This window comes from Mesocricetus auratus, unplaced genomic scaffold (assembly GCF_017639785.1).
Source record: "Mesocricetus auratus isolate SY011 unplaced genomic scaffold, BCM_Maur_2.0 Super-Scaffold_100042, whole genome shotgun sequence".
In the NCBI taxonomy this organism is placed as follows: Eukaryota; Metazoa; Chordata; class Mammalia; order Rodentia; family Cricetidae; genus Mesocricetus; species Mesocricetus auratus.
The window spans coordinates 2,449,932-2,520,876 of record NW_024429219.1 but is presented as its reverse complement, the minus strand read 5'-3'; the positions used below and the strand labels follow the sequence as shown (position 1 = coordinate 2,520,876).

The window sequence follows — 70,945 nt, the reverse complement described above, 5'->3', positions numbered from 1 at the left end:
CCCATTTCTACTAGTCTGTGTGTTTCCATGGGGTCTTATCTTACGGGAGAAGGGGTGGGGACCTGTTACCCCTTCCTCCGCTACATGGCGTCTCTTTCCCGTCTCTCTTAGCCTCTTCTCCCAAGAATTCTCCTCGGTCTCCTAGTCCCGCCTATCTTCCTCACCTCTATTGGCCAAACAGTGTTTTATTCATCAACCAATAAGAGAAACATATACACAGAAGGACGTCCCCATCACTGGTCCTCAGTCAGGAGGCAGAGAGAGCTGGGTGCTGGTGTCCACGGGCTTTCTCCTTTTTATTCAGCCCAAGATCCCATCCCAAGGACGGTGCTGTCCAGTCTTCCTTCTCAGGGAACCCTATCTAGAAATGCCCTCTTAGACACACAGGAAGTGTGTCTCCTGAGTGGCTCCAAACCAAGTTAAGTAGGGAAGAAAAGATCACCACCAATGTAATCACACATACTTACCAAAACACCTTGTGCCAATAATAATAATAATAATAAAAGGAATGAAAACAAGCGTGGATGAAAAAGAACAAACCCTACTGATGCCACCTGAGAGCTTGGGTAAGGACAACACAGGCTCAGCACTCGTGACAGATGGATGGCTCTGGGGAGGATGCTGATGGTGAAGGGGGCCGTGCCGTCCATGTGTAGGAGGGGGTTATGGGAAGTCATCCTTTTCCTGCTAACCTAAACTGCTATGAAAAAATGATAAAGCCTGTTTCCTTAGTTTTAAAAAAAGTGGACAAAGAATTCAATACACATCTCCCCAAAGACATGGAGAGACTCAGACACTTGGGACAAGATGTTCAACATCACAGTTCACTAGGAAAATTTGCAAACTGAACTGAAGATGGCAGCTGAGACCCTCCCAGGAGCCTCTGGGATTGTGTCGGGCTCAGGGCACTAATCTCCAAATGCTAGTTAGCCAGCTGACTGTCCTGGTGGTGGTGATGGTGTGTGTGAGTGTGAGTGTGTGTGTGTGTGTGTGTGTGTATGTGTGTTTCTCTGACCCTGAGGATGGAAGCTGGCTTTGCGGAATGTAAAGCCCGAAGCAGTGCATGAAGCTCCTTATTAGGTCCAGGAGCCAGATCCGGTCAGTTGTTTTTTTTTTTTTTTTCAGTTTGTGACCTCAGCCAGGACTGCTGTCCCTGGGCTCTGCTGATTATCACTGGCCGGGGTGACCCAGGCCCCCTCCCTGCTCTCGCTTCCCTGTCGCTTTTGGTGACTCAACGATATCATTTGCAGCCTGCGAAGTGGCAGTCGCAGCATCCCTGACGGCAAAGCACAGCTAATTAAAGGCTGGCAGTGTCAAGACATTTTGCAAGTCGGAGCAGCGCACGCACGCACACACGGGTTATTTTTGAAAGATTCCATCTCTCGTGACAAGCTAAGGCTGAACGCTGAGATACTGGGCAGGCAGCACCACCATGTGCCCTGGAAGCCATAGAGCTATTCCTGCTAGGCTCACAATGGCCTCCCTCCCTCTGGCCTGGCTCTGGAATCAGCAAGGTGCAGGCCCCAGGCGGCATCAGTCCCTCAATCCAGTTCTGGGAGACAAGCCATCATCTGACATTTTCCGCAGGGGCACCCATCAGCATACCTGTTTATTACCCTGCAACCAAGGACCTTCCCACCAGAGATATTTCTATTGATTTGCCGCCTCTCAGAGAGCTGTGAAATATGAGGGCTACAGAAGAGAGCGGGGAGACTGAGGCAGGGTTGCGCCCGACCTCGGAGTCCTGATGCACGCTCCCTACACGGCTTTGATCACCATGCGTGAGAACCTCACGGCCGTTTTCACAGCACCCAGCACCCACGAAAGGGACCTGCCGCTGGTCACATCTGCCTATTTGGGTTCATTTGTATTCAGCGGTGTCACCTGTGGGAGAATTATGCCACTCGGGCAACTCGTTTCTGAGGGGGCTCAGAATTGATCTCACATTTAGTTTGTCAGCAAGATACATCCTTTGATCGGGGATTCTTGCTGCCTCCAGCGGGGGCTGCAATGTGTTCTCAGCGACATATCTTATTGATCCAGCTGTGCCTGAACCACCTCAGGCTTCTGTTCCTCCTGCTCCGGATCGTGGGCTCCTGAAGGCTTCAGGCTCCCCGAGAGGTGAGACATGGGAGCAAAGGGAATGGAAAATGGACATCTGGTGGCATCAGGGGTCCCTGAGGCCTAGGTAGGTGACGGGAGAGGAGTGTCACTTACTGTAGCCTGGCTGGCCTCCTCCCTGCCAAGCCATTGCTGTTATACACAGCATATCCCCGGCCCTGCTCACTCAGTGCTGAGCAGAGTCCAACTTGGCAGGGAATTATCTACGCATAACGACCAAAGTAAGGGAAAGATGGTTCTGGAAGAGAGCGCCTCATCACACCCCAGGTCTGAGGGCCACAGCTAGGCAGCTAGGTGAATGCCTGACACTAGTCCTCCCCAAAGGCAAGGGACGCTTCCTTGCAGCAACCAAAAGAGGACAAAGCACTCGTCTAAAGCTTTACTCAAATCCCAAGTCCTGTTAGAAGACAGAGTTGCACGCAGCCCAAGCTGGCCTCTACCCGACAGGTAACTGAAGATGACCTTGAACTTCTGATCCTCCTGCCCCTGTCTCTCAGATGCTGGTATTACAGGCACTAAACACCATGCTTGGTTTTTGTGTACATTGCTGGGAATCAAACTCGGGGCTATGCGTGTGCCGGGTAAGTGGTCTGCCGACGGAGCCGCAGCCCCAATCCCTTGAGGTTCTTTAATGTGTGTTTTCATGTGCCTCTGGTGTACCGATGTCCAGATGAGGGGGTACAGCAAGATGAGACCACTTCCTCCGGTCCCGCGACTGCCAAGTCTGCCTGAGATGCAGAAAGCCAGGCTGGTTTAACCTTCTTGGCTGGCGCTTATGGTAGCCATGCCCACACTGAGCACTCCCCCAGCACTGGGATGGATACTCTGCTGCTGTTTGTTTGATGAGTTTCACAGGGTGAGAAGGTCAGAAGGAGATGAGGGGCTCCTTTAGCCTTCAGCTGCCTTGGCTCTATTCCCCAGTGCCTGGGTGACCCCCTTGGTCCAGCACAGCCCTGCGACCACAGAACACACTCTACCCAGAACCTCTTGGCCCTTCGTCAGTTGACCTAAGTGTGAGCATCCTCACTTGCAGTCTTCCGATGCCTGGTCCTTAGTGGAGCACCTTTCACCTGCCGGGTGCAGATGGGTAGCAGAGTTGTCATAGAAGCTGGACGGTCAGTTCTGCTTTAACCATCCAGGTTCCCAGAAAACCCAGAGACTCCTGCTTCAGGGTTGCCACTCTTCTAAGAGCCTTGTGGGAAAAGATAGCTGGGAACCTTGAGGGTGAGTGTGGGCAGGGGTCCCTGCCGGGCATGCGGCCGAGTCTCTTGAAGGAGAGGCTGGAGTGAGAGAGGAGGCTCGTGAAGACGGAGCTCAGACACAGGGGCCACCAGGCACCCGTGGGCCAGCACCTGGAGAGAACCTTCAGTCCTATGGGACACAGGGAAGGGGTTACCCTATTGGGGTGTGGGGCAAAAAGGGGGGTGCATCTAACAGCAACAATATTTCCAGCTGACACTGCAGAACCTCCCAGTGACCCAGGCCAGATGCTAAGGGGCTACTCTGGAGAGAGTCTCTCCGACATACCACTCAGGGTGACTGCTGTGTCTGCAAGCCTGCTCTTGGGGTCTGCACCAATACCGTGAGCCATGTAACATGGGTAACTTCGCTTCGTTTCCCGAGGGTCCTCGGGCTCCCTCTGCAAAGTGAGCGGAGCGTGCTGAGGTTCTGGGGCATCAAGGAAGCATGCAGATGATACGGGGTGATGCGTGTCCCAACGGGACCCAGAAAGGGGCAGCCACCATGCTCGCTGTTTCCATAGCCACCGGTGGACACGAAGATCAAGGCCGTCTGCAGGGACAAGTCACTTCCTGTCCTTTGTTGACAGTGGCTGTTCGTTTACGGGACTGGCCACGTGCTAGGCACTGAGGCCGTGCAACAGAACAATGGAAGTAGAAAGGTCCACGTCTCCCACTGCCGTGTGTGGTGGGAAGAGGGGTACCGAGCACCGAGGTCTGGGTGTTGGTTCCCCTACCAGTCTCAAGATTCATGATAGCAGTGGCCGCCTTTGGATGGGTTAAGGGGTGGGGCAGCACGGCTCCGCCCTCATGGGTGGGCTCAACCCTGTCCCCTCTCCTTTCTATGGTTCCCCTGCTGTGAGTAGCAGCAGTGGGGAGCCCAGGTTCACACCTGGACCTTGAATTCCCACCTGCAAAAACCCTGTGAAATCCACCAGCCTGCTAACAGACCTCCTGCCTGGATCTAACCTGACTCTGTTATAGAGGGAGGGGACAGGGAACGGGGTCAAGGAACCACCAGAGGAGTACAAAGAAAACAGTGAGGACAACCAGTGGCCGTGTGGTGACAGGCCATAGGGTCAAGCGACAGGCAGCAGCATGGGAAGTGGAAGGGGAGGGAATAAACTGCACATCAGACAGGAGGAGGCTGAGAGCGACGGGTCCTGGACTTGATGGCCCCCAGAACGATGGTAGCATTTGACAAAGAAGAGGGGTTACCATCCGCCTCCACCCCAGCCCGTGCCCGTGTGCCAGGAATACAGGTGTCCAGTGGCTCCGCTGGATGCTGACCCTGAAGGCTGTCCAACGAACGTCTGTGTCTCCATGGTACCCAAGGAAACCAAAAGCCAAAGATAGGTCTCCAAGAACAACATCTTTCCACGACCCTACCAAGGGTCCGCTGTCCTCCAGGCACAGCATGGCCATTGTCCTCTTTTACTCTCGGAAGCCGGGCTCGCTCATCTGCAGGAGACCTGTACAAGACTGGCCGTGAATTTTCCATCAGGGAGGATGGAAGGGCTCATGGAGACCCTCCCTGCAGGTACCTTACAGTTGCTGGGGCGGGGAGGGGGGATAAGTGGGAGACGTTTCCTCCCGTGGCCCAGCCCCTTGTTCGTTGGTTGCTCCTGTACCTGTAGGGAACCCTTCACCCTGACTCACATAAATAGTTAAACTCACTGGTTCAGAGAGACAGACTGGAGTGGGATCGCAAACACGCATTTTTGTTCATCTGCCCAGGACAAGTTCACACGCAGTGTTCACGAGCGACATCCCGTCTGGAAGGGGGGAGAACTCAGGGGAGCCTCCCGGCCTCTGCGACAGTGGTCGGCTGAGGAGCATACAGAAAACGGCAAAGCTAAGAGAAAAGAGAAAGGGACCGAGGTGGGGGACGTTGGAGTGCGAGATTAGACTCACGCTGGGACCTCACCCAAGTCTGCAGCACCCGGGACCCAAGGGGCTGCCAGGTACTACTGTGGATGTTTGGGACCAAAAGATCCGGTGAGTTACTCTGCCCCACGTTGTGCCCCAGAGTCACTCGGGGTGTCCGGGTAAACCGCTGTGGTCTCAGATGCTGCGGCTTGTGACCCCCCCCTCCATACTACAGCTCCCACTGCCAAATGACTTAAAATTGGGCCGAATTATCGTGGCTAGGATGTGCCTGGAGAAAACAAATTAAGTGTAACATTTGTGTGCTGACAAGCTGACCTTTCCATGATTAAAATGAACGGCTGTGAAATGAGCGGATGAGAGGCAGGAGACTTAATGGCAGGACCAGGGGAGCCCGCCAGCCGTGGGGAGACACCGCTCACCAGAGAGGGGCGCCAAAGAGGGGTCCCCAGACCTTTCCTCTACCCACTGGAGGTTTGGAGAGGGGCTGAAAGCCAAGGGAAGGGCCCAGAGACATGGAGACCAGACACATCACAAGCCGAGCTCAGACTCCCTCTGCTCACACCGATGGTGGGACAACAGGGCCATGTCCTCGCTCCCCAAGGTGACTTTGTCACTGTCAGCCTAGGCCTGTTTCTCCTTGAAGCCACCCATGTGTGCACCTACTCTGTAGCAATGACACAGACAGGCTGGACCTGCCAGCACCTACATGAGAGCCACCAGGAGTGCCCGCCCTCTGCCCCTGTTGTTTGCAGACAGGAGCATCCCTCGGAGACACCGAGAAGTACCAGTCTGCAGGACTGCAACCCTTCTGAAATCATGTTAAAGCCCTCCCCTCTAGTACCTGATCATGTGACCTTATGGAGAAGGATCCTGGCAGATACGTACGTCCTCATGAGGACGGGTTCCCTGGAACTCTCTATACGCTAAGATGGGTCCTCGAGGGCAGGAGGCAGAAACACCAGGGAGGAGGCGCTTGAGGATGTAACAGGGACTGGATTGACGTGGCCACAAGCCAAGGGGGACCTGGCGCTATAAGACGCTGAGAGGGGCAGAGCAAGCCTCCCTGAAGACTCTGTAAGGGTTCACACGTGGCTCCGCACCTTCGGGGATGGTAGGCTCCAGCCTCCAGGTTGGAGAGAACAAACTCTTGTCATCTGAAGCTATTTGATGTTATTTCTACCACAGCTTCCAAACACTAACGGAGAGCTGGCATGGTCTCAGCTTCCTGTCGAAATAAGCTCGGGGAGCAGAGGAGCTGCCCCTGGGGGCAGAGAAGAAAGCGTAAGGGTGGGGTTAGAAGGGCCACACCACAGGAAGAACAAGGTCTACCTCACGTTGCAAGCTTGGCATCCCGTACAAACGAAGCCCTTCTGAAGGGAAGCTCTGATGTTCAAAGTCCAGTGTGGGAACCGGAGAGATGACGGCTCTGCAAGTTAAGAGCGATGGCTGCTCTTCCAGAGGACCACAGTTTGGTTCCCACAACCCACGTGGTGGCTCACACTCATCCGTAACTCCAGTCCAGGGAATCTGATGCCCTCTCTGACGTCTGTGGGCACCGTGCACACACAGTGCACATACGTGCACACAGGCAAAACACTCAAACACACAAAACTAAACTAAAGAAGTCTTTAAACAAACAAACAGAAAATCTGGTGTGATTCTGTTCGCCTGTGCCTGCTGTGGCTGTCCAGTGGCTTACAGGTATGCTAGACACTCCGTGGTGGCATCTGTGGAGTCGGGGTGTCTGTCACCCTGGCTCTGGTGACTCATCCTCAGAAATATGCGCTCAGATCACAGCTTTCAGTAATTGTGAAAGGAAACTTGTTACAGCCACTGAGTGCTTGCTGCCTCCGCTCATCTTGGGAAGCCTGACCAAGCGGAGCTCGGCTGTCCATCCTTTGAGGTCAATGAGATAAAACGGTTCTGGAAAGAGTGTCTGCCCACACCCACAGCCAGTAAGCTGCAAGGCTGGAACCCATGCCTATGGCCCTCAGCTCTCTTAACCAACAGGAAAAAAATAGGTGGCCAGCACCCTGCAATCCCAGGGGATCTCTGGGGACAGGCAAATGATGGCATGGTGAGACAAGGGAATGAAGAGAGAGGGGTCCTGAGAGAGGGCGGAGGTGATGGTGCCCTGAGGAGAGCATGGGAGAGCTTGCAAGGTAGGACAGGAAGGACTGGCTTCCAGTGCCCACCACAGCTGCCAGCTCTCCTGGTGCTGGCTTCTCTGACTTCAGGCTCTCCTTTTCAGCCCACATCCTGTCCCTCCCCCCCCCCACTAAATCATGCGTGCAGAGCCTGCAGGGTGTGCCCTTGACACCAGCACTCCTTGAGTCACACCAAGTTTAACACACGGGCTGTGGTGTCATTATTCACAGGCTGTGGTGTCGTCATTCACGGGCTGGCTGATTGAAGTCAGTAAATTGAAGGCAGTGATTTGCATGTACGAAGCAGTGAGTCCTAGGGGTAAACGCGGATAGGAAAGAATCCTGGCCTCCCATGGGGAACCAAAGGAAGGCCAGGGACGTTGAGACCTGTGAGGGGACCCGCCTGACTGGGAAAGAGGAAAGAAGGCCTGAGCTGCGGGAGCTTTAGTCAGGGACAGACAGAGGGGCCCCTGGAAGACAACCACTAGCAAACGGCAAAGACAGGCGGAAAAAGGACAGAGCTTGGCTGGGGTCATCAAGCCCTCATCATCAACTAGGCGCACGTTGGGAGTGTGAGTGGACAGTTGATGGGGGAAGTCCTGTGGATATGTAAATAAAGCACTGTTGACCAATAGGGAAGCAAGATGTGTGGGACTAAGGGTCTAGGAGGATTCTGGGAAATGTAGTGAACGGAGCCGTCGCCATGTGATCTCCTGGGAGCAACGGGCCCTCATGAGTGTGTCCTCAAAAAGAAAAGTCCTCTTAAAATATATATGGGTAATTATGGGTTGATAGTCAAGCCAGAGCTAGCCGATTAGAAACCAAGTAAACGGCCAACAGCCTTATAATTAATATAGTGTCTCGTGTGTTCTTTGGGGGAGGACCCGGGCGGGGGGCAGAAAGAATACACGTTACAGACAGCCATGGTGACATGATGCCTATATGCTCCTTAAATATAAGTATCCCCATCCCTGGCACAGACAGCCCCTGGCAGAGCTCAAAGCCAAGCAAGGGTTGTAAGGGCTAGATGCATCCACACATCTTGGAGCAGTCCCGGGGCTAGACTCTCTCACCAGGCACAGGTGGTCTTTAACAGGCTAGACTCAGAGAGGATTGTGTGCTGGCCCTGAGGTCCAGGAAATCTCAGAAGGGATACAGAGCCTGACAGAGACCACAGTGCCGGGATGCAGCTGTGACACCTTCCCAGGCCACCGCTGTGTGGATGCGGGCTGTACGCTCTCCGAAAGCGCTCACAACTGGGTAACTCAACAGACGACTCCAAGGTCAAACGGACGACCTCTAGCTGGCTCTTCCCTTGACCTGGTGCTAAAATGTCGTGAAACATACTAAAGACAACAGGTTGGCCCCAGTGGATACGTGCAGGTCCGTGACGCTCCAACAGAAGAGGCCGCTCCAGGGTCCCTGAGCAGCATGATGGGAAACGGGAGCTTGCCAGGTGTCTCTGAGCAATCTGTCAGCCTCGAGGGCTCACCTCAGATACCTCCTCCCCAGGGATCTCACCACCGGGTCCGGGAGTTCCGGGGTTTCCTGGCTGATCAGGAAATATGATGACAGGCTGGAACTGGGCTTCCTCTTTCTATGTTCAGAGAGAAGCTTCTAGATGCAAAGGAGGTCTGCAAACTAGTAGATGCTTGAGAGTGCTTTGACCTGGGAGTGGTGGCTTAGCTGTGCAGCCTGAGGATGTGGGAAGCTGAGGCGGAATGTCTCAAGTTAGAATCAGGGAAAGGTCATGACATGTGGTGTGCATACAGTTTGGATGAAGAGGAGAAAGAGAATGCAAATGACAACACAGAGGAATGCCTGGGGGAGCAGGTCTCAGGGTGATGGAAGTGCAGAGGCCACAGCTCAGAGCTGGGGACCAGGCTTGAGGCCACCAGAGGGCAGAACCTTTGGAGGTTAGAATTTGGATGGAGGCCATGTGGGTAGATACAGCCCGACAGGCCTGTGACTTCATACAGGGACTTGGGGTAATCCCACGGGTGTAGACCCTGTGTAAGTTCAAACAAAGCCAGGGAGGGCCCTGCCTGTGCTCAGGGGCATGGCAGGGGCTGGGAAGATGGAGCCTACAGCCTGCGCTCAGTGCGAGTCGCTGGAAGGGTGTCTAGCTGGGTGCAACGTGATAAAATGTGTGCTCTTGAAAGGCCACCCGAGACCTCCGTGCAGAGTGGCTCAGTGTAGCGGGTAGAGCTGGGAGAAGGTTTAAACGTGCAAGGAGGCACGAGGGGGAGTCAAGGTGGGGAGGGGACGGTCGCCCTTGGGATGCGTGTCGGTGCAGAATCTTCAGAATCAGGTATTAACCAGGGCACCCCCAACTCCATATGAACCTGAGCCCCTGAGCCCGTAGCTGAGCGGGGAAGCCTGAGAAGGCGCAGGTGCAGGCTAGGCTGAGGTGTTTGGTGCCCCGGTGAGGTGAGCTGGGGGTAGAAATATGAGTTCCAAACCCTCCAAGTTGAGAAAGAACGCATCATAGACCGGTCAGCTCGGGCTGAACTTCTGTGGCTGAGGGCTCTGCTCCCTGAGAACCGCCTAAAAGGAGAGAGCCGACAGATGGGCAAGGCTTAAACCCTTCACACTGGCTGAGCCCCCCAGAAGTCAGCGGGTGAGAAGCATGAAGAACACCTCCATAGAGGTCCAAAAAAAAAACAAACCTCCAGACTGGGAGGTGGGGAGCCAGAGACCACCGGAAGACCAGAATCCACACTTCCACACCAGTACGGAGCAGCAGGTCCTTCCTGGCTTAGCGTCCGCTTCGCCACACACCTACACACCCACTCTCAGACTGCACATTTCAAGGGCAAGGCGGTGAAACCAGAGCGAAAAGGCCGTTTCGCTGCTCGCCCCCGCCCCACGCGCGCTTCAAGACAAGTGGCAGAAGACACAGCATCTGGTCACCCATTTCCTGACTCCCCCGCAACACTTCCCAGCACCACCCTGCTGTGGGGGGGGGACACCTGCCACCTGGGTTTACTTGTTTCATGTGTAATGACTTTTCCTCAGACCACAGAGAGAGTCCCTCTGCTCTGGAAGGAAACAGGAGACCCTTGAAGGTGAGGGTCCCCCAGCGTCTGCCGCAGCACCTGAGAGTCCCACCTTGTCTCACAGGTCCCCAGGATTCCCAGATGTCCTTGCAGCGAGAGGAACCCTCAACCTCAGAGATTCCGAGGTGTAGTCCACCATGGAAAGCCCCTAAGCTGCCTCCTCCTGTTCAAGCTGGAGAAGCAGGCAGACACAAGAGGCTCTGGGGATGCTGGCTATGGGGGGGGGGGTCAGGTAAAAGTGGCTGGTCTCAGTTTTCAAAGATGAGAAGCCCCAGATCATATTGAGTTACATAGTGGGCAGGATTTGGCCTCCTCGGGGATGACAAAGGCTTCAAAACTAAAGAGAAGAGATGATCATCATGGAAATGTCAGTTACAGCCAGTGGCACACATACTGTTTAGCCTGCTCCAGCCACTGAACAAGGCTCCATCGCTCTGTACTGCAGGTAGATATATACCGTTTTTTTTGTTTGTTTGTTTGTTTTTTTTGTTTTTTGTTTTTTTGTCACCTAAAAAGAAACAATTAAGCCATTTGATTTCTACTACCTTTCAAAGTGAAACGAAAGAGAAAAGAGTTAAAGACCGAAGAAGCCCAGCGTGGTGGTGGCGCACACCTTTAATCCCCACACTCGGGAGACAGAGGCAGGAGGATCTCTGTGGGTTGGAGGCCAGCCTGATCTACAGAGCGAGTTCCAGGACAGCCAAGACTACAAAAAATAGGCAAAGACCTGCTCAAATCCCTGGGGAATTATCTTGTGTGGCCGCCAAAGATAGGGCCTTAGGTCCTGATCAGATGTCTAGGTTGGAAAACACGCCTGAGGGCATGGAGAAAGAGGCAGGCCACCTCTTCCTACCTCGTCTAGGCTGGCTGGAAGCTCCAATTCCTGAATCTGCAAGACAGGGGCTGACGGGAGGGGGGTAGCGGGGAGGCAGGAGGGAAGGTGAAAATGATTCCTCTCTGCTTGGTGATGCCACGTGATGGGCATTAGAGACAGAGTCTGGGGTGCAGAGGAGACATCTCTAGAAAGATTATCTCTAACGGCAGGGTAGGGTACGTTCAACACCTCATAGGGAAGGCAGCGGGAGTGTCCAGGGCTCCACGACTAGCGGCACCCCCCCCCATCTGCAGACTAACTCAAGTTCACATCCTGAAGTCACCCTTCCAAGTTAGAGCCCTCACCCTTCTCTCCAGGAGAAAAGTTGTATCATTCGTAACTAGAAAGGTGGTGACTCATATCAGTCAGCATTTATGTGCAGCTGTTGCCCAGAAGCGAATCTGCTCCCACACTCTGTCCCACAGTCTCCAAGTTGAAGTGTGAGACCAGCATCTGTGAAACACTTGCCGTGAAGACCTGTGCATTTGGCTTATCGCCCTGTGCCAGGCTTTCTTAGGGAATGGGCTGTGTGAAGCCACCTAGACAAATCCCATCCCAATTAGCTCTCTCTCTCTCTCTCTCTCTCTCTCTCTCTCTCTCTCTCTCTCTCTCTCTCTCTCTCCCTCCCTCCCCCTCTCTCTCACACACACACATACACACACCACACACACACACACAAGCTTGCACACACACCGTACACACATACACACACACAGGGAACTAAGCCTCACACCCATAAGCATGCTCACACACGTGTTCTCAACCCTCCCCAGGCCACCTCCTGCCTCTGCTGTCACTACCATGCCATAATATTTCTTGAAAAGCAAACAAATCACGTCCCCTTGATTACATTTCCTGATTTCGTAGAAAGCAAAATTGTAGTAATTGGTTTACATTAAGCATCGTGATATTTGAGAGAGGGAAATTAAACAGAATATCGTTAGGTTTGATTCGTAGGCAAACACAGCTAAATCAAAGCAAGGCAGGCGTTTGGTGAGGCAGACAACCTTGGAAGAAACTGGCCGCGGCAAAGCCACCCCAGCTTTGGCTACCGAGGGTGGTCCTGGTGGTTAGAGACTCCAGCACATTTGGGACTCTCTCAACCCTGGGAGACACTAAGATCATGAATCTAAAAGAGATCTCAGTGAAACCTCTTCCAGCAGACCACAGTCCTGCCTCAGCTGCAGACTGTCTAACAAATACAACCTCAAAACTCACCGACCTTCTGCCGCCAGTGACCAGACGACTCCAGCCTCGCAGGTTCCCTTGGTTCACGGCTGCTCCCCTGCAAGCCTCGGAGCCAACCCTTCCTCGTCGGCAAAGACGTTCCCGTTGGGCCTTCACCAGATAAGCCAGCTAGCTCCTCTAGTTCTCCCCAAGGCAAGGAGTCACCTGTAACAAGGTCTCTCTGTCCTCTCAACGCCATGGTCCAAGACGAAATGCCAGTTAGAAACCCTAATGGCGTTTTGTGGAGACCGAGGTCCTTCCAGGTCTTGGGGAACAGTAGACACAGTGGCCACACTTGCAGCTGCCTATTGGGGGGGGGGTTCTATCAGCACCCGCCCATCGCAGACAGCTCTGGACATACTGAGGGCAGGGCCAGGTCTGGAGCACAGGTGCGAGCTGGTTCTGGTCCTCATGGCACTGGGGCAAGGCCTTGACCCTCTCCAAACATTATTTCTCTAGAGATAGAGGGCAGTGTGCTCCCAGGAGAAAGAGCCCAGACCCACCTGCTCGGGCCTTCGCAGATCATCCAGCCTCATGCATTTGCCTATCGTCCACCCGTGCTGCCATCTGAGGAGGTGGTGACCCTGCTTTCTAGGAGCTCCAAGACTTCAGGAGCCCCCCCCCCCCGGAAGTCTCTCAGAAATCATGCGTGGGTTCTGACTCCAGACTCGCGGCTCTTCCTGCTGGGCTTGTCTCCGCCTTTCCAAATTCAAGTTGATGATGATACTGGAAGTTTTATTGAGCCAGGATGAACTGTGCTTGTAGAGTGATGCCTTTTCCTTGTCAGCCGCTTAGGTCCCCCCCCGCCAGTCGCCTGGGCTCTGCCGCGTTGTAGTCCCCAAATAACACACAAGATGCTGTATTAATTATGAAGCTGTTGGCCTTGCTTGTTTCTTACTGGCTATCTCTGACTTAAGTATTTACCCCATAACTGCCAATATAAGTAGTTCTCTTACTGGAGAAAAGTTTCTGGGTTTCTTACCCCTGTGGCGGTTACATCTTGACTTCCTGTGTTTCTCCTTCCCAGAGTTCTCCTCGACTCCTAGTCCCACCTATCTTGCTTCCCTATTGGCCAACAGTATTTTATTGGCATATACACAGGACTTCCCCCATCATGTGCTGCCTTAGAAAGAAACGCCAAAGGACGGAGAAAGTGTCCCCAATGTCTTCCATGCATGTGGAGGACAGGCATGAGGAGTGACATTTGAGCATAGCATCAGCTTAAAGACGACTCAGGGCCTGGGTTATGTGAGCTCAAACATCCATAAACCCTGCTGCCCTCAGTCTGGCTCCTTGTCCTCTGTCTTCCACTGGGTTGTTCCAGGAACCTTCCCCTGGTCCCATGGGAGTAGGACAGAGTTCTGTGGCTTGCCCTGAGCTCTTGTCACCAGCACAAACATCTTGTCCTCCGTACAAACTCAGCTGCCCACCTGGATTCAGGATGGTTGGGGCTTAAAAGCGAAGGCACTCTGGCCCCACTGCTTGGCGGGACTTATCTCAACATATCTTTCCAGTCTTCGTCCTATCGACACCTGGCTATCCACACCTTGGATGTAGAAAATAAAGAAAAGGAAGAAATCTTCTAGGTAGATTTAAAGGCCCTGGAGGCATGGCCATCCCCTTATCACCGCTCCCTCCTGCCACGAGACAATTGTGAGCACTGGGGCGACTCGCTAGGCTTCTGTGGGGACCTGAGCTTTCTCCTTTTCCTTCTTCTACTTCTATGAGTGTCTTTGAGTGGAGGCCACACAGAGACTGAGCCAGCTGCTCTCTAGGAATGTGGGTGCAGGGGAGAGACCCCCGTCAGCTCCTCCCACCCGATCCTCTCAGAGCAGCAGGTGCAGCGGCAGACAGGTGAGGGCCCTCAGCTTTTGTCTCCCATTCAGGCCTGGTGACATTGGGGCCAGCCCTCTCCACTCCCAGCCTTCACCCTCTTGCCTCCTTCCTGTTGGTGTCTCCGTCTATTGTCTCCTCCGAGCTCTAATTATCTCTTTGCATCTCCTGCGAAAGCGCTTTGCAAGCGAGCCCAGCACCACCCCCTCCGCTGCACACAGGGGCCTGACAGTTGGAACAGAAGCGCGGGGTGATGAATCTCCTTTATTAAAAAACCTTTTGTCTAAGAGCGTCACCTTCAGTGTCAGGACTCCACAGATGCACAAGGAGAGGGAGGCGGAACCTTGGCGCGGAGGGAGGGGAAACAGCTTAAAACAAGCCATCGATTTCAAAACTTGACCAGATAAAAGGTGTTCTCCCCACCTTTGTTCCCTGCTAATTCGTGAGAAACGAGCTCCTGAAACTGGGCACGGGAAGGGAGGGGCACACCTGTAATCCCAGCACTCTTGAGGTATAGACAGCGCAGGGGGAGAAATTCAAGGTGATGCTCAGCTTAGGGGGCTCAGCTTAGGTCCGGTTTAAGCTTGGGCATGGGCTCTGCAAACAGGATTGGGGGAGTGCACGCGGGAGCCTAGAAAGTTCCTGGGGGGGGGGGCACCAGGTGAAGAACAAAAGAAACCCCGCCCTCCCAGAAGACTGGTCTTGTGCAGGCAGGGACAAGCCAAACGTCTCATGATGATGTTCCCAAGTGGGTGATGTCCCTCTGGTTACATCAGAAACGGGTGTGTGGGGGGGACTGTAAAGCAGCCCAAATCAAAGACAAAAATCCCTCTAGAGGGAAGCTTCCAGAATTTAAGGCTCGTGATGTTGCGGTAAATTCGAGGTCTTTCAGTGATATATATGTTTCCAGTTCTGGGTGCATGTATGTGGTTTCCACACGAATAACCATGTGGGTGATGAAGGTTTGGGATCCAAATGCATGGAGGAGTTCCCACTCTCCAGGGACACCACCAACCCACCCCTGCAGACCTAGGCCTACGGGAGCGCTGTGGCTTCCTGAATGTGGGATGGGCCCTCTGCCCCCTGATAGGCCCGGCCTTCACCCACTGCATGAACCCACAGCCCCACCCCAGTCTTGAATGAACCTCAGGCATGGCCTCAAACTCCAGTCCCTCCCCCAGCATGCAAGAAGAGGCCCTAGATGTCTCCAAGGTGACCCTCTGCCTCTGAGTTTGTGTCTCTGTCTCTCTCTGTGTGTTTCTGTCTCTGTATGTCCATCTGTCTCTGTGTGTGTCTCTCTCTCTTCACTCCCTCTCTCTCTACCTCTCCCTCCCTTGTTTCCTCCTCTCTCTCCCCCTCCCTCCTTCCCTCTTTCTTCCCTCAGTCTTCCTGGCTGTCCCCCTCCTCCTGAAAGGCCTGTATTTTGTCCGAGATTCTCTGTATTTTTTCGAAGCTCCCTGTCATCTGGGCTCGTAGTCTTTCTGGAATTGATGTCAGCTATGTCGTTCCAAACAAGACCTGTTGTGATTTCTGGTTATAAAACAACGTGTTCCCATCTCGTTTGGAGACTGCAGACCCTTAATATGGATAACATAGGAGGGGTTAGCAATGAAGCTGTAGAGAGCTGGCCTTTGTCACAGGGTGGAGTCTCCACTGTGGCTGAGGGAGTGGGATCCTCCTGAAGTCAGGTACCATCCTGCATCAGCCAAGGGGAGATCAGGCTTCCCCAGATTCCCCCGCCTACCCTGTAAAACACAAAGTGGGTATTTTGAACCAGGCAGAAAAGAAAAATGTAATATATCAAAAAATTATCTCCGGAAGTGTCAGCCAAAGGACAGCTTCCACACCTGCCTCCCTGCTTCTCCCGAAAAGGATGCTTGGGTGTCAGAGAGAGCTGCTGACATGGATGGCATCAACAACCGCGAAAGAGCCTCCTAGGTGAGGGGAAGCAGGGCTTTGATGATCTGTGGTTCCGAGCTGCAAGATGATTAGCAGGATGGTTAGCCGCCACCGAAATGGGAGGTTTTTTTTTTTTTTTTTTTTTTTAATGGATACTGTAACGACAGCTTCGAACAGTGCGGCACCATCCACACAAACAGCATGATCTTATAAAAATTTCATCTTTATCTATTTTTGGGGAGAAATGGCCCTGTCTGCTAATTGAAGCATCTGTCATCCTGACACTAAATGAGCATCTTGGTCCTTTTGAGGTACCAGGAGCGTTTCACACTGAAACCCTGCTACCAGCTGGGAGACAAAGGGAGATAATGGGGTGCTACAGGGAGGGGAAGGGCGGTCCCCCTTGCATTTCTCCTTGAGTTTGCCGGTTCCTCTCATCCCTCAGCTCCGGCAAGGGGAGGGTTGCTTAGATGAGCATCAGCAAGGCAATTATCCACAATCCACAGCCAGTGCTCCCCGCGCCTGGGAAACACCAGCACCCACTGCTGAAGATTCAGCTCTGTCAGTATCTTGCCCTGACCGGATCTCTCCCCACCTAGCCTTTGTTTTTTACTGCGGGAGCGTGTTTCAAGGTATTTCACCCAGATCACTCTCTGCTTTAGAGTGTGTCCCCAAAACACGAGTGTCCCCCGTAAAACCCCACTTCGCTAATGCTGGAGCCTGCTGGAGCTGCCCTGTGAAGTTAAACAGTTCGGGGACAAGCTTGGCACCCTGGCTCCTCTCTGTGCCTGTGAGCAGAGCACGCACCCTCTCTATTGCTTCCAGCTTTGTGTCTGTGGAGAGGAAGTGGGCACAGGCAGGCAATGACAAAAGTGACAGTTTAGCTATTATTTCCCAGGGCAAGCAGTGAGCCTTTCAGTTCTGATGCTTACGGTGGATTAAATCTCTCCACAGCAGCTTCTCAGGCAGGCAGTGCATTGTGGTAACCAGGATGCTGGTGGTGGTGGTGGTGGTGGTGATTCTGACGGTGTTGATTGTGGTGATAACAATGGTGGTGGTGATGGTTGTGGTGATGCTGATAACAATAAGGAGGAAGGGGTAGAGTGAGATGGTGATGATGGTGATGATGATGATGACAGTGAGTGTGGTGATGGTGACGATGATGACAATGGTGATATCATAAAGATGGCTATTTTAATAATGATAGTGATGATGGTCGTGGTAGTAATGGATATGAGGGTGGTAGTGGTGGATGGTGATGGTGGCCATGGTGACCGTGCTGCTAATGTGATAACAGGGCACTTCACTAGATGTTTGCACTGCTTAAAAGTGCATTCATTTATCCCAGCAAAAAGTCTTGACAGAGCACTTGCCACAAATGATGAAACTGGGGCTTACACTCATTGCCACTGGTCCAAGGCCACACGCCAGGCAAGTGACAAAGGGACACTTCATCCATAGGCAGTTGCTCCAGAGATGAGCTGTGCATATTCTCCAGCACCAAATGAGAGAACACCAGGAGGCTTAACTAAGTGACCTGGGGCCCAAGGGCAGCCCAGTCATATCCTTACCACCAGCTCATCGAGTTACTCCAGAGCTCAAGGCCAGTAACTGTGAGTGTCCATGTCTGTGCTCAGTGGCGAGGGGTTTGTCTTGAGAAGGGAATGATGATGAAGAAGGTGATTTTGTTTGTATTGTTGGCACCAGGCCTGGAGTGGGTGTTGCCTCCTCACATTAACTCACAGACCCTAGGGAGAGGCCTATTTGTACAGCCATTCATCCATGGGGCGTTAAGTGATGGGATTTCTGTTGACCCATCTTACCACACCATTCCCGATGATTCTGGCTAACCCGCCACTGACCTGTGAGTCAGTGGTCAGATGCCAGAGGCCCAGAATATTAAGTTTAAGCCTTTAAATTACAGTTTTTAAGTATTTAAATTATACAAACACTTCCTGGCACTGTATAGCCTGTTATGAAACAGCCACTGTTCTATTCACTGAAAGAAATTGAATGTAAATTTCCATGAACCATGAACTGTGAAAACAGTATCCATGTATCTCGGATCCAGCGGAGAGTGGAAGATGGATAAGGCTTGCTTTCATGGTAACCTGTGGGCAGCAGAGGTTTCCATAAGGTAGGTCATCCTCTCTAAATCTCTGAGTGAGCACACTCGGGCTGCGACCCTAAAGGTTCTTCAGCTGGCATAAGGGCATCGCGGAATACAGCAGCAGTGACAGTTCACACCCAGTGCCACAACCCGTGGCCGCTGAGGAAGATGATACACCCAAGCGGTCTCAACCCAGCGGGCAGAGCTGGACCCTGGGACTGTCTGTGTGTTACAGCTTTAAAAGCCAGAATCCGGGGAGAGGGATGGCCCTAGCCTTCCCAGTAGCAGCACCAAATATATACACATGTGTGCATCTATACATACGGGTGGGTATTCTTGTATGTGTGTGTGTGCGCACATGCGTTTGTGTGTGTGTGTGCACGTGTTTGTGCGTGTGCCACTCTGACTGATGTACGTAGATGCGCACACGTCTGCACACATGCTCACTCGTAGAAATGCAGGTGCTCACATATGTGACTCTCTCTCTCTCTTTTTTTTTTTAACTTCCCTTTAAATTTGTTCTTTCTGTCTTTCACGTCTCGCATCCCGATCCCATTCAGGCCCTGTCCCTTCACGCCTGCCCTTCGCCCTTGCATCCTCCACCCAAAATGAAGTCAAACTTAAGAAGGAAAATAAGGAACTCTCGCTATGGGGTAAAAGCAAACCCTTTTACCCGTGTCTGTATCTTCACTGGCAAGTGTTCGTTGCAAACAAGAGTCGTCGGTCTTGTTCCAGGTCTCCGGTTTCTGCTACACTATCAATGCTTGGCCCTCACTCCTCATGGAGATCCTGTTGTTGCCCCCACGCCATGGAGATTGGCTGCTTTTGGGTCTGTAGGTCCGGCCCCTTCAGGTGCTCCGGCAGATCACAGATGGGCTGGATGTTGGGATGGGCCAGCTCATAGTCCTGGTTCTGGGCCTGGGTAGTTGCAGGGTTGCAGGGTTGGTCAGCCCACCAGCCCGAGCGCTCCCCCCCCCCCCCCACTCCCATGCTTCCTTCCACCCTCACCCTCCTCCCCATCTTCATCGCCATGGTGAGCTCCCCAGCAGTGCCCCTAGCTAGTTCCCCCCTTGCAGCCATGATCAAGGGGCAGAGTCAATCCTGCTTTCACACCCTCGGGGACTGCCCTCCCCACGCCCCCCTTACCTCACACCCCCCGCCCCCTGCCCCCACACCCCCACACCTGTGTTACTCTGGTGAGGTGCAGGGGCCACTCTCTCACAAGCTGTAGTTGGTACACAGAGCAAAGACAGCTCTCCCGCTCTGCTCTTCCGACCTCAGGGCCAGCTCTCCAACCTGCCACGGGCATCGAGGGGCTGGAGAGGGGACGAATCTCTCCCCAGCCCACACCACCATACAGCAGATGAGGGGCAGGACCAGATCTCCAGTGCTCACATTCTCTCCGGGCCACGGCCGGTCAATAGAGTCAGTTCTACTGCACTGCCCAGGAGAGGGACAGGGTCCACTTTCCCCAGTGTCGCAGCTGGTAAGGGGAGGAGGGTCAGCTCTCTCTCCCACCACAGTGGCAGGGGGAAGTTGGGGAGGGCGTCTTTCCCTCACCCTCGTCAACATGTGGCTCTCCTACTTGGTTCCTGTCTTCAGTCTCACCACAGGAACCTGGGGCTGCCTATCCTGGGGACCAAGGACCCGGCGCCCACAGGGGGATGGGGCAAGGGGCGTAGGAAAAGGTGTCAGGGGAGGGTCGTTTTCATGAGGGGCAACCCGTGCACGCTGCTGCTTGAACCATCTCTGCAGTCAAAAACAGAACGGAGGACCGTGTGCACAACGGGGTCACCGCAATCCGCCTTCCCTGGCTGTTAGGAAGTGGAATGCATTTCATATGACGAATAGAGCGTGGGGGGGGCACTGCCCTCTGCGAGAGGGTCTGGCAGCACCTGGGTATGACAAATGCTTCTAGAACCTGCTTTCTTCCCTGCAAGGACTCTAAGCAAAAGTCCTCAAGGTGGTGTACACCTTCAGTCCTGGCACTCAGGAGGCAAAGGGAGGTTTGGAAGGCCAACCTGCTCTACGTACCAAGTTTCAGGCCAGCCTCGGCTGCCTAATGAGATCCTGCTTCAAAAAAGAGAAGTCTCCGTAGTCACCCAGTGACGGTATCCCAGTTACCCTCACAGGGAACCCAAACCCTACACTACCACGGAAGTGTCTGAGCTGCCCACCTGACCCAGAAGTCAGAGCTGGATCTCAGACACGGGAAACAGTCAGGAGCAGAGAGCACACCTTTGGAACTGAGACCCCAGTACTCATCCAGGATGCCCCCCCAGTGTGCAGTCCCACCTCCATCGTCAAAGCGGCTCACCCTACCCTCATCTCCGTGCTCCCTCCGGACTCCAACTCCTGTGCCTCCTTCTAAGGGCCCCGTGACCATACTGGCTGCCCAGTCGTCCCCCAAATGATCCCCATCTCAAGATGCCCATCCAATCACATCAGCTGTATAAGTCTTGTGTGGATGGGCCTGGGGGTTTGGCTATGGATTTGTGGAAGTCTACACATTGGCTAAGAGTGTGCCCAGGCAGGCCTTCTGGTAGTAGGAATGGGCCAACAGAGGGTTTGTTTCCCATGCCAGGAGCAGTGCCCAGCTGTGTGTATAGACTGTAAGCTGAGCGAGAGACGAAATTCCAGAGACTAGTGGAAATAAGATTCCAGAGTTGGGGGGGGCAGAACCCTAGACCTGGAGCAGGTATCCAGAGCAAGATTTTGGATCCCTCCCAGGCTCCACTCCCCAAGCTCCTCACCAAGACCATGGCCTTCTGCTGTGAGAATCTTAAACTGCCTTTGAGGCCCCCAGTCCCGTTGCCCCGATAGGAAACCCATGAAGGAGATACAGGCTGAGGTCTTGTGGGCCTGATCACAAGTCCTGGGACAGGGGAGGGGCGGCCATGAACAGAGGCAGCTCCTGCTCAGGGGCCCAGGGGCTGAGGGAGGATCAGTTGTGCAGTGTCTGCTCACACGTCATCACCTCATCCGTCATCACCTCAGCCGTGAAGCATCCCCGCCCGCTCACACCTAGCTCCTTGGGACCCCAGTGTGCAGCCAGGCTGGGTGGTTGGCGCTGTGCGGCAAAGTGTCCCAAACTCTTCCCACCATTCATCTAGAGCCCTCCTGTCCTCAGGCCGTACAAAGCTGGATCTCTGCACCAGTTGCTTCCTGGTTTGCTGAGGCAAAGCGCTTGACAAAAGCAACATAAGGAAGGATTTGTTTGGGCCAGTAGCTTGAGGAACAGAGTGACGGTCGGTCGGGATGCTGCGACAGGAGCTAGAGGCGAGTGGTCACACTGAGGCTGCTTTGGGAAGCCGCTTGCCTTCTCCTGTGTTAAGTACAAGACTCCAGCCCTCAGTCCCCCGGCCTCAAAAATCCAGTCTAGGAACTCCCTTAGAGACAAGCCCAGATATTTGCCTCCTGGGTATCCTCAAGGCTGTCAAGTCGGCAATGTTAACCATCGTACCTTCTGTGTCACACAAGCACCCACGTCACCATGGACTCGTGGTCTGCATGGCTTTGTGAGGCTTGTCTCCAACACGCCCTCCCCTCCAGCCAGAGGTTCTGAGTGACACACCTTCTAGGGGCGGGGCGCAGTTGGCACTCTGCGGGGGGGGCTGAGGTATCTGTGACTGTGGTTAGAGGAGTATGGCGTGAAGCTGAACATTTTCTCCCGCCAACCTCTGGGGTAAGTGTCAGGTGGGGACACAGGGCCCAGGGCAGAATCAACTGCTCCCTAGGTGGTCAACCACAGCTGCTTCCTCTTTCTTCACAGCTTCATGGCCAGAACCACCTCTCTCTCCTTCTTGGTTTTCACTTCTCGACTGTCTTTGAGGGTCTTTTAGTTGTTTCTTGGGACCCTCTCCTCCCTCCCTGTATGTCTGTTTGTCTGTCCAACTATGTCTGTCTGCCCCAGTCTTTCTCTCTGTGTCTGTCTGTCTGTGTGTGTGTGTCTGTCTGTCTGTCTGTCTCTGTTTCTCTCTCTCTCTCCCCCTCTCTCTGGGTCACCACTGTCCCACAGACCTGCCTTAAGGATCTTTTGGATCTGCTGCCATAGCTGGCACATACATCCAGGCCCCATCAGTCTCCTCTTGCTCCAGCCCCAAATCTGTCTTCTTGCTTGTTTGGAACACCTCAGACCCTGTTTCATTTTTCTGATGTCAACTATTTTCTGATTTGAACCTTTTGTTTCTTGTCTAAGAAATTGCTACCATTTGTAAACAAAAAGCCACATGTTGTATGATCCATCTATGTGGAATGCTGTGACAGAACGCCGTGTCTCCTGGACGTTCAAACCCCTGATGTGGTACTGAGGAGGTGGGGTCTTTGGGGAGCTGTTCAGTCACAGGGGTCTGTCCACCTGAATGGGCTTGGTGTGTGTATAAAAGAGGCCTGGGCTCAACAGTTGGTGCATCTCCCAGTGGACATGAGTCTGGTTCCCAGCACCAGTGGTGGCTAACAACCACCTGTAATCCCAGTTCCAGGTGATCTAATGCCCTCTTCTGGCCTATATGCATGTTCTCTCACGCATACACACATACACACACACAGAGAAATACACATAAATAAAAACAATTTCTAAGTCTTTAAAAAGAGAGCCTTTCTGGTTTACAAGATCTAACACTAATGCACAAACTGACTTAGTGGAACCCATTCTATACGGAGAGATACCTTGCCCAGCCTAGACACAGGGGTATTGGGGGTAGAGAGCTGCCTTGGTCCTGCCTCAACTAGATGATGGGACAGACTTAGTAGACTTCTTGGGAAGGCCTTACCCTTCCTCCGAGGAGCAGATGGGAGGATGGGCAGTGGCAAGGGGTGGGGGTGAGTAGGGGGGGGCAGGAGGAGAGGAGAGAGGGGGGGAACTGGGCTTGGAATGTAAAAAATAAATTAAGAAGAAACAAGAGGGAGCCTTGGCCTTTTTGACACTGTGAGCCTGGGCTGAACGGACAAACGGCCCTCGCCAGATGCAGACCTGCTGTGTCTTGGTCTTGGACTCCCACCCATCACAACCAGAGCAGCACGGTACCTCTGTTTGCAAACGACCCTGGCCATGTAATTCATCATAGCTACCAGGATGGAAGACAGGGATGTCCAGGACGGCAAGCCCACAGAGACAAGGTAGATAAGTGGAGCCTGAGGCGGGGAGCAGTGGAGGGGAAGGGGGATGAGAATGTTCTAAAATGGATGGTGGTGACAGCTACACAACTCTGTGAGTGTTCCACAAGCCAATGAGGTGTGCATTTTTAAATGTGCAGATTGCACGAGAGGTGAATTATATCTCAATCAAGCTGCCATAACGAAAAAACGTGACACGAGGCCGCTGTCCCCATCTTGTCTGTCCCTGCAAGGTGTGTGTGGGGGTGGGGGGGGCGGCTTCTACTCTTTCCTGTTTTCCAACAACACAGTCGCCGGAGGTAGTGGTGAGTCCACCTGCACAGCCCTCTCCCTTCCTTTGTTTCCAGCCCCTCAGGCCTCCAAACCTTATCTCCCACAAACAGCAACCCAGAGGACTACTTGGCGTCGGCCGCCTTTGTCCTCAGCATGGAGACTTGCTGTGGGACTGTGGGATTGGGAAAGACTAAGGACCTGAAACATCCCGGGCCCAAGTCACTAGCCAGCAGGTGAAAAAGCAGTCGGTAACTGTCACAGCTGCAACCTCTGGGGTCATTGAAGCACAATTGCAGCCTGCAACCTCTGGGGTCATTGAAGCACAATTGCAGCCTGCAACCTCTGGGGCCATTGAAGCACAATTGCAGCCTGCAACCTCTGGGGTCATTGAAGCACAATTGCAGCCTGCAACCTCTGGGGCCATTGAAGCACAACCGTAGCAAGCAACCAGAGGGACAGGAGCTCCTGAGCATCCACAGTGCAGACAAGGGAGGCGTCTGCTCCCAGGGTGCCGTGGGCTCTGCCCTCTTGTGCTGTCTTTAAGACAGTTTTGTCTGCCACTCCCCCGAGTCTCCATTCCCTTCAAAGCCACTTAGTTCCCAATTCCTTTCCAAAGACGAGGAATGAAGAGAGCCGTTGGATTGCTAGGATTCCTTACTGAGGGCACCGGTCACCTTTAGGCTGAGCATAAAGCCTCACAAGGCTATAGAGACAGCAAGTGGAAAGGGTCTCCCTTGACAGACCCCATTTTAAGAGCAGGGGGGGTCTCCAGAGTTGCCCCAACAGCAGGACAGGGGACAGGTAACCTGAAACCTGGCCAGGGCCACTTCTTAAAGAACACGATAAAGATGGATTTAAAGGTGCCTCTCGGGAAAGACATGGGTGGCAGGTGCCCTGGGGAGACCAGGAGGAAAAAGACCCTGAGAGCTGCTGACCATCTCTGCATTTTTTCCTTCAGTCACTGTCCATCCCTCCATTCACTCATTGATTTTGTCTCCTGAGGAGGCTGCAGAAAGGTGGTGGAGTCAGCCCAGAGTTGGGTTTCAAAGTTCCATGTGGACAGCTACAGGGTCCAGGAAGGACAGCCAGCCCCTCAACACACACACACACACACACACACACACATTGTCACCAACCCAGACACACCTTTACCCACTGTCACCAACACAGATGACACCCCTATCCACTGTCACCAATCCAGACAACACCCCTATCAACTGTCACCCAGACAACACCCCTATCCACTGTCACCTACCAAGACAACACCCCATCCCAACCCAGAGGACATCCTATCAACTGTCACCAATCCAGACAACACCCCTATCAACTGTCATCCAGACAGCACCCCATCCTAACCCAGAGGACATCCTATCAACTGTCACCAATCCAGACAACACCCTTATCAACTGTCACCAACCCGGAGGACACCCTACCTGCTGCCATCAGCCTGTGAGGCAGGCAGCTGCTGCAAGTCAGACTCCTAGAAAGTCAAACTGTTATCTCCAGGAATAATCCCGGAAGCCAGACAAGTCATTCTGCAACGGCAGCCTACACACGATCTTAGTCTTGATGCATCGCCGACAGGTCCCTTCCTATGTCAAGACCATCCAGTAAACTACAGGCACGCCCCAACTGGTAGCGGAGGGTGCCCCACTTCCACTGAGAGCCACCTTCAGCACCCCCATCTGACAGCCTGCCAGGCACACTCTGAGAATCCCCAACCAGTTGCCTGTTGCCCCCATCGTGGGAATCTCTGCCAGTCCAGAGACAGCGCAATGCAGGCAGCGACCAACTTTGAGACCTCCGCGGTCCTGCTGGGGGCATCTTCTTTTATCCACACAATAAAAACATTATGGGATGGTTCCAGGAAATCAGAAACGCCTGGCCTCTGGAGCTCCTCTCACAGAAGGACAAGGTTTTGGAGCTCCTCTCACAAAAAGACAAGGTGGCACAGAAGGAAGACCATGGGAGGAACCGTCTGGAACAGTTGGGAGGTCCCAGCGTGATCTGCAGTTTCCCCCTCAAGTCCCTGTACCTTGGGATCCTTGGAGCCACCTGAGGAGGTGATGGGGTCAGAGGTGAGTGTCATCCTTTCCCAGATCTTTCCAGGGGGTGTGGGGCCCAAGATGAGAATGGCTGACATATCACCCTGTGATGGTTAGGGGTTTTTGTTTTGTTTTGTTATTTTGGTTGGGGGGGTGTTTTGTTTGTCAGCTTGATACCATCCAAGGCCATCTGGGAAGAAGGATTCTCAGCTGAGAAAATGCCTCTATCAAGCTGGCAAAGACTTTGAGACATTTTCTGGACTAATGATTGCTGTGGGAGAACCCAGCCCATGGTGGATGGTGCCACCCTGTGCAGGTGGTCCTGGGTTGTATCAGAGCATAGACTGGGGCTGGAGAGATGGCTCAGAGGTTAAGAGCACTTGGTTGATCTTCCAGAGGACCTGAGTTCAATTCCCAGCACCCACATGGTGGTTCACAACCATCTTTAACGAGATCTGGTGCCCTTTTCTGGCATGGAAGTGTATATGCAGGCGGAACACTGTATGCATGAGAAATAAATAAATCTTAAAAAAAAAAAGTAACATAGACTGAGCAAGGAGGAGCAAGCCTCTGCTTCAGCTCCTGCCTCCAGGCACCTGCCTTGAATTCCTGCCCTGACTTCCCTTAACGATGGATTGTGACCCAGAGATGTAAGTGAAATAAACCCTACCTCCAAAATCATCTTTGATCATGGTGTTTATCACAGCCATAGAAACCCTAGCTGAGACAGTCCCTTGGGGTCCACAGTGTCTCCATCAGAAGGAAGAGGATGGTGTTTTTTTGTCCTGAAGTCTGGAGCAACGCAGTGTGATTGGCAGCCCTCACACCCAGCCACAGCATCCCCTCTCTCCAAAGCCTCGTCACTAAGGCCACAGTGTGGCGTGTTCCTCTGCCACATTCCCTCCATCCAGAGCTTCCACTCCCATCCCTCGTCACGCCTCCCAGAACCTTGAGAGAACCCCGTGCTCAGAGGGAAGGTGCAGTTCTCAAGAGCAAAGGGAGGTTGGAGGGCAGCCGGGCTGTCAGAGAACCTCCAGGCACGCCAACCCTGTGCCCAGCTTTCACTGCATTTGTGGTCCACAGATGAGAAGCAGAACACAGCCCCAGGACCCTCACCATCCCTCGAGCGGCTGGGTCAGGGGAGCCAGGGACAGGGCTCTAAGAAATGTGGCTAGAAAGGGGGCAGCCATGACTTACAAAAGGCTGTGAAAGGGACCATGGGCGTGGTGGGCAGCATGGGGGTACTGAGGATAGCCTGAGGGTATCTTACATTGTCACAGAGATGAGACTTGATGAAAAATGGGTCTGTGGAGAAAACAAGAAGGGGGGAGAAGGGAGAGAGAGAGACAGAGAGAGAGAGAGGGAGAGAGGGGGGAGGGAGGGAGGGAAGAAGAGAGAGACAGAGAGAGAGAACAAAACAAAACAGGAGGGAGAAAGAGACAGCAGGGAGGGAGGACAGTAGCCAGCTAAGATAAGAAAAGGAAGGATAGTTTCAGAGCTAGGAAACTCTGTGTCCTTTTAGACTCCGCCCCTAACCCTCCAGGATCTTCACACCACCCTTTGTAGCAGGCTCCCTCTGACTCAAGGCCACTGCTCACTCCATAGCCTGCTCTTCTGAGGACAACAGAAGCAGACCTATCACGGTTGGGTCGCATCGTTTGCTCCCAGGAACCCTGCCGTGGTTCCGCTATGATGAAGCCCCTCCGTCCCCCACAAACGCTTGAGCTGCAGGTTTGGATGATGCCCCGTGCAGTTGTGTCCAGATCTGGGGCTTTGGGAAGGAGTCTGGATTTAGCCTCCACCCCACCCTCCTGGGTGACTTAATCTCCAGGTGGGGCCATAGTTTGATGATGTCACTGTGAGGTTCCCGTAAGACCTAAGTGGCAGTGGGCATGACCTGGAAAGATGACTCTTCTTGTCCGCAGCCTGTCTCCTGTGCTGCCTCTGTTTACAGACCGCCCTGAGGTGAGCCCCTCTGCCCCATCATTTGTCCCCACATGACACTCTGACTCCCCACAGCCCAGAGGCATCACAGCCAGGGAACACATGGCTGCCAAAGCCCAGTGAGTAACTGATGGGGAAGTCCTGTGTATGTGCAAATAAAGCACTGTTGGCCAATAGGGAAGCAAGATAGGTGGAACCGGGAGTCTAGGAGGATTCTGGGAAACGTAGTGAAGGGAGTAGTCGCCATGCGCTTCCCGGGGAAGAGGGGACACAAGTATGCGTGCTCAGTAAGATAGGCCTTATAAAAATATATACTAGTAATTATGGGTCAATAATGAAGTCAGAGCTAGCCAATGAGAAACAATAGCAAATGACCAACAGCTTCATAATTAATATAGTGTCCTGTGTGTTATTTTGGGGTTCAGACAGCTCAGCAGGACCCAGGCGGCGGGCGGGAAGAGTACACATTACAAGTAACAATTCCTTAAACTGGAAGTCACAGTCTCCATCCATGGTTCTGTTTGTGAAGCGCTGGGGAGGCGAAGCCTACGGCATCCTGGTTTCTAGGGAGGATGGAGAGTCTGGGCCCTCACTCTTCATGCTGGCCCCTCGCCGGATACGTGACACACGGCCAGTGCTAAGCAAGCTTCAGGCAAGGCCCAGGCTGCCTTGCAGCCTCACAACAACACTTCTCTGGCCACAGCGTGTGACCCCTTCTGTGTCCTCGTTCCATTTCTGAACCCTGAAACGGAACTCAAGGGAGGAGCTGACCCATACAGGGCCAGGCACTTGGTGTCCACCGCAGCTGCTGCCCTCAGGATCCGTTCGTAGGAAGAGCTCACACCCAACAGTCAAGGATGGCCCCTGTCCCACACCGCCTGCCCCCGACAATGAAGGAGAGGACGCTGGGGGGCGGCAGCCAGAGTAGCCGTTCTCTGCAGCTGATCGGGTCCCACGATGAGCGCGGCCGCGGCGCTCAGATCTTCATAGTCAGGTCTCAGCCACTGGTCATTTTACTCATCTTAAACGTTTTCGTTAGCATAGATTAGTCGCGCAGGTATCATGTATTTCTGTCATCATCTCCCCTCACCCTCTTTGGCCCTCCTCTCACTCTTGCTGGTCGGCTTCCGTTCCCCAGCCAATCACCCGTCCACTTTCAAGGATTTTTTTCTTTTTTCTTTTCTTTCCTTTTTTTTTTTTTTTGTGGCCCAAAGAGCTTCACTGAAGTTACTCGTTACTGTTAGGACCATGAGTGAGGGGTCATAAGCAGGATCGTGAGTAACTCACCAGCGGCTACGCCACTGAAGAAAATGCCTGCCCACCCACCCACAGCCACCTTTCACTTGTCCCTACATCCTCACTAATAGGTGCGGCTTCAGGGGCCCCTTTCCATTCCACGAGGAGGGGATGCCAGCGGGCCCAACCCCACGTGGAAATAAGTGAGTGGTTCTCAAATTCTTAAATTTGAATTTATTCGTACGAATCAATCCCATCCCAGAGAGTACCATCTCAGCATCTGGGCTCCAAAGGATGCTCTCGCCTTCCCTCGACGGGCATCATCGTCTCAAGGAAGGAGGCCGGGAAACGCTAATGGGCAAGATGGTGTGCGACCGCCAGGCAGAGCTGCTGCAGACCAGTGCTCAGGGGCCAGCCAGCCTGGAACCAGCTTCTGGGTGACTGTGAGTAGGTCCTTGGCAGAAGTGTTTGGGCACATGATAAGAGAGCTCCATCTTCAGGGCCGCAAATGAAGAGTAAATGTTCTGAAAAAGAGGAATGAAATAGGCTCCTCCATCGCGCACGCGCACGCGCGCTCCGTGCGAAGGCTGATGGATGCCGCCCTTCAGAATCAACAGAGAGTTTATTTAGAGACTTGGGAGGGGGAGGGGGCGGGGGCGGCGGCGTGAACAAATATTCCCCCAGCTGGTCTGAGATCTGTAAATAATATTCTGCAATAATGAAAGTTATGAACCAACAGTTCTTATGGAGAAGAGAAAATATTGGCAAATAAAACCGCTTGGTGCCCAGACTATAAACTACCATTTGAAATGGAATTGAAATGCTCACCTTGTCCACCAAGGGGAGCAGGGGCAGAGGCCAGACCGGATGGGAGCAGGGAGGAGGCGGGGAACCCAATCCCCAGGCCCCCAGCCTTGGCGCCTGTCCATCTACTTGTGAGCGGAGTCCCACCACGAGCCCCCCACCTGCACACTGGTACTTAATTGCTCATAAAAATGATTTGCTGAGCATTTAGTGTTTTTAATAAACTGGGGGTGCAGAAAAAAAAGATGACATCTGGGAGAACGTCGGCTTTTACCTTTCAAGTTATTAAAAAGGAAGCCACAGAAAAGGAGGAAAGTCAGACACGGAGCAGGGAGAGAGGTGACTCGGAGAAAGGGAACACAGTGTACCCATGTGACCAGAAGACAACCCACAGCTGGGTGGACAAGCTTCCTTGTACATTTTCCAGGGCCTCTGTCCCTGAGTGAGTGGTTGTGAGTGCCCGAATTATGTCTTCCCCATCTCGGGACAAAGAGACTGATCACCCTCTCAGTCTGCCTTTGAAACATGCAGGGAAAAGGTCCAAGCTGGAGGTTTGGAAATTCTGTGGGCAGAAAGCCGACCTGCCCTGCATATGACTCCCTCCCTTTACTGAGCAGCCCTGGCACACAGGAGATGATCCATAAGCTCAGGCTAGCCCTTCCTGCAGTGAGCAGCCCTGGCACACAGGAGATGATCCATAAGCTCAGGCTAGCCCTTCCTGCAGTGAGCAGCCCTGGCACACAGGAGACGATCCATAAGCTCAGGCTAGCCCTTCCTGCATGCTGAGCAGCCCTGGCACACAGTGAGACGATCCATAAGCTCAGGCTAGCCCTTCCTATGCTGAACAGCCCTGGCACACGTGAAATGATCCATAAGCTCAGGCTAGCCCTTCCTGCAGTGAGCAGCCCTGGCACACAGGAGACGACCCATAAGCTCAGGTGCACAAACCCTCATCAGACAGTTGGTGCCCTCTGAGAGAGTTGCATTTGTAATTTCCAATATATAACAACAATTAATAGAGGCCACGGATCTGAGAGAGAATGGGCAGGAATACACGGAAAGTGTTGGAAGGGAAAAAATGGAAGGGGAAATTATTATATTTTAATTTCAAAAACTAAAAAATACATCGATTTTAAATTTTCTGACATGCTGTGTCTAGAGGTAGAATGCTATCACGTATGAGTCCTGCATTCTATCCCCAACACTTCCCAAAAGAATTCCAGTGAATGGCAGGATTCTATCCCCAACACTTCCCAAAAGAATTCCAGTGAATGGCAGGATTCTGGGTCTGCAACCGACAGTCAGCCAGCACTCCGTTTAATCCTCGGCCTTCGGATAAAGTTGCATCTAATCTGTTCCACCACTGTGTACCAAGTGCCCCAGACCTCCTGTGCCTCCCCCTGGCTACAGGCTCTCCAGAGGAGGGCAACGCCAGCCCAAACATGTCACTGGAAACAAGCCCACCACACAGCCCCTGAGCGCGATTGCTTCTCTGTCCTCATACCGGGCTGTGGAACCCACGCTGAGCAGCCACTGGGCACAAGTGTCAGCTCCTAAATCAAAGACATACATCACCGGCCGCCAAATTAACACATTTTATGGAGCTGTAAATGATTTTATGATAAATAGGAACCCAGGGTTATGAATCAGGTTATGCAATCGCTTTCGTCCCCCTCTGCCCCGATCCCTGTTGCTTTCAATTGAGAAGCAATACAGGGGGCGTGGAGTGACATTTAGTTACATTAAATTGCAAGCAGGCCTTTCCTCCTCTCCGTCTCCCCCACATAAAAATGAGGATTAATGCCCCCTTCAGCAGCTCCAAGGCCTTGTTCAGCCACGGTAAAGGACTTGACGCCCTGGGTCTCTGTTGGTTAATTCAGGAGGCTCCGGTCCATCCTGGAGAGTCCCGAAGGCCATGACTGGGCAGCACTCCACTACACAGGATGCTCATTAGCTAGTCGGAAGATGAAAAGGAAGAAAACAAGGGGCCAGAAAGTGCAGAATTCATCCGGAGAGGGTGACTCGGGGAGCCAGTGCTGCCACCTCAAGCTCTACAGCTGGGCGCCCTCAGGCAACCTCAGTAATATGGACCCCCACTTTCTTAGATCCCTGTGCGAGGACCCTGTGGGATGGCTCAGGGGTCAGGCGGGCTTGGCAGCTTCTAGGACCATGGTTTACCAAGGAGACAAGGGATAAAGAGCTAAGCCATCAGGAGATGGGTAGGGAGACGACGGAGGTGAAGGAGACAGGTGGTGCTATGCTTGGCTGCCAGCACTATGCATCCCTGGGGAAGCCTTGACGCTACCAGGCTTCTGGTCATCCTACTTTCCCTAGACTTAGGCACCAGCTCCCCAACCACGACATCAACCTTTAGCTCAGGGAGCGAGGGAGGGGGATGCCTTTCAAAGAGTTGTCAGAACTAAGAACATGTCTCTGGCCGGGCGTTGGTGGCACGCACGCCTTTAATCCCAGCACTCGGGAGGCAGAGGCAGGCGGATCTCTGTGAGTTCGAGACCAGCCTGGTCTACAAGAGCGAGTTCCAGGACAGCCTCTAAAACAATACAGAGAAACCCTGTCTTGAAAACAAAAAGAGCAGGCCTCTGAAGAAATGGCTGAGTGCTGAGGGTGGAGGGGATGGGGAAGAGGCACGAAATGACAGGAAAGGAGAGAGAGTACAAGTGTCATTGAGACCTAGTGCTTGGGCAGGACCGTGTCTTCTGCAGGTAGACTCTGGAGCGGCGTAACCCCTATGTCTTTCCTTCATCCACCTATCTGTCATCTTCCCAGCCACCTGCTGCTGGGCTGGGCCACCCAGAAGAACCATCAGTTGTCTCCTCAAGTTAAACTCTTGTCTTCGCTGACAGAAAACTCACACCTTGAATGTACCCCCTGACAAGGGCATGCGGGGAGGGAGCTCTCACCCGGGGCCATGCCGGTGGGTGATGGGGAGGCAGAGCATATGGGCTTCCTTCCCAGGCTGGGTGATCCATGCGCCTCTACTTACAGGTTCCTCTGCACACGCGTTCCCAGGCACCTGTCCGAGTCTCTGGTGGCCCATGATGAGTTTTATAAGTATGTAGCATGAAAACTAAAAGACCTACACACAGATATTGGGGTTCAAGCTTCAAGATGAAGATCAGAGAAGCAAAGCAGCCAAACCAGTAGATCTTACCTCTGCTCAGCTGAAACGGCAATCCTGTCTCCACGAATCCTCAGAAGCAAAAGGCTCTCCTGTCTCCTCCTCATATTCCTTTCTCCAGTCAGCCATATCACACCTGTCTCTACCTCCCTAGTGCTGAGATTAAAGGCGTGTGATCCCAGGTGCTGAGATCACCTTTGTGTGAGCTGTTTCTTTTAGGACTGGATCAATTTTGTGTAGTCAGTGTGGCTTTGAACTAACAGAGATCTGTCTAGCTCTCTGAGTCCTGGGGTTACAGGTGTGCACCACCACTGCCTGACCTCTACAGCTTGTGGCTGACTTTGCCTTCTGAATCCTCGGGCAGGCTTCAATAAATCATAAATAATATACCACCACATAAACAGACATAATTCATGGAGATTTTGAAAGTAATAGGCCATTTCCAGGGCTCAGAAACTAGAACAAGCCACCTGTGCCGGTTAATTTGTCAACACCACACAAGTTAGCATCGTCTGGGAAGCGGAAACCTCGACTGAGAAAAATGCCTCCATCAGAATGGCCTTTAGGCAAGTCTGTGGGGCATTTTCTTGAACAATAATTAATGTAGGAGGGCACTGTGGGCAGTGCTGCCCCTGGGCAGGTGGTCCTAGGTTGTATAAGAAAGCAGGCTGAGCAAGCCACCGGGAGCAAGCCAGTGAGCAGCGCCCCTCCATGGCCTCTGCTTCAGTTCCTGCCTCCAGGCTCCCACTCCCCTTCACGATTGGTCTGTAGCCAAGCTGCAAGCTGGAATAACTCCTTCCCTCCCCTAGTTAGTTTCAGTCGAGATGTTTAGTTCGCCAATGGAAAACAAACTAGAAAGGCGCATTTGTGGTTATAAATGGAGATCTCAGTCTCCACCTTCTGATTCACCTGCTTCCAGACAGCAGGAAAAGCCATATGTGTAGTTGTCACTGCTCAAAAATACACCAAAGGATTCCCAAGAATTAGACCGGGTAACACTAAGATTAAGCAGAGCTGAGAACAAGAAGCATCCAGCACACATTCCACTGTGGGTGGGAAATAAATCTCTGGTTCGGCAGTCAACACTGGGCTTTGCAAATGTCTGGCATTCAGAATGTGTTCCCGCGTGTGTGCATGCGTGCTTGCTTGTGTGTGTGTGTGTGTGTGTGTGTGTGCACGTGTGTAAGGCCAATGTCTTCCTCAATCATTCTCCTCCTCATTTTTTGAGGAGGGCCTCACAGAGAACCTGGAACTCGCTAATTTGGTTAGACTTCCCAGCCAATGATCCCCAGGCATCTGCCAGTCTCTGCCACTCTGCACTGGCACTACAGACATGTGTCACCTTGTGTCTTCAGTGTTGGCACTACAGATGTGGTGTGTCACCGTATGTCTTAGTTGTTTTCCTGCGGCTGTGAAGAGATGCCATGACCAATGCAGATTACAGAAGAAAGAGTTTATCTGGGGCTTACAGTTGCAGAGGGTAAGTCCATGACGAACAAGGCAGGGAATGTGACAGCAGGCAGGCTGGCTGTTGGGATATTACATCCTGATCCACAAGGATGAGACAGGGAGATAGACACTAGTAAGAGCGGGGTCTTTTGAAACCTCACATCCCACTCCAGTGACACACCTCCTCCCCAAAGGCCACACCTCCTAATCCTTCCCAAACAGCTCCACCCACTGGGAGCCATCAAATATATGAACCTATTGGGCCATTGTTGTTCCAACCACCATATCACGCCTGACCATGATGGCATTTTCATACATGTCATTACACTCTGATATTATTTATCCCCCCCCCCTTGCTGGTCCCTTCATTTCTGCCATCAGCGTCCCTCCTGGTTCTCTGTCAGGTGTCCCATTACACTCCTGTATTCTGCCTCCTCTCCCCCACCCCAACATTTGTGCGTGATGATGGCATGTGCCTCCTGATGCCGTGACAGGCTTCACAGACGGTGAGATCCCTCAGTGATGAGCTCACCCCGTGACAGCTCAATGTGGACTCCAGGAGAATGTAGCAGAGGGCACCCAGCCCTAACTAGCACGGCTCCTGGGTGGCAGGACACAGAGCCTCCCTCGCCTGCATCCTCCGACCTCACTCAAATGCTGTGACCCTGGTGGGGCTTGGGAGCCAAGATGCCTCTGTGCTGACACTCTGAGGCAGGGGATCCCTTATGAGGTCTCATTTACCAAGACGCTTCTGAACAGGGAATTCATTTCCTGGTAGAAGCCTCCAAGGCAGCCCACAGCATCCACCTCTCAAACCCAGACTTCCTTGAGAAAAGGCCCCCTGGGAGCTCAGGCTTCTAAATGACAAGCGCAGCTTATGATGTTGGCACCGTGACCAAAGACATCATGTAGGCCAGACAAGGATGCCCTCAGAACTCGGTGTCTCGTCTGGACCCTCATGGGAGCAGTCATCAAAAAATCCACAGGACCCACCTCTCTCGGGTGCAAAGCTCATTTACTCCCTCTGGTCCCACGTGGACTCCTCTGTACCGTGCCTCAGGAAACACCTCTGTACCCTCCAGACAGTGGGCAGGACAGCGGGACAGGCTGTACCAGCCCCCAGAGACATAGATAACCAGACTCACCACCCCCTCAGAGCCCAGGCTCAGCCCTTACCAGGCTTCTGACAGATGGGACCTGGGAAAGGGCAGGAGGGACCTCTGAAGGAGCCCAGCGCACACTCTGCCCAAGGGAAAACTAGTTATGAGGCAGAGCCATGATGGCTTCTGACCTTGGTGCTGAACCAGCAGGCATGGTCTGCCCGGAAAACACCTGAGAACCACCTGGGTCAGAGCTCAATAGACAGAGGCATACCATAGCCCTGGGTATACTGCCAAAGCCTCCACTAAGTCAGCAGGGACAACACAGAGACAGCATGCTTCTCTGTTTCTCCCAGAAGCATTTGCTCCTAAAGGGTTTTCACTTCAGCACTTGCTGGGCCTGTGCTAATTATAGACCTGGGCACAAAGGTGCCGGAGCCTGGACCACCCTGTGAAGGAGACTTCATAGAAGATGGTTATAAACATGCATATGTATGCATATACAGGAGAGAGAGGGAAGGAGAGGAAAGGAGAGAGAAGGAGAGACAGATAAAGAGAGACAGAGAGAGGGGGATGGAGGAAGAAAAAAGACAGAGGGAGGGAGAAAGAGAAAGACAGAAAGAGACAGACAGAGGGGGAGAGAGAGACAGAGAGAGTGAGGGAGAGACAGACAGACAGACGGGGAGGGAGAGAGAGACAGACAGAAGGAAGGAGGAGAGAAACAGAGAGTCAGAGGGAGGGAGACACAGAGAGAGAGAGAGAGAGAGAGAGAGAGAGAGAGAGAGAGAGAGAGAGAGAGAGAGAGAGAGAGAGAGAGAGAACGGGCACCCTGATGGCACACGCACACAACACTCCCAGAGCTGTGTGGTCATGAGGACACCTTGCAGAGGAACTGTGGCTACGTAGAAGGACACTCACAGACCACTCTGGAAACAAAGACCTCAGGAGGCTAAGAGAGAGCCCATTGGGGAAATGAGAGGCTGGTGTGGGCCAGGAGACTCACAGCCAACTCCATGCCCAACCTGAGCTCCCTGCTTCCCAGTCCGATGTAGGAAACTACTCTGCAAACTCCTTTCATCACAGGCTGAGCCCCAGAACCATGCCCCTCCACCCACTGTGATGAGCTAAAACCCTTCTTTATAAAGCCACTTCTCTCGTGCATTTTCATAGCAACAAGAAATGTAATGAACACACCTGAAACCCCACAGCAAGGCATGTCCATGAGGCCCTTGGGAGACCATCCAGCTGACCCCTCCTTTACAAAGAAGGGTAAACAGATATTCCCTCCCAGCTTATATGTATCACTTTCAACAGATCTTTCCAGTCCCCGTGATAAACCCTCCACCCCAGGAGGACCAGCCACGGAGGTCATTTTTCCAGACACTGGTGCCACAGATGGGCAGAGCTGTCCCCAGTCACAACCCTGTGTCTGGTGAGCAGAGTGTGCCAATCACTGACACATATGCTACCAGCTAGCAGTAACGTCACAGAGCCTCGATGACAGAGAAGTTATGGTTGCACAGCATGGCCTAGGCTTGACATCCAGAAAAAGTCTTTCATTTTGCAAGCATCCGCCCTGGGTTTGCATCATTTTAACACTCCACAAGACTCAACAGCATAAAGCACTCTGGGCTCAAGGCATAGGAGAACATTTGTCTGGGGAAAGCCTGGAGCCATGAGCTCAGCAAGCTTCTTCTGGGAAGTTACATTTTTAATTTATACTGGAAAGAACAGCCAGGAGCCAAACTTCGGTTACTCAGACCTGGACCACACTCTCCCAAAGTGTACAGAATGAGTCGTCATTTGAATAAAACAGGCCTACGGTGTTCATTTCAGCCCTAGAGTTCCATCTCCCAAGCAACGTGAGGATGCAAGAAGACCGTGTCTACCCTGTGAGCTTGATGGCTGCCCAAGTCCCAAAGGTGTCCTGACATACAAGATGGTGATGTTAGTGGGTGTGGTAGCCTGATGTTGTGTCAGGAAATGAGCTGATGTTGGAAGAGGCCCCAAACCACTGAGAAACATTGTATCCAAATTGCCCAAGTATGTCCTTTAAAAATCACACACAGGTAAAAAAAATCCACTCAAAGAATGAAATTTTATGGGACAGAGGAGGGAAAGCAATGTATCTATATGGCTCCCATTCCACGTTGCAACTAACCTTTAAAATTCACCCCTTGTTGACGTTCAGTTTAGCATCAAAGCAGAAAAATCTACAATCACCCAAGACAGCTTTCACAGCCCCCTGTTCCTCGGGTCTACGTGAAACCATATTGTCTTCATATATTTCAAACGAAAACAACATTTGTGACAGGTTGACTATCGAAGCTGTTCTGAAACCCAGCCATGCTCTCACAGGCAGAGCAGCAAGGCAGGCTGCTGGGAAGTGAGGCAGCATCTGGCTCTTGCTGCGCAGTGCTATAGGGAAAGGGACCTCTCCTCCCTTGGCGTGAGGGTAGAAGGGAGAACACTTCGTTGTGCTAGTGCATGCAGGGTGTAAGCCAGGAGAGTATCAGAGGACAAAAGAGAGGGAGTCAGGGAGTGAAACAAAGGGGGGGCTATGGAAAAACTCTGTGGAGACCTACTGCCTTATAACCAAATGCCTGGCTCTCGTTCTTGCCCTGCATTGAGCAGGGAACAAAGGCATCCACACGGAGAAGGTGGACCTCTCAGTCCTTACTCCCTGGATTGCAGCTGGTGAACACTCTTCACGCAGCCTGTGCGTGATGTCAGGCATTAGCATCATCAGGGGATCGTGGAACATGCTTACAGGGATATGTGGGCTGCAGAAACTCGATGCCATTACAAGGGAAGTGAATGTCTGCTGGTTTTGCCAGTCACACTGGTCTGGAGTAATCCCCTGGAGACTTTTGAGGACGACTTGTTAATCCCAAAGATAGGAGGAAAAAAACCACCAACCCAAATTGTTATGGCTGAGTTAATTAAAGCAAACAATTAATAAAATAAAGGTGTTTGTTAAAATTATTATACACAGGCTGCCTCTCCCTAACTCTGGGTCCAAAAGGTCAGCATTGGATGCAGGGAAGGTAAGGCTTTTGTAGCTCAAGGGTAGGAAGTTTCCAATGGGGGCTTTGGTAGGCAAATAGGTGGGGTTACAGATACAGAATTTAACAAGGTGGTCATGGCAACGGGTGGTCATAATAACCTTTTGAAACAAGGGTACAGTTGCAAATTGGTCGTAACAACATTTTGAACCAAAGACACGGTGTCGTTTCCTGTAACAGACTGTACGGAACCATCTGTAGTTAAGGTTACAGGTGGGGCATAGCTCAACCCTTGAGACACAGGTTCATAAACAGGAATGAACCTAGTTTATCTTTACTATTAGATGGCTTTCAAGCCCAAAATGGGGGCAGGCTGGCTCATCACACTGCGTCCTCTTTAACTGACTGCTGGACAGATGGGTGAACCAAAGCTGACCCAGGCCCCTCGCAGATGTGAGACCATTAGGTCTCCTTTGACCTCTCCAGTGTTAATACTGGTCACACTGTCCCCTGCCACTCCTCCAGCCCTCTTGGAAAGGCAGGACCTAAGGAAACAGCCAATGAGGGGAGTCTGTCTAGCTGCTCTCAAGGAGTACCAAGCCATGCACGGCTTCACACAATGGAAGAACTCCACCCCTCCCTGGGTCCTATGTGTCCTGGTTAGCTTTAACTGTCAATACAGCTTAAGAGTTATCTGGGGGGGGGGGCTGGAAGATGGCTGGGTGGTTAAGAGCATTGCTGTTCTTCAACAGGACCCAGGTTCAGTTCCCAGCACCCACAGGACAGTTCACAGCTGTCTGTAACTCCTGTTCCAGGAGATCTGATCCTCACATACCTGCAGGCAACACACCTATGTCCATAAAATAAAAGTAATTGTTTTTTTTAAAAAAAAAAAAGAGTTATCTGAAAGGAAAGCTTCGGATGGTAAACTGCCCCATCAGGCTGGCCTGCAGGTGTGTCCGTGATTGTCTCGTTAACTGATGTAGAAAGAGCCCAACCTGCTGTGAATGGCACATCCCTAAGCCTGAACTATAAAGGGAGCTAGCTGAGTGTAAGCTGCTCTGTGAATTAGCCAGTAAGCAGCAGGTTCTCTGTAAAGTGAGTTCCTTGGTGGGACAGTAAGAGGGCCTTCCTCAACTTCCTCAACAACTGTGATCTGGAATAAAACCTCCCTGCCCCTAAGTTGCTTTGAGCCAGTGTTTTAATCACAGCAACAGAGCTGAAACTGAAAACCACAGTTTCATTGTGTAGCCCAGGATAGCCTCATATTTGCAGCTGTCCAGAAGGGGCTAAAGGCAGAAGCTACATGACTGGCTCCTTGAAAAAGTTCCAACAAGCTTGGGCAGGCTCTCTGTTTAGGGGGCATCTCCCTCAGCCTTGGAGCTTTTTTTTAATTAATTAATTAATTTATATATTTATTTATTCTACATCCCAGCACAGTTCCCCCTCCTTCCTCTCCTCCCAGTCCCTCCTCCTCCCTTCACCCCCTCTTTTCTGACCCCCCTAATCCACTCCTCCTCCATTTCTGTTTAGAAAAGGGTAGGTCTCCCGTGAGTATCAACAAACATGGCATATCAAGTTGTAGTAAGAATAAGCACTGCCCCATGTTTTAAGGCTGGGCAAGGCGACCCAGTATGGGGAGTAGGGTCCCAGAAACCAGTAAAGGAGTCGGAAACATCCCCTGCTCCCACTATTAGAGGAGTCCCACAAGATTACCAAGCTACACAATTGTAACATATATGCAGAGTGCCTAGTTCAGTCCTAGGCAGGCTCCTCCTTCATCATCTACCTCCCAGATAAAGCCAGCAGGTACTGAGAAACCTTTGCCGCAAGGCAGGCTGGGAAATGTAGTCTCCTTATGCATGTGGCCATAGTGTGCCCAGAGGTCAGAGAAACAAGAGAGCCCATCTGACCTGATCACATGCAACTCAAAGCCTGAAGCCTCCAGCAGGTTCAGAGCCTATTCCAGCACGTCTGAACAGTGACCTATGAGTGAGTAAAAGCTATCTGACACGTGCACATACACGGCGTGCCACGGGCCATGGGGTCAAGGTCAAATCCCATTGGAAACAGCAGAAATCCAGAGACGAACAGCACCACCCAGTGGTCAAGAGATGAAGCCCTAAGCAGATCCCCATCCCACCAGGCTCAACTTCCTCCCACATTTCCCAAGGTTCCCAACACTCCTCCAGGGACACCTGACTCCTGAAGGACACCCAGAACATGCCTCCATCCGCAAGACCTCCACCTCACATGCCTTGCCATGCCTTCCCACCTCGGTACTCTTATCCTGGATGTCCCCCGAAGGAATACTCCATGAGCAGAACCCGACCCCATGTCTATTCCGCAGAGAAGCTGCCTCTGCCCCATGTCTCCTACAACCTCCTGCTGCCTCCAGATTCTTCCCGAGTTCATATCCTGACTTGATGCAATCACAGCCTGAAACAGCGCGGTCCCGTGTAGCTTGCCTTCTGTGCCTCCCGGGGGGGAGTATGGGGAGTAGGGGGAGCACAGACAGGTGCCCATTCCCAGAATTTACCCATTCCCAGGACTCCTGGAGTTCTCAGAGAATACTGGGGGAATAAATAAATAGTAGGAACTTAGCCAGATGAGTATTTTAAATCTGTTAACTATCTTCACCTCTTCACAAAGAATGTTCTGAAGTCAGGAGCAGGGGATAGTCTACCTGCTCTCCACAGAGAACTCAGAGGTCTTCAGGAAGAGAAGACACAGCTTGGCCTCACTTCTATGACCTGGGCTTTCCAGACCGGGTGAAGTCAGAAGCATCTCACGGTTCACTTTTCTTTTCCCCTCACTATCCAACTCATCTTTGGGGACAATGGGGAGTAACTTTCACCCTTATTTAGTAGGGTACCAATATGAACTCTCTGAGCAGAGAGACCTAGACCAACCACCATGAGCCTACGGTCTGGGGGCTGTGACTTCCTGGCTGAGCCGGCAGCACAGTCCTTTCTACTCCAAGAGCTCCAAGAGGACTACAAACACTCCCCTATTCCTGCTCTCCTATTCTCCATACCTGAGAGGGGCTCCCCAGTCTCACATCTGCATCTCTGTCCCTCTGTCACTATACAAGCAAGGAGGTACATCATGGGTCTCTGTCCCACCCCCATCAGCAGCTACCCAGCAAGCGGAAGCATCAGCCTGTCGTGTGGGGTCCCACGGAAAACAGCCCAGGAGGATCCTTGGAGCTTTGTGAGCTAGCGCTCACGCTGGGCGCTGCTGAATTACGGCACCGCCAGGCGAATACCCACACCCCACACGTACACGGCCTAACCAGGGTGTGTGGCCGCTGTAGGTCAGTGAATTTGCCCACGGAGGACAAATATTTCACTCCTGACACCAGATGTCATGTGGGAATCAAGATTCACTGGACCCAGTACATGTTAAAGGAGGGTTTATTTAGGAGAGATTACACTTACACAAGAGGCAGGTGACTGCCACAGGTCCAGCTCCAAGGATCCTCCCAGGCTGCTTTGCCTGACCCAGCCAGCAGCAAGAGAGCATGTGCGAGCCTCTCCCCAGCCTAAATCTCGCACCTCAAGTCCACACTGTGGGTGTGGTCAGCGCCATAGGTGCCTAGTTAGATCTCTTGCTACATCAGCCCTTTTAGGACCAGCCAGGCTCACAATAAGCATGGGTCTGAAGATGACCAGGAAGAAACATGTCACACTTGAAGGATGGAACAGAGGGTCTGGGATCTAGGCTGCTCCACCTCCAGCTTCACGGAACTCAAGCAGCAGTAGCAATTGCCCAGAACTCTCACAGAGAAGAGGCAGCCAAGTTGCCCTTGGCTTCCCTCTTTCCAAACATTCCCACTCTACTCCAACCTGGAAACTTTCCAGCCTGGGAGAACTGGCTGGCATCCTGACAGGGCTGGCTCAGACCCAGACCAGACCCCTTTCTCCCTTAGGGCAGGAGGACCCCACTGAAGGACGCCAACGTTCATCGGCACCTCTGTTTTAACCGGGGATGGCTGGCTTTTCCTGGGTGCTGAAAAAACAAAGAACCCTAGCCACTGGAGGCAGGCAGGGTTAGGTATTTTGTTCAAGTGTACCGTTGAACCCCATGAGGTCAGGCTGTGGGTCTGTCCTGGTGATGTCTGCTGGAGGCTTGGGAATGGCCCAGTGTTGAGTTGAATAACAGCCCATGCTGGTCTCTCCTGGTAGCACACTCACAGGAGCTGTGGATGGCAGCCTTCACTTTCTCAGGTCCGGACCCTACTCTGCCCTGGATCGTCAGTGATAACTTGCTGCTAAGGTGTGACGTCCCTGACACCAGGCAAATCAGAATTTCCAGCAACACACAGGCCGCTGGTCACAAAAGCTACAGGACACACTTCAGTGGATCCTGCAACTCCACCGGCTACAGGAGCCCTGCCACCCTGACACTCCGGCCACAGGGAAGGAGAGTAGCTGTGCCACCCTGTGCGCCTTACAGATGGTGAAGCTGGGTGACGGCAAGGATGAGCAGTTTGCCACGGTCAGCCAATGGAGGGGAGCAGCGTGGACCCTGGAGCTCTGCTTCCCAATGACTCTTTTCCATCTGTACAGCATTCTTGGGAGCCGGTTTGTCCCTGAGGGTTGACTTGACGTTCTCTGAGTCATTCTCAACCTAAGAGACCAGGGCTACCTTCCAGAACTTCCCAGGAAAGTTACCTGCTTTGGGGGAAATAATAGCGTATAGCCTCAGAACGAAGGCTGGATGCACACCCCTCTGGGGGCACCGAGGGTACAGGACACTGACACTCTATCAAATTGGAGCCTGGGGACAGCTGCTTGGCCCCGGCTCCCCAACTGTTCATTTCCTCTTCCCCAGCTTCTTCTACATTCCCCCAAAACACCAGGAGATGCTGGTTGGCACTGAGGTTCAGCTCCCCTGAGCCATGGGCCTGGGCGTTTTCTTTTTCTCTGCTCCCTGAGACTTGGGGCTGGGACACAAACATGAGCAGAACCTTGTGCACACTAAACAAGTAACCCACTGCTGGGCCACACCCAAGACACTGCATTTTTGAGATAGGGTCTCACTGCATGGCCCAGGCTAGCCTTGAACTCACGATGATACCCCCTCTCCCCCATGTAATCCTCTCCCAAGTGCTTGTGTTACATGCATACGCCAGCATCAGGGTGCCCTAATCGCTATAAGATGTGACCTTCAATTTCAGACTCCCTCGGTGCTGTCTGTCCTAAGAGGTTTACAGCCTGGGATGGCCAGAGGTGCCTCTGAGAGAATCGCACATCTCTATCTCAGGTTAAATGGAAGGGAGGACAGCTGCAGACCCTCTGGGCCCGGACAGTTTCTCAATTAAAAGCCGAAGAGAGCTTTTCTCCCCCTGTTGACTCTGCGGCTCTGAGGCTCCATCTGTCTGACACCCACCTCTCCAAGGGCCCTCCAGCCTCCAATAACGTGTTGAGTGGCTAAAGCAGTGAAGCCAGACTTGATAGGCCACGTCGTCGAAGGGCGCTCCCAGGACCGCACACCTCGGAAACATATCGATCTGTGTTCCGCAGCTCAGAAAAGCAATCTGGGTCCTGAGAGCCACAGTGGAGAGCCGCAGAGCCTGGGGTAGGCTTTCAGTAAAGGCTGTGTTCACGAGAGAATTAGCCATTGATCTCTTGAGATAGGTTCCCAGGAAGAGCCTTCAAGCAGACACACTAAATACACCGGGGTGGGATGGGAATTGGCCCAGGTCACAGCTGTTTGGACAGATGGAGAGGATCCTGTCTCTTCTGCCCACCTGTGCTAGGTGAGATCTGAGCCACCTGACCTCACTCTTAGCGGAGGTTTTGGGGCAGGTCTAATCAGAGAAGGCTGGAAGCAAGGTTCTGACTCCAGCACCCAAGCCTGCCAAGCAGACTGCATCCATCGCCAGTCCTCACACGGGGTCTCGCCCCCTGCACCGAGTTGAATAGTGACACCTGCATGAGCTTTTCTGTATCTGAGACCGTGGACCACGGCCTTCATTGGGCATAGGGTCTTTGGAAGGGACTCAGTTAAGCAAGATGAGACTGCACAGATGAGGGACCCTGATGATGGTGTCTTTATAGGGCAGACCAGAGACTTGGAGGGGTGTCCACAGGGCCAAGGTCACACGACAAAGCAGCCAGAAACCAGACTGACTCTGTAATCCAAGAAGCTACAAGGATGTCATCCATTGTGAGCTGAATGAAGTGTAGCAAGGTCAGAGTTCACCAAAACCCCCAGAAGGACCCAGCCCCACAGACACCTTGGGTGTCTACGGGTCCCGGCTCCCCAGGAGTGAGTCTTCATCGTAGCTACTGCGGGAATGAAACCCGGCCCCACACTGCCAGTGCAGGTGAACATGCATGAATTCCCTGCCTCAAAAAGTAAGGCAGAGGGGTGACTGAGGGAGACGCCTGATAGTCACCTCCTGATTCCGTGCCTGAGTATACACGTGCAGGCACGCTGCACACACATGAACACGAACACACAACTCTGACAGACCAACAAGAAGAAAGCTCACTCCCTGTTCGTCCTCGGAGCAGCAAAGAGTATGGCAGAGGGAGGAGCCGCCTTTACAAAGGCTGAAACCACTCATGTTTTCACAGTGGGAACCATTTCTCTTCACACCCCCTCCCCTGTCATGATCCCCAGACCCTGAAAGCCTCTCCTTCCCCTTACCTCCATTCAGCCCCGTGGCATTGCCTGATGTGCTGGTTCTGGTCGGCAACCTCAGCACTGAGGCAGGCGGCATTCCCATCGGCTCTTGACCTGAGTCGGCTTGCCCTGATCGTGAGTACCTGGGGCCAAAGGCATCTAGAGGAAGGAGGCAGCGGCCACTTCCCCCAAGCACGCGGTGGCCACCGGTTTCCCCCGTCCACCTCTCCATCTTCTGGGCTCTGAGGCTTCACCCGCAGTGAAGGTGGGGTCTATAGGTTCCCCACCCCTTCAGCCCCTCCACCCCCTAAAACTCCTTGAGTCTGAGGCCGACGGCCTCTCCTTTTCCCAAACCAAAGACACTTCATGCTCTTCTCTGCAATCTGTTTGTCAAACATCCCAGAGCAAGAGCCATGCTGCTCTAGGGAGGAATCCCCTAGGAATCCTTCAGAAAATCCTCCCAGACCCATCCCGCCCAACCCTCTCAGCATGGGACACCTCTAATCAGATCAGCCTACATGCACATCAGGTTGGGGTGCAGTGGTGGACCCAACTTATTCCAAGACGTGAGCTCTCCATAAATCTGAGACACAATCCACAGCAGGAGATACCCTTGGGTCCCTAGAAATCTCGCCGTCCACTCATCCATAGCCCGCAGTGTGAGGATTCGGAGCCAGGGAGAACCAAGATCAAGTCCTGGTGTCTCCGTGGGCCTAGTGTGCTCTCTTGGCTGCCCTGCTAGGAAGCGGGTGCCAGAGTCTTGCTAGCAAGGCTGAGCCTCCCTCCTGGCTTTGCAAATGGGAGCCACAGCTCAGAGTGAAAAATGATAACTGTTCCTCTCTGATCCCTTCTTGGGAGGGACATTTAGCCCCAGAGGTGACAGCCCCTTCCTGTCTCTCCACACCATCCATGCGAGCTACTCTAAATAGTTGGCCACACTGGAGCCAAAGACCTGGCCTCCAGGGCAAAGGACACAGGGCAAGAGGATGAGACCTGCTCAGTCTCAAACCACCCAGAGCTGGACACGCCCTGGGAGCTAGAGACTGAACCACGCTCTGGGGAGGCACCCGTGCAAGAGGCCTCATGGGGCCCCGGTGAACATGGGGTCTTCCCAGTGCTCCCAATACCTACCGAGCTCCAAACTGGCATCTTGGCTGGTTCCTTAGCAGTCGAACTAGGCTTTGCCAGGCTCCCTGTTGAGCCCATGAAACACGCCTCTTTGCTGTCTCCAGTAGAAACCACTCTGCCTGATCCCCGGGCATCAGTAAGTCTAGTCTCACGTGCCTCTTATTAGCAGTGATGGTATTTAAAATAATAGAGTATGCTCGTGATGTGTGATGGAGTTTTTAAGTACTTCTGTCATGCCGGCTTCCGGGAGCATCTGTCGTTCCCCGTGGCCATTACTTATGCTGGCAATTAATGTAACAGTCAGCTGGAACTGTAGGGACAAACAGCCCTGATACCTCGGGAGTTTGTTCCAAATGGGAACTTCCTCTTCACGAACAGAGCTGCTGACACAGGGCTGGGGCTCTGAAGGGCCCTAGGAGGGCTGTTTTTGTTTTGTTTGTTTTTCCTAGAACCCTGGTTGGAGGGGGTTCTCAAAACACGGGACCCGTTTTTTTCTTCTTCTGCTGGAGACTGGGAGCAGAAGAAGCAGGGCTAAACCACTTACACACACTTAAGAATTCTTTTGGAGGTAGACTGCCATGGCTGTTCACATTTCCTAGCCAAAATGGACAAGACTGGAGTCAAACGCAGTAAGGAAAGCCACCCTGCGAGAAAATATCAGCGCTACAGGGTGAACTATGAAAGACACATCCTGGGCGTGAGCTCCCACCACCTAGGAGTGCGAGCTTCCTTGAAGAAGGGTCTGGCAGGGGTGACCGATAAGGCTGAGGCAGAGCCGAGAGATTGAGTCCTTGCGAGACGGGAAGATCGACAGCCAGAGACACACAGGGAGACACCAGATGGAGACTAAGACAGAAGTCAGGGCAATGAGTCCAGAAAGAATGTTTGCAGCCTCCGGCAGCCAAGATAGAAACGGGGTTCATCCTCACAGCCTCGGAAGGAAGCAACACCCCCTCTCCTTGTCTCTGGGCTTCTACAGACAGAACCGCGAGAGAACAAACTCCTGTTGTCCAAGCTGTCCAGGCTGTGGGCATTTGGCTATGGAGTCTGAGAAGACAAGGCTAGCAGGGAAGATGTAAGTGGGAGAGAGGAAAGGAATGGGCCTCTGCGGACTGGTTAAAACCTAAGGCAAGCAAGGTTGGCCAGCTGCTGGGACCGGGTGTGGCCCACCCTTACTTTTGCCTGCTGGGAGCTGGAGTTGTCTGTGCGGCTTCGAACCCTGGGAATTGGAGCCTGTACGGCTTTGTGCCCTGGCTGCTGACCTCACAGCTCTGAACTCCGGAGTCGGAGATGCCTTTTAGTTCATTTAGCCAGTGAGAGAAGCAAAAGCAGAGGCCGGCTGTCTGCCTGCAGGTCCTCAGCCCTGTCACTCTCCTTGCCATCCGGAGCTCTGCTCAGTCCTTGGCAGTATCCTCACTCTTTCACACACCCAGAATGGCACCCCCTGAACAGGTGGGTCCCGATGGGGGCACCGTTTGTAGACGGAGATGATGGGGGAGGTCCTTCTGTATGGTGTGAATATATGTTTCTCTTATTGGTTTAATAAAATGCTGATTGGCAAGTAGCCAGGCAGGAAGTATGGGTGGGGCTCTACCAGACTAGGAGAATGGTAGAGGAAGAGGAGGAGGGAGAGAGATGTCAGACATTTTCTGGTAAGATAAGACCATGTAGAAATACATAGATTAATAGTTACGGTTAATAGTTAAGAGAGAGCTAGACAGTAAGAAGCCTAAGCCACCGGCCAAACCAAACAGCTTAAAATTAAGATAAGCCTCTGTGTGTTTCTTTGGGTCCAAACGGCTGTGGGACCATTTGGAACACAAACTCCGTCTTCAAGGCCCTGCCCATGCAGACGAAGCACTGTTGGTGCCCTCTGGTCCAGCTCAGCAGGGAGGCCAGCTCCTACAGCTGCCTAGCCATGGTCTAGCCGAGGTCATTGTCAACCTGCCAGACAGTCATCCTCCTTCACACCACCCCAGCCCTGTCCCTCCACCTGCCACACGCCTCCTCTTCCCAGGCCAGAATGACATTCTACAGCTCCTTCTGCTGTGAGGGACTTGTCCCTCAAGCTCCCCTCATCTGAGCTCCAGTGAGCATAAGGGCCACCCTGGGTGACATGGCTCCGTCAATGTCTTCGCCACACGCTCATCGAGTTCCGCTTTCCCTCGCCTGGCTCTTACAGCAGTTGAATCTGTGTTCCGCTAGGCCCCAGTCAGAGTCCCCCGGAGCTTCTGCTACGGTTCTTTGCCTGCTCATCCATCTGTCTCTGAGCTGAAGAGCAAAACAAAACACGCCAGCGCCCCCAGAGGAGCTCACGGGTCACAGGGTGGAGCCTGCAGGGAAAAAATGGGTTTTGTTGTGGTGAGTTCCGCCAGTGCTCCATGACCCGGGAAAGCCTCCGCAGGGTCCGCCTTTCTCAGTGCTGGCTAGATGGCTTTGCTGGGGCTCCATCCATCACAGTCTTGGAAGAAAGATTATCGCAGCAGCAGTCCCTGGGACCTAGGCAAGAGGAAGTACAATGTTTCACACACACACACACACACACACACACACACAAGTCTCTCCCACTGCAAAGTACACAGAAAAGTCCAAGCAGGAGACCCGGCTTCATACCTGAAGACTTAGCCTGTATACTAACCTGGGGGCATGGCACAGACACATTCATGTTCAGTACCCGACAGAGAGCACATCCGGTGCCCAGTACTCCTCATGACAAAGAAGAGAGGCAGCCCAAACTACTCGGGAGGGACCTAGACCCAGAGCCGCCGCCAGCTGTGCACAGACACAGGGTGTCCTGGCTGAAGGTTGACCAGTGGCTAGGCCCTACAAAACCCTAGAAATGAGAGCCCCAAAACCGTCATTTCTGTGTATGTCATTGCGTCTCTCTGTCGCTGGATCACTGACTCCAGGATTCTGGAAAAATTTATTCCGTGTCTCCTACAAAATTGCAATGCCAACACGGCTTGGCTCTGGTAGCATAGGACCGAAGGGACCAGACCCTCACCCAGCCCCCCTGCTTTGGCAGCCATGACAGGCAGCAGAAAAGACCCAGCAAGACAAAGGCCCCCTGACTCAGGAACGTGTGCTGAGTTCCCGACCTTCCAGTCACTGGGAAGCCAGATGCCCTCCATGTGGCAAGGAACCAATCAGAAGTTAGCTGGCTGGCTCTGGATGTGCTTTATGGTAACAGTGGAGTGCAGAGCATAGCAACCATCCTGGGAGGGCCTATAGGCCATAGCAACCAGTTGATCAATCAACACAGGATAAGCAGCCTACCTGAAGCTGCAGCTGGCCAATCAACACAGGACAGGTTACCCAAACTCCAAAGTGCACCAATCCTGAAACTGTTGCAGACCCAAGACACTTGCTCTTCCCCAATAAATTCCCTGTCCCATGGCCCTCCGGGTCCTTCTCACTCCACCCACTGTGTGAGATGGATGGAGGACCCTAGTTAATACAGTTAACTCGTTAATTAAATAAAGACTCTTTGCTCTTGCATCGGATCGGGTCTCTTGGTGATCTGGGGGTTGAGAATTTGGGCTGGGGTTTCTGGAACTCAGCCTAGAAGGAAATCCTCCCAGCTGTAGCTAGTTAGCCTATGGGTCTGAATGTTCCAGAGGTTGTTCAAACCCTTGGCGGAGGCTTAAGGACCACTGGGGATGGAGCCAACACCCTGCTGCAGGAGAAAGCTTGGAGCTATGAAGATTCCCACGACAGGTGGGGAAAAGGAACCTGCCTGCTCAGAAAAGTGTGGTCCTGACTCCCACCCCTCCAAACTGTTGTCAATTAAAAAACCAAATCTCTGAAAAACTGGCTTCCAGAGAACTTGGTGAGGAGAGGAGGAGTGTCTCTCAGCAGTGAGGGGACCCCAGAGGCCAGGGGTCGAGCACCAAGTGTCAGAGTGGTGGGCACCTCTCATTTCATGGAAGGGACAGCATCTTGTAGACCATCTGACCCCAGAGAACAGTGGATCTCAGAACCCAGTGGTGTCTTTTACTCTTTTTCCCTGTGCCCAGAGCCTCATGACGTTGGAAGGAACACTGGATGAAAAAAAATGAACGAATAAGCAAGAGCTCTAGAGAAATTATGATGGAGGATGGGTGGTCCGGGTGTCCTGGACCCAAAGGAAGAGTGAGCCTCGGGGTTTCATGTCACTGAGAGTCCCTGCACCAAGAATACAAGGGAGTCAGCATGGTTTGGGGGACACTGCTGGGCCTCCATGAGACTCTCCCCAGGGAGGCCTTCACATGAGAGTCCAAGCCTTCCACCCTGATGACGCCATTTTTTGAAAGTGTTTGTTTTTATCGTGTGTGCGTGTGTGTGTGTGTGTGTGTGTGTGTGTGTGTGTGTGTGTGTGTGGTGTTTTGCCTGAAGGCATATATGTGGCACCACATGTGTTCCTGATGCCTGCAGAGGCCAGAAGAGGACACTGGATCCCCTGGAACTGGAGTTGTGGCGGTTCTGAGCTGCCATGTGGGTGCTGAGAACTGAACCCAGTCTGTGCTCTTGGCCTCTGAGCCGTCCCCTCAGCCCCAGTTGGCACCATTTTTAAAAATTACCCTGAAGCGGAGAGGACCTGGCTGAGCTGACCCACAAAAGCTCTAGAACCTTACCCAGCAAGGGAGAGCTGCATCTGCATACCTGAGACATTGTCTGCCCACCTGAGGCCACTACCTGTTCATCAGAGTCCCCTGCCTGTTGGACCCGGTGCCAGCACACAAGCCCTCTGTGCTGGCATCCTGGCCGGTTTTCCTGGGCAGAGCCAGGTGTCTGGGCTGCAACACTATGCCAGTCTCTCCCTGTCCACGGCCCCGCCCACGGTCCCCGACATCTTTCTCCTAGTCTTTCTTCCCCTCAGGAGAACTCAATTGGATCCTTTCCATGGACTGGCCCCTAGCTCACCTCCTACCCCAGCACTGCTTCCTCCCCCCCCCCACCCCACCGCCCCGCATGATCAGCAGAATCCTCCCTAACCCAAAGAAACCCAAAGAAGGTCCAACTCCAGCCCTTCTCCCCAAGCCCCGCCGCACACCTCCTCTACCTCACCCCTCAGGCTGCCCTTGCCGTGTCTCCAAGCTGTCGGTGTTTCAGCCCGCTGCTCCCCCACATTCAAATCCACACAGCTTCTCGGGGCAGCCCTGCCGACCCCCACCCCACTCACAGCTGCCCTTGCTGTTTGGAAAGTTTCTGCCGAGGCCCCCACTCTCCCTCTCTGCACCCGGAGCTCATCGCCTTCCCTTTCCAGCACAGTAGCACAGTAATGGGTTGTCAGAGCTGACCCCACACCTAGTCGCCCTGACTAGACTCTGCCTTGACTCTTCTACCAGGCAGGGCCCCACTGAGGCGAGACACTGTCAGCTGTGTTGGGACCGGACGGGGACCCTGGCCTCTTTCTCCCCTCCCCTCCATTCTCTGCACACACGGGCATCATCATCTTTAGTCTTTTTTCCCCCTTTGTATTTATATTTTAGCATTTCCCCCTTCACAGCTGGGTCCCTATTGTGCAGGACACAAGCCAGGCACAGCTGTGGCTAATCTAAAATGCCATTAATATAGATTGGGGCTAATTACCTGGGCCCCGTGGACCATCCAAGGCTCCAAACTCCAGGGCAACCCACACCTTTGGGGAAACTCCAGCAGGAAGGAAGCTTGCTGGGGAGTGGCCAGGTTCCCTGCAGAAGGCTCACCAATCCCCAGCTCTCGTGTCCCACAGCTGTCTTGGAAACAAACTGTTCCTTCAGCGGCACAGGGTAGGAAGCCTGTCATAGGCAGGAGATGTAGCTGAGCCCTCCTGTGTGGATAGCTGAAGTCCCCATGGTGGCCTTTCACAGCCACAGAGGAAGAGGCTGGTTGCAGTGTGCTTTGTAAGTGGCACTCACACACACACACACACACACACACACACACACACTCACACACACACACACACACACACACACACTCTGTGTGTCCAAGGGCTGTGGTAGCAGACACTACAGCCAAACATGCCCTGTCTTCTGCAGGTGTGACTGGGACCCACAACTTGTCATGTGGCCCTTCAAACAGCTCAGCAGCCGCTCGGTGCGCACCTGCATCTGAGGTGTGCAGACCCGAGCCGCACCCCTAATGCCGGCCGCCGTCTTTATTCCGTCCTGTCTCAGATGCCTATCAGTTCCGTGCTGGGCAATGGCTGAGAGGCTTGACCAGAGCTGTCACTCTGCCTTTTAGAAATTGAACCAACCAAGAACCCTCAGGGCCACATGTCAACCGGCCAGAGTCTGGGAAGAGGATGAGGAGCAGTTGGGTCCCCTCTGTCCAGCTTTCCAAGCCTCTTGGTGGATTTACTTATCTGTTTGTTTGTTTGTTTACTGGTTGAGAGAGAGGATGCAGGGTGTGTGTGTGTGTGTGTGTGTGTGTGTGTGTGTGTGTGTGTGTGTGTGTGTGTGTGTGGTCAGAGAATGACCTCACGGAGCGGTTCTGTCCTTCTACCTTGTGAGTTCTGAGGACTGACCTCAAGTCACCAGACGTGCCAGCTAGACCCTTTACCTGTTGAGCCTGCTCTCTCGGCTCTCAGCACAGGCTCTTAAGCGATTCTTCTGCTGTGTGTGCAAAATCTGGGACGTGCCCGCTGTGTGTTGGAACCGGCTGGCGCTGTCTGCGTTTGGCTATCTTAAGCTGATGCGTTTGTGTTTCCTTCAGTGTTGCTAGTTGCGTCCCTTCCTTTAAAGACCCCCCACTGATGAACAGACCAGTCCACCATCAGGAGCGAGAAAAGGCACAAATGTTCGCAAACGTAAGATGACTTTTAGTTTGTTTGTTTGTTTTTTATTTTTAAACACGACACCTTGATAGCAGCAACGCCCCCACCCATTTCCAGAGCTTGAGGGAGCAGCCCAGGCCTGCGCTGCCTTGAAGACGGTCATGACTATTAAATGCACGGTGCCACCCCTGAAAAGCCGGGTAGATGAAACTAATTCTCTGTACTTTTTTTTCCCATTACCAGGGTCCCTGAATGGGGACACCAGGGTCAGCAGAACACCCATGGGAAAGCTCCCACAGTCTGTGAGACTGTGGCAGTGTCCCAACTTTGTACAGAGGCAGTAAAACAGTGTCACTGCAGGGGCAGCGGATGGGGCTGTCACAAGATGTGAACTCAAGTCGACGGCTGTAGGGTAGGAACTGTGTCAGCTCGAACAGACCCAGCTTCTCTTCCTGGCCAGAGTGACATTTTTCACCCACATGACCTGGCCATGATACTCAGTACCCAGAGGAAAAACGCCTGCCTGGGAAGGTCCGGGATTCCTCGAGAACACTGGCTCCTCTCACCCGCTGGGAAGGCAACCCACCCCAGGCAGCGAGGGAACCAGAAGTGAAAACCTTTCGACATTTGATGCGGATGAAGCCAGAGGTTGGCGGTTCCATTTTTGCCTCGGAGTGTTTTTCTTTCTGGTTGAATATCTACTGCTTTATTTATTATTGACGAGGCACGGGGGAGGCAGAGCTGATTTGGCTTTTTGCAGATGGGCTGTGTGGAGACTGCCTCAGCGTGGACCCAGAGGACAGAGAAACCACAGTCTCCCTCCTGCCCTCCTCAGTCAGTTCCCCTTTTCTCGTCTGTTTTTTGTTGTGGATGCCGCCTCCAAGGCAGGCCGGGGCACAGGAGAGCTGAGGCTCTCCCTGCTTTGTACCAAGGCACCCTGGCTGGCTCAGCCTTCCCATTTCCTTCACCTCTCCCAGGCAAAAGGGAATAGAAGCCCACGCCAGCCCAAGGGACCCAGGAGATCCCAGGAGCACGGAGTCGCATCTCTCACCCCTCCTCTCAAACTGATTAATTGACTTTAAAAACATAGCTGGAAAACAAATTGCCTAATAAAATAAATGATCTTGTAGTCAATGGTGCCTGAAATTCTCAAAAACCCAAAATAGGGGGGGACTAATGAAGCCAGAAAGAAATGACTAAGGAAGGAAAAGCACTTGAATGGGGGAATTGTCGGTGGTCCAGACTCCTCACGCTAAACCGGGGCTCATCAAGACAGGGAACTTCCACCAGGCCATATGCTCCACAGGGTCACAGACAGGGGATCCCACCAGGACCGCCTACCAGCCTGCCTCCCCGCAGACAAAACACAGTTGGCACTGACATCTTCTGGATCCTGAGCTCCCCTGGCCCTCAGCAGCCCCAGTATTGACCTAAAGGGCAATAGGGGTCCAGAGGAAGTTGGGCATCTCTATCTAGACCATCTGTAATCCTACAGAAGGACCACAGGTTCTGCAGGAACCAAGGAGAGGCACAGCAGCTTCTCCCTGCGGGAAGGATAGATGGACTTGGGTATGATGATATACCTTGAGAGTCAAGGCCATGCCCCAAATGAAGACTTGGGGACTAAAGACAGCCAATCCCCGCCAGGCATCCGGAAGCCCTCGGGCGTCCATCTGTGGTGCTTTCAGATGCCAGCAAACGGTGAAAGTTAAACCCAAGCGCAGCGATGTGTGTGAGAGTGCAGAATTGCCGCTGATGTCAGACAGGGGTATCTGCAAAGGGACAGGACTACCCTAACCTGCTGTGCAGCAGGACACAGTTCCCGCACGTCAACCCAAGCACAGAAACAGCAGAGCTCAGTTGGGATGTGGGGACGTGACGAGTGCCCCATGCACTTTTTCACACATACACAGAGACAGCGCGAGCCCCGCACTTGGGGTCTCAGGTCCTCTGCAAGAGCAGCAAGGGCTCTCAACCACTGAGCCATCTCCCCAGTCCCTCACTGTGCCTTGTATGCCCTGGTCCCCCTTGCCCTGGGCATGAGCCGCACAGCAATTCTGGGCATACGTATAACAAATCTCTCAAGCTGGTGGGCAGACGCCACCCACACGGCCCTGGGGCCCGGAAGCTCTACTTGTCCAACCCATTTTCACTGTCTCGCTTTATAGGCAGAGCTTGAACGGAGTGAGCATAAAGTGGTTTAGCTTGACTCCCATCAAAGGCTGTAATGAGAAGCCCATAAGTCTTGTAAATAGGTGACAAGACAAGTCTTTAAAACAAATGGGGTAATAACTTAATCACACATACGAGCGGAGGCGTGAGATCGGGGCTGGCTGTGACTAGGGCTGCTCCCTGGGATCCAGGAGCCACTGATGCCTGCTTCCAAAGGCTTCTGCACCCACCCCAGGAATGGAAGCATGATGCATGAGCCACAAGTACCCACAGACTCAAACTCCTGGCCTACGCTGACCCTTCTGGAAAACCCAAGAGGGAAACCCATTGAAGGAGGCTGCCTGAGCTCAGGAAGTTGACACCCAGTACTAAGCAGTTGTTTGTAACTGTCTGACTCCAGGACCACGGTGTTCTCCCTTATGAGAAACCCCAGAACCATGAGACATAAGGACACACTCTTGTGGTCACGGCAGCACCCTGGATCTGCCCTCAGCCTCCAGCCAACAGCCTCTGGTACCTCCATCGGAAGTGGACGCGTCTCATGCACTCCTCACAACAGGCTCAGCGGCCGACCTCCGCTCCCCATCCCTACCCCATCCGTATCCTCACAGCTCATAGCATTTATGGGTGAAGAGCTTGCACTCCTGAGCCCACTCCCAAGCCGGGGAAAGGAACAGTGCTCTTTTTTAGAGATGGACAGACAGAGGCTGTACAGAGCATGTGGCTTTGCCAGAATCCGGTCACAGTCCACTGCGGCTCTGTCCGAATCTGGGGTTGCAGGGCACCAGTGCAGGCTCTGCCTCTGAGCACTCACAAGCTGGCTGGAGAGAGAGAGAGAGATGGAATTTCTGTTTAATAATTCGGGACCAAGGTTTATCGCAGATAATTGAATTGGGAAGGAAAGCGACGGGCAGGGAGGACGGTGGTAGCATTAGGCTAGTTGAGTAAAGGACATTGAGAGTTGACAAGCAATCCCCGAGGCTGGGAGTAGATGTCCAGGTCTTGAGTCTGTCCTCCCTCAAGGACAGTGCCCTGAGCATCCGGTAGATATCATTCCTGCCCTGCAGGAAGCGTCTCCACCCTGCGCCCTGAGCATCTAGTAGGCACCACCTCTGCTTGGCACATGGCACCTCCACTCTGAAAGATACCAGCTCGGAGCCCATAACTCATACCCAGTAGGCAGATGATTTTTCTTCGGAGGCATTGGGGTAAATAAAGGCTTAATGAATCAAGCCTTTGGAATTGCTGCTGTTCCTTTAATTTGTAGTTTACAAGGTTCTTGTAAATTAAAAATGGGAAAAGAAATCCCTTCCCATCCCGCATGTACCTCCTCCAGGCAGGAACAATTTGGTTGTTTTGATTTTCTTGTCCCTAAAGCCCTTATCTCTTTGAAAAATTATTCCTTAATTTTTATGAGGTGGCTGGGAAGACTGGCGGATTGAGCGATGGCTCTGTGTCTTGTCCTCCCTCTCCTTCGAGTTCACTGCGAGCCGTTATTGTTCCCCGGGCGGAGAATAAAGGTGGAAATACTCACCTCTAATTTACTGTTTGCAATAAGCAGGGCTTTATCAACAGCCCCCCAATAAATTATTTTTACTGCCAGCCTCCCACTGCCACGGGCAATGGCCATGAAAACATCCATGTCTGGAGAATGTAATCACACGGGCCTCAGGGACATTAGTGAGCTGGGAGCCTTACATAGAGGAGGGATACTGGGTGGGGACAGGGGTCACGGGGTGGGAATGAGGGGCACAATCTTCCTGGCCCTGCCACAGGGGGTGAGAGAGGCCCAAGAGGATTCAGCAAGAAAACGACCAAGAGATGAGGCTCGCACAAGCCTAGGGGCCACCAGCTTCATCCCATCAGCATCCGTGTGGGGTGGGGTGAAGGCAGAGGATGGGAGTCAGAGGCTGTGCCAAGGCCTAGGGACCTTCAGTAGAAGGAAGAGAACTGGACTGTTCTTAGAGCTTTGGGGCCTGCAGACTGCAACAGGTGTCCCCCTTCCCCCCGCTACTGCGCACGGGCACACGAGAGTGTATTGTGTGTGAGTGTGTGTGTGTGAGTGAGTGTGTGTAAATGTGTGTGAGTGAGTGTGTGTGAGTGTGTGTGTGAGTGTGTGTGTGTTACTTTCTACCTCTCTGCTTCTCTGTCTCTTTCACTCTTTCTCATGTATATTACTATTTCCAGTCTCTCTGCCTCTCCCTGTTCCTTTCTCCCTCCCCTTCTCTCTCTCTCCCTCTCTCTTTTCTCCTCTCCTCTCCTCTCCTCTCCCCTCCCCTCCTCTCTCTTCTCTCTCTGTCTTATCTGGGAGTCACATGTGAAGTTGTGACATCCCAGGCATGCGATCTGGGGCCAGCATTGAAACCCCCCAACACTCTGACTGAGCCAAGGGAATCATAGATCCACTCCTTCAGATGCCCGGTGGACCTTATTTTCAAGGAAGGTGGGTGGAGAAAGTGCCCTGCCCCACTGGGGGATCTTGGGGGGAATTTCGTCACCTTTATGACTATTCAGAGCAATCACTGACTGAGAACCTGTAGCTGGGTCCTGCCGTTACCACCCCAACGGCGTGCCTTGCTTGATGAGTAAAGACCCATCCTGACATCTCAGACAGCTTTAATTATAGCTTTTCAACCTAGCAACCTCATAGTTTGTTGCTCTGACTACTCCCCCTGTCTGACATCATACACCATGGGGTCAGGTCCAGGAGAGCTCCACTCCCCTTAGGTGGAGAGATGAGGTTTTCAGTGAGCTGCTGGAGTAGGCGGGGCTGGGTAAGGTCATAGACACCCTGCAGATAAGCATCTCCCTCAGCGTGCAGCTGCCCCCATGTTGGAGAAGGGCTCGCCAGAGCACTGTGCTCTGGGATAGGGCCTTCTCCCTGCTCCCCAGGAAGCTCTCCATCCAGTTCACCTGTTTGCATTTTTTCCTAGCAACAGACACCCTCCCACTAACCAAAGGCAGTGTGTCAGCCTCTTGGAAGTCAAAGGTGCATGAATCCAGAGTCCAGAACACACTGTTCTTACAGAGGACCTGAGTTTGCTTCCCAGCACTCATGTCTGGCAGTTTATAGCTGTAATTCCAGCTACAGAGGAGCTGGTGCCCTCTTCTGGCCTCTAAGGGTCTCTAGACTCATGAGCGCATGACACATAGAGAAACACAAACACATAGTAAAAATTATATATATATAAGTTCCAGATATTTAAGATATATATATATTTGTATTTAAGATATATATATATATATATATTAAAATTCCAGCCATGTCACCTTGGACACCCAAAGAACACAGTGTCAGCAGGTCACAGAGGCACCTGCTGCCCATGCTTGCTGCTGCAATGTAGGAGAAACTGCAGTTGGACTACCCAAGCCGCAGCAGCCCTGTCCCCCCCGCACTCCCCAGTCCAAGCCAGCCTGCATGAGGCACTTTCTCCCTGAGCCACGCCCACCTCTATCCCCAGAGACTGCTGAGGAAGAGACACCTGATCCAGGTACACCAATGAGGAAAGGACTATTCAGCAGAGTCAGCGCCTGAGCCAATGGGACCTTGGGAGGGGGTATAAAGGCAGGCCTAACTTCCTTAATAAATGAGTCTGCAAGCACGCCCTGCTACTCACTGACTCCCAGTGCCTGAGTCGTTGGTGCTGCATCTTCTCACCCCCTCCCCCAAGGGGTGTCCGAGCAGGGACACCCGAAACAATGCAGTATGCACAACAGCCAGCTATTCCGAGCCCGTCTAAATGCCATCAGCAGGAGAAAGAGAACTAACACCTGGAAGCCAAGAGGATCAGGACTCCAAGGTCATCTTAGGCTGCATAGTAAATTTGAAGCCAGCTCAGTCTACATGAGATCCTTTCTCAAATTGGCGGGGAAAAAAAAGGCATGTGCGTGTCTCACACATACATGCACTGGAATACTATTCAGCCACAAAAAAAAAAAAGAATAACATCCCATCACTTGCAGCAAAATGGATGAACTGGGGAATGGTATGTCAGGGCTTTTTAAATTAAATCTCAGAGACTTGCTACAGTTACAAGGAGGCTGAAGGGATCTTAAGGCACATTGACATATCATGCAAGCAAAAAGCAAGGGAATTAGACGCTTTAAACAGAGAGTCTGTATGCAAGGAGAAATCGCAGCCCACCGCCTGCCGTTGTAACAGGTGACATTTATTCGGCTGCAAAGACAAAGATGTTGTCTGCCAGTCTTAACCTTGGGTTTTGGAGTGAATCTATGGTGACCCTTGGAGAGTTACTCTCAAAGCAGGGATGAGGGTGCTAATACAGCCGACCACAGAAGTGACATTAAACTTCCTCCCCAGGAGCGAGTGAAGGGGAGGAAAGAACTATTTCACATGTGGCCAATTCCCTAGAGGGGGATCCACACTGCTCTGCAGGTGGTGTGGTGGGTAGTTAAGCTGGGGACTTTGAAGTCTGACTGTCTCAGATCCACTCCAGGCTCTGACGCTGGAATCTTTGGGAGACTAGACAAATTATTCCGCTCCTTTCTGCCTGAATTTGGTCATTTGCATGTCACCTGACGGCATGAAGTTTCCATGGATTAAATAGTACATACAGGAAAATTTTTTTCAGAAAATTTTAAAAAGCACCTCAATGCCCAAACTTTGTAAATGTGTGATGTAATCAGGCACTTTTATTTTTTTTAACGTTTGTAAAGAAAAAAAGGAGGGCGGGACTTCAGTTAGCTGCTTCCAGAAGCTAACCCTGCCGGGTGGGCCAGCCCTCAGCCAGACACTCATAGATCCTGTGCTGGCAATTGCTCTTCAGCCACTGTGTAGGGGTGGCTTTTCCAAAGCTACCCCCAAGGACTTCAGCCTTGTCTGTCTTTTAACCTAGCCTTGCTTATTCGTGGTAGCCAGAGTCCGCGAGTTGCTCTGGAGATCTGAGCTACAGTCACCCCCTGCAGATGAAGAAGGGAGCTCTGCAAAGCCGCAAGAGGCTTTCATTAAACCCCGAGATTCCTGCAAAGGGAGCAGCGCATCCCACCTGGACCCCTGCGCCCCGTGGGCAAACCTCACGGTAAACCGCAGGTCAGAAAATTAAGTGAGAGTTTGCGCCTGGCAAAATAATGCAAGACCAAGGTCTCATTAATTATCCTAACTAGCAGGCTGGACCAGTCAGAGGGAGAGAGGCAGAGCCGTGGCGGCAATCTCAACTCCACGTGCCCCTGTAATTAGCTCATCCATAATTGAAAACCCCGCTCCCATCCAGTTGGCTCTCGTTAGTCAAAATCACATCTGTCACAACTCCACAGGTTGTTTTCAACAAATTGGGCTTCTTTTGCTCAAAGCCCTGTTTTTATTTTTTAAAAAATGTGTCCTATACAACGTGTCAAGCACAGGGACAATTTTCGTAAGATGAATGGGGCTTGGTCATGGTCTTTTCTTTAATGCTATTAAGATGTTCCAGGCCCAGTGGTGTTTCAGAGGGGCATGCTGTTCTGGCAGCTCACCGAGGGCCAAGAAGTTACTAACCTCAGCAGACAAGACTGGGTCCCCCTAGCTCTCCCCAGGGGGGCTTCCTCCCCGGGAGGCTTCCCCTTGCCCAACACCCTTGCCAGGGAAGACCTTGGGGTCCCTGAGGCTCTTCTTCTAGGCCCTCAGCCCCAAGCTCTGATCCTCCCTACAGGTTTCAGTGAGGGACACAGGGCCCAAGACCCTACCCAAAACCTTACTCCAGACATGCGATTGTTAGCACAAGTCCAACTCACACCCCATGTGCTACATGTGCCCTGACACAAAAATCACGAACATGCTTAAAACATTATCAGATTTTTTTGCAATTTTTTTCTTATAACTTAATTATATGGCAAGCAAGAGTTTTATGGACGATAATATCTGTCAGAGCCAAAGGGTTAGACACACTTATGAGAGATTCGGGAAGGGCATACTGTGTGCCTTACCCGGAGTTGACTACTCTGCACCAGGGAGCCTTTGACTGACTGTCTCCATTTTCTTGCTATGTGCCAAATTCTTGACTAGCCTGACTGGTTGGCACAGATGTGGCTTCTATCTTGGCAGTGTGCTGTGGTTCAGCTGGTAAATATCTGTTCCCTTGCGCTGCCAGCGTGTGGCGCCATTTCAAGAAACGTCCACTCTCTTCTTGCATCCCTGGGTTTCTCACTTGGCACTGTGAGGACCCCCAGGCCCGCCCCACCACCTTCTATCACACAGCCTCAAGAAGGTAGGTGCACATTCCTCCCTCCCAAAGGGTGGCCATTCTCATCTCATCCCCAGCACCCCCTCCCCTGGGCTCCCAGCAGCCTCTGATCACAGCGATACAATAATCATTTTTGTGGGGGGTGGGGGAACCCTTCACGCCCCACTCCCACCCAGAAGGCGCTGCCCTGGATACTTTCACGCTGCTGCCGCAAAACACCTGACCAAGGCATCACAAGGAAGAAAGAGTTGGTTATGGGTCGCCCTCAAGTGAGCACTTCATCGAGATGGGGAAGGCAGGAATTTGAGGCTCTGGTCACACTGTGGAAGTTGAGACAGGAAGAATTAATTGAGTCTGGCTCAAATTCAATCTGGCAACCTCCCTCCCCCCAAAAAATAAAGATATAGAGCAGGGAATGTGTGTGCTAACACTCCATCATTTGCAAGATAATTGAGCGTCTTAAGGGCTTGGTACCTTTGTATTGTCCTGAACCCTATGGCTTCAAGATAGGGCTACTTGCCCAACACTCCTGTCCACTTGGTTCTTCCAGGAAAGACTTCCAGGGCAAGGAAACAGGAAACTGTAGAACGGACCCAAAGTGGATGCTGACCTAAGGTTGCCAGAGACCTTAGGTCAGTGCCTGAGACCTCCCCCTTGTGGCCATGTCCTGTCACCACAGCCTCCAAGCTCCAACACTTGCTCTCAATCATCGCCCTGGGACCTGGGAGACTCTTGAGTTCAGTGGGCAGGGCCTGGGCCAGCATGTGTCAGCCCTGGTACACTTCTAGAATAACACACCACCCCAATGGGGTTCCTTTATTGATGCTTCTCCTCTGGAGCATGTTCTAGCAGAAACTTTTTTCTTTATTCGGATGTTATTTTATGTGTATATAAGTGTTTTTGCCTACATACCTATGTGATCACTGTGTACATGTCTGGTGCCAGAGGAGGCGGGAAGAAGGTATCAGAGACCCTGAAACTGGTGTCATGCATAGCTGTGAGCTGCCACGTGGGTGTTGGGAACAGAGTCCAGGTCCTTTGCAAGAGCAGCGAGTGCTCTTAGCTCTAAGACTTCTTCTCTCCAGCCACTGGAATCTGTTCTAACACCAGAAAGCACAGAATGAGTCATGGGAAAAGGAGGGCCTCCAGACTCTCCCGGTTCAGGTTCTAACCATCCAGTGCCACGTGTTATGGTGCTCAGGCTGTCATTTCCTAAAAGATGGCCACCAGCGTGGAGCTACACCCTTGAGGAAGGCCTCCCTCACGAGTCTCGGGAGCAGGAGGATGCCAGATGGGGCTTGACGCAGATCTAGCCACTCCTGAAAAGACTCTGGCTTCCAGCCCCCACCGCTGCAACACACAGCAGGGGACCCTCCCAAACCATGGCTCAAGGTGTAGGATTCTGACCATTTTGTTGCCAAAGATGCCCAAAGGCAGACTGACCCCATGCCACCCCAGGGAAAACCTGGGCAGCTGCTGTTCCAGGGCAAACCACCAGATGCCCAGAGCCCTGAGGCTCCAGTATCCCACTCTGGGGACCCCTGAATCTTTTTGTGCATATGTTGAGACAGGGTCACTCTCCGAACCCGGAACTCACTGGTATTCAGCTAGGCTGGCTCACTCACAAGCTTCAAGCATCCCCCTGTCTCTGATCCCTCAGAACTGGGGTTACAGATGTATGAAGCTTTTTATATGGTTTTGAGGCTAGAATTCAAGTCCCCATGCTTGCTTGGTGAGTGTTTCACCAGTTGGGTCATCTCCCCAGCTTACCTACCTTCAGATCTTTCAAGTACTTAGTGGTTCTGGGATTCAGGGCCCCGTGTCCTGGGATCTCCACAGTCTTATGGGCCTTGAAACATGAACCATCCCCTCTTCCTACCTTGACAGCCCCTCTGACTTCAGCACCAACCCCACCAAAAGAATCACAGTCGCACAGTGGAGCTCAGGGCTGTGCAATTAGCCTGGACTCTCCCAGGATAATCACCTATAACCTGTGCCCTGGAGAACAACCTCAGAGGCCTGGAATGGGATCAGCCTGACCCAGGAGGAGAAACATAGCCTGTGGGTAAGCATGTGATTCCCAACGGGAAGCCAGAGTGAGGACAGACAGCCGTGACGTGACACAAAATCTCTCTCTCTAGCTCCAGATCTTAACGAGTGATTGCATTGCAATCACTTTATTAGGGAAATCAGTTTTCTCAATTCAATTTCCTAGCTAATTGCTGTGCGGACACTTCAGCAGGACAGTGCTGGCAGCAGCCTCATGCCTCTGGCTTACACAGAGTTCAGCAGCTCACTCACACACTACACGGTTGGCTTCGACAAGTGCATCTGTGAGGTGAGGGCCCAGGACAGCCTAACCTTCCAGCATGTTCATCATGGTAGGAACAGACCAGGGGTGCCCACTGAACCCTACCAGGGCTCTGAGACCCAGCCTCAATTTCTTCACATCCAAGGTGAGGAGTGGCAGAGGCCTGTGGACTTAAGACAGACATGTCACCTCACCGCAGACTTCACTGTCTGTCATCTTACCGCCTCTGTTACTAACATTATAATCCCTAACTGGTCATTCCTGTCCCCCTGTACAAGGACTCCTAAAATGCAAATGAAGCATTGAGTGAGATCACTTGGCATGATCCTGCCTAATTTGCATATGTAAATTGCCATCCTCCTTTCACTGGCTGCCTGGTAACCAACTCCCTGAAGTGTTCTGACAAAGCAATCCCTGCACTGATGTATACAAGGCAGGGTGCAGCGTGCCCTCTGCTTTCCTGGAGGGAACAAGTCTCCCTTTCTGAAGGGGTCTCTGGCAACACCACCCCAGATCCCCCAGATCTGTGTGCCCTGTAAGGGAACGAGAGCCAACCCACCTGGCAGGAGCTGATGCAGCTAGGGCCTCCCACAGGCCTGTCCTGGTGCTATGGCAAATAACCCACCCTTGTCCCCTCTGCCTCAGTCCCCCAGGATTGCTGTAAGATGGCACCACAACCCAGTGGCAGATGCACAACAGATCCTCGTGCCCAAATCTCTAGAGGTCAGAGGTTCAAGGTCAGAGTGCAGTAGAACCAAATCTAGAGAAGGCCCACCGCTTCTGGGCCTTAGCCCATAGTCAGCTCCATGCACCCTCCCATGGTAAAGGATCCAGGCCCAGATTCCGGGGTATCTGCTGTGGGGATGCACACTGCTCATGCATTCCCACCACCCTTCAGCCCCAAATAAGCACACGGATACTCTATTGATTATAAAACTGTTGGCCGATGGCTAGGGCTTCTTACTGGCTAGCTCCATCTTAATTATTAACCCATTTCTATAAATCTATGTGTTTCCACATGGACTTGGCTTATCGGCGAATGCCCGGATCTGTTACTCCTTTGGCGGCTACATGGCTTCTCCTCCTGGCAGCCTCTCTCCACCTTCTCTTCTTCATCTCCTAGCCCCGCCTACCTTTCCGCCTGGTCAATCAGTGTCTTAGTCATCAACCAATAAGAGAAACACATGCAGCAGGACACCCCCCATGAGCACACTCCCGCTCTCACAACTCTGTTACCCTCAGGCACCCATCTCTGTCGCTGCCTCCTTGGTGTCTGATTTCAGCACACCTGGGAGACTCAATCAGACATGGCATCGCCTTAGGTGGTATTGAGTAAAGCAAGGGAGCCAGTAGATGGGGCTGGCTGCTGTGCTGTCTGTGGCTGTGTTAGAAGCCTGTCGTCCTTGCTCTGCAGTCACCAAGGGAGTCACCTAGAGCCGCTGGCATCCAGCCTGCTGGTATATCAACCTGCCAGAGACACTGCTGTCTGTAGCCTTCCTGAGCCTCGCTGCCATCCTACCGTGTGGTGATGTCTTGCTTGTACAAAAAAGCTTGCCCGAAGATCAGAGGATGGAGCTCACCACTAGCTGACCATAGGACAGACAGGAAGTGAGGTGACTGGGCAGAGGCAGGAAGTGAGGTGGCTGGGCAGAGACAGGAGGCTAGGCAGAGACAGGAAGTGAGGTGGTTGGGCAGAGACAGGAAGTGGGGTGGCTGGGCAGAGACAGGAAGTGAGGTGTCTGGGCAGACACAGGAAGTGAGGCAGCTGGGCAGAGAAAGGATACAAGCAAGAAGGAACAGGAACTTGTTCTCTTTTCCGCTGGGAAGCTAATGAGGTAGAGGTGGCTTTGGCTTGCTCCTTCTCTCTGATCTCTCATCATTTCCCTCTATGTCTGACTCCAGGCTTTCATGGTTTAGACCAATTAAGAACTCCATTTACACAACAGTCCTCTGCCTCTGCCCTGAACCACCCCACAACCACCCCCTTCGGCTCAGAGGCAGGAAAGAACACTTGCCAGGTTTAAGAAACACACAGAAAGCCCAGACTCCCACCAGGAGCAAGTCACATGGGCGTGGAGGCAGAGCACAGTTTCTCACCCACCAGCATGTGCAACAAAAGGAAGCATGCAAAAGGAAGGCTCCACAGTCTACAGAGTGGGAGCAGGCACTAGACAGCCATGTCTGCTGTCTGGAGTCACTGCCTTGAGGAGTCATCAGAGACAGGCAACGGAGTGGGGAGACGCCACAGCTTCTAAAGTAATGGCGGGGTGGGGGGGATCACAGCACTTCCAGAATCAGCTGTCACTCCAATAAGTGTCCATCATTCATTTGGGTTAAATAGGGCCCCGGGATTTTTGAAGGACAAGAAGAATGCTAAGATGAAGGCCAGGTCCTCGTATACTAAGTGAGCAACCCTATCCGATGATCACCACGTAGCGAAAGATGCCATCTTTCCTCCTGATGCCTGACCCCCTGCGGCTCTCCTTCTTCTCTCCCAGAGAACTGAGGCAAGCACGGGCTGGTGGAGACTGTCCCCTTCCAGGGGTGCTCTCTGTCTCTGCCTGTCACCTCTGCTCTCTGAGGTCCCTGTGACATCTCCATGCACAAGAGACTGCAGCCCAGCACCTGCCTGGCCAGACGTTGGAAAGCCTTCCTTGGGTCCCCTCAGGAAGAAGGTTATCTGACACTGCTGGATGGAACCAGATTCCCCGATATACTGACATGATGGCGATGAGGTCCAGAGGCGATGAGGACCGGTGTGGCAAAAAAATACAGAACGATGTGTCATTTTGATTAGCTGCTGCCTTTGGTATCTGACTTTAAAGCCATGGTGATGGAATTTCCCTTAGGAGTATCAAGCAAGACTGGGCATTTCCACGTTCTCAGAACTCTGAACATTTTGCTTTGGGCAGTGTTGACAGCAGCCAAGACTATGGGAACTTTTGAAGTTGGACACTTTGTATCACGATGTATCTGTGAGAGACCAATGGCAGAATGCTGCGGTTTAAATGAGAAATGTGCCCCTTAGGCACATGTGTTTGAACACTTGGCCTGTTAGGGACCTTTAGGGGGTGGAGCCTTGATCCAGGGAATCCATCCTTGAGGGTCGGTGGGCTTTGAGAGTTTATAGCTTGAACTCATCTCCAGTTCTCTGTCTCCCTCCTGTGTGTAGATGGAGATGTGACCTGCTCAGACAGTCCTCTGCTCCAGCAGAGCACCCACTACCATGCCTATTCCACCAATATGGACTCTCCCATAAGCCCAAATAAGCACTCCCACCTATAAACTGCTTTTGTTCGTGACATTTGTCTTGGTCTGGTTCCTATCGCTGTGATAAAACACAGTGCCCAAAAGAAACAAGCAAAGGAAAGGGTTTACTTCAGTTTACAGCTCTCAGGTTGCAGTCCGTCACTGAGGGAAGTCAGGACAGGGACAGAAGGAGAGGACATGGAGGACAGAATCCCTGAAGAGAGCCCAGGAGAGGCTGCTGGTAAGGTGCAGCCCAGTTGCTGCGGAGAACCCAGCACCATGACGATGCCGGCACCGTGAGATACGGCAAGGACAGCAGCAGTGTGGAGCAGAGCAAGCCTGAGACTACGAGATGGGCTGTGGCTGGCAGACCTGGAGGCACGAGACGTCTAAGGTCTTTGACATCAGCTATTCACACTGTGGGGTCTAGTTTTGTGTTCCCTGGTTCAAAACTGTGTCCTGGTCGCTCGCTCTTGAAGTAAAAAGTGCTCCACTTCTTTTATTCTTTTATTTTTAAGGAACTCACATCCAGAGGCTTTGAATATTAAAAAAAAAAGAAACTTTGTGCTTTTAAGAAAACTTTGGATTTTGAAGAGAATTTGCACTGTTAAGTGATGAAAATGTCGAAAGCTGTGGGACGTTTAAAGTCACGCTGTGTTTACACTATGGTATTACAATGAGGTCTTGGGGGGTAAACAAGAAAGGAAAGGTTACAGTTTAGTTACAGGTTATGTGTGCCAAATTGACAAGGGATCAACTGGACTGGGGGGGTTGTTTTTGCTTTTGTTTTGTTTTGTTTGGTCCACTTGACACAAGCTGGAGCCATTTAGAAAGAGGAACCTCAGCTGAGAAAATGCCTCCATCAGATTGTCCTGTAGTCAAGTCTGTGGGACATTTCCTTAACTGACACTGGGTAAGAAAGCAGGCTGAGCTAGGCATGGGGAGCAAGCCCAAAAGCAACGCTTCTCCATGGCCTCTGCTTCACTTCCTGCCCTGAGTTCCCTCAGTGATGGAGTATGACCTGACAGTGTAAGAGGAAACAAACCCTTTCCTCCCCAAGCTGATTCAGTCAATAGTGTTTATCCGGGCAGTAGGAACCTAACTACGCGTTTTGTCATAGCAACCAAACAGTAACTGATACAGTATCTGTTCAAAGAACTGAAGCTCACCCGATTCCCAAACCCAACTCAGCAAAGTCCAGACTGGCTTCAAGTGAGCAGCAGGTTACATGAGGGGGAGTTCTCCAGAGGCTCCGGCCACTCCCTGGGACTTCCTCCTAAGAGCCCGAGAGGAGGAGTTGTTTGCTGAGCATTGTGGTGTGATTATTTCTCTATTTTAATTGATAGGCTTGAGTTACATAACTCTTTCTTCATCTCGAATGTCTTTTTCCCACCACGTGTCTGATTTTTAACTTGTAAGCACAAGACAGTAAATAATGCATTTTGAGGACATAGTTCACCTGCCTGAACAGGCATCCAAAACCCGTCCAGCCTAAATCAGCCCGCTGTCCCTAGTTCCCGGACATGTTCTGAGATGCGTCTGAATGGAAACCAACCACCGAAGGGGAGTTACTGCGGGCTTGGGGGACACTCTAGGTCACAGTCCGGTGTAGGCGGTGACCCCAGGTAGCTAAGTACTCTGTGCATGTGGATCTCAAGCCAAGCTAAGCTTTCCCTCTGCCTGGCTCCATGGGAATGTAATTCTGTGGAGGGACCATCGGGTCTTTCTCTTGCTGTAGCTCAGCTCCCAGGCCTGGCTGGCCAGCCGAATACAAGCTGCATGGTGCAGTGCCAAGCGCTGCTGAGAAGAGCTCTGCACACGGAATCTGCACTGCTGCTCACGGCAAAGGTCAGAGGTCAGAGGCATCTGCCACAACCCTCTTACGGAATGCAAAGCCTAGGCCCAGGACCGAGGGGCACATGAGGCCCAGACAGACAGGGGAGCATGAGCGGACATCTGCCCCCAGCCCTTATTACTGCACACATGGTCATGTCAGCATCAGGGATGCCACCTCAGGGTGCTGTTGAAAGCCCCACAAGTCCTTGTAGTTGTCCTGGGTCAGCATGGGACACGGCAGTGCTCTCTCCTTGACTGGGGGAAGTCCATGGCGCCCTTAGGAAAGGGGTTATAGGTGTCACTGTGACGGCCACAGCACTTCCTGCCGGGTGCACCCACGCAAATAAACACATATGCTGGAGCCTGCTGCACACTGGGTCACCTCCAGGGACTGGTGGCCCAGCGGCTGCCCCAGCCCGGCTTCCCTGAGCAACAGAGGCCTCTCCGGATGTCTGCAGGCAAGCAACGCTTTCGGGCAACAGCAGCCTTAGAGCCCCTGTGTCCTGTTCCTGCCCTTGGATGCTCTCCAAGACTGGGCATTGCTGACTGACCGGAAGAACCTCAGGGGCCATCCCTAGACGCAGGCTGCACATGGATGTCTCATACCCCGAAACGTCCCGTTCTCCAAAGAAAGCTTTCCAGGAGAGAGGAGAACCCCAGGGGCAGGGGTTCATTTGCTAGCAAAATACAATTTCCTGATTTGGGTGCCCGAGTCCCAGAGGAGAGCACCAGAGAGACCCCCGTCTTTTCAGAGCCATGAACGGCAGTGATGGAGTGAGTGTTAGATCAGCTGTTTCACACAGAGGGACAGACAGAGAGCCTCCCTGGAGACTCACCACTGGAGGAACCTGCTAGCCCCAGGTCAGAGGGTCCAGCAGTTCAGACCACCTATCGGAGACTCCCTGAGTGCTCTCAGTCACCATGCTGGCTCCTTCCCTCCATCCTGGGCTCCAAGTCACCTAGAACTCCTGGTAAGGACAAGCCAAAGCTGCAATTGGCTTAATTAATCGTAATGAGGAGGCAGACCTGCTACAAACACAGCACGTGACCCGTTTTAAATCCAGACAAAATTGACTTTGAGATTACTGTGAAGCTTAACCCAGCTGTCACACTTCTCAAACCATATTCAGAGCCCCAGGGCCTGTTCCCTTAGAGCCCCCGGCATGCTTGTCCCACCCAGAACCCTGGCTCCTGGCTGAGGAAAAGGAAATTAGGCTCCAAGCAGAAACATGATGAAGCCATAAACGCAGAGCCCCCAGATCCCCAAGAAGGAAGTCACAGAGAGGCAAACACTGTCGTCCAGGAAGCATGGTACTTTGTCATGGAAGAGCTGACCCACAGGGATGTGTGGGTCCTGTTTGATATGGCATCCTCCAGGGAAGATGAGCAGAGGTCAGGCCCTGGCAGGGGAGGGGGATTAACACAGCAGAAAGAGATGGGAGATGACCTCAGCTCCTTGCAGAATGGAGTCCGATGCCATCCACCAAACCTGTGTGCTGGCGTCAGATGGGGTTTCTATTACAGCCATCAGGAAGAAAATGTCATGCCTTCCCAGAAGTCACGCTTCTTCGGGAACGTGTAGATGCTCCTGGCCTGTCTAGCTGAAGACGTTGGATGGCTCCCACTAACATTGGGGATTCCGCATGCTCAGTCCCCATCATCAGTGGTCACGGGCCACCTGGAAGGATATAGGCTGCATGGTCCAGCCCCTTATACACTATCAGGTCCGCATCCCAGGGCTATTGGAAGGAGATATTTGGGTCATGGGTCTTAGAATCAGTCTTTGTCCTTATCCTGGAGGGTGCAGCTTGATTCCTGGTGACTTGGGCAGTGAAGAATTTCAGTCCAGGTGGGAGGGGCAGAAACTGACCTACAGACACAGCAGCTACCACCAGCCTCAGACTAGCTCTCTGCGGCACAGACCACGTTCTCAAATGAGCATACAGAAAAGGGCCCTGCAGAGAAAGCATGAGTCCCTGGATCTTGGGTCCAGCCACTGTGGTGAGATATCCACCCCACCCACACCTATAGCACTGACCACGCCCATAGCACTGACCACGCCCATAGCACTGACCACGCCCATAGCACTGACCACGCCCATGGCACTGACCACGCCCATGGCACTGACCACGCCCATAGCACTGACCACGCCCATAGCACTAACCACGCCCATAGCACTGACCACGC

At 52.6% G+C, this 70,945-nt stretch overlaps 3 long non-coding RNA genes across 3 annotated transcripts; all 3 read right to left on the bottom strand.

Moving 5' to 3' along the window:
* Positions 1–15,698: 15,698 nt before the first annotated feature.
* Positions 15,699–19,690, bottom strand: LOC110342682. The gene is made up of 3 exons (XR_002384826.2): positions 19,582–19,690; positions 19,072–19,316; positions 15,699–16,134 (listed from the first exon to the last, which is right to left on the bottom strand). It is a non-coding gene; the product is annotated as an uncharacterized LOC110342682 (long non-coding RNA).
* Positions 19,691–28,164: 8,474 nt separating this feature from the next.
* On the bottom strand, positions 28,165–45,293 carry LOC110342685. The gene is made up of 2 exons (XR_002384831.2): positions 45,169–45,293; positions 28,165–29,535 (listed from the first exon to the last, which is right to left on the bottom strand). It is a non-coding gene; the product is annotated as an uncharacterized LOC110342685 (long non-coding RNA).
* A 13,857-nt stretch (positions 45,294–59,150) lies between these two features.
* On the bottom strand, positions 59,151–65,263 carry LOC121135815. Its single transcript, XR_005872938.1, has 3 exons — positions 62,275–65,263; positions 61,837–61,942; positions 59,151–61,682 (listed from the first exon to the last, which is right to left on the bottom strand). It is a non-coding gene; the product is annotated as an uncharacterized LOC121135815 (long non-coding RNA).
* Positions 65,264–70,945: the final 5,682 nt, after the last annotated feature.